Source organism: Clarias gariepinus, chromosome 6 (genome assembly GCF_024256425.1).
Source record: "Clarias gariepinus isolate MV-2021 ecotype Netherlands chromosome 6, CGAR_prim_01v2, whole genome shotgun sequence".
Classification (NCBI taxonomy): domain Eukaryota; kingdom Metazoa; phylum Chordata; class Actinopteri; order Siluriformes; family Clariidae; genus Clarias; species Clarias gariepinus.
The window spans coordinates 34,441,289-34,513,377 of NC_071105.1; the positions used below are offsets into that span (position 1 = coordinate 34,441,289).

Sequence of the window (72,089 nt, forward strand, 5' to 3'; positions counted from 1 at the left end):
GGAACCTTAGTTACCATATGCTAGTTAGCCTTGTTTTAGCCTAGCTGAAATTAGCATTACTTTGCAATTAATTGGACTCCATCAACGGCACCCTACACATCATCCCTTGTCATTCCTTTTTATTTCACAATGATTCCAGTTAGCTAGTTAGCTAAAGTGATGCTAGCTAAATACAACTAGCCATTTGACATCTGCAATGCAGCTGTCACTCAAATCAGCTACTCCCCTAATCGTGCATAATTGTATGCATTAATTTTAACTGATGAGTTACAGTTCATAAGAATTCACCCCCATACAGCCGTAATGACTGGAATATCTGGTTATGGAGGTCAAATCTGTGTTTTGTACCATGCTGCAAACATTTTACTTCGGTCGTAAATCTGGGTAGTTTAACATGAAGGGCCGTTTGGAATGATTCCGTAATGGTAATTTGAGGAACTGCACTTTTTGGCACTTCTGGACACACTGGACTCATTTTTTCAGAACCAGAGGATGGCCTTGACGTTGCAGCCCAATGACTTTCCCGCTATTTATCACCACCAACCAACCAATTTATTCATAAAGTAACATTCTCAGGGTGAGTTCACACAGTTACTTTATGAAAACAAGAGTTTTTATAAAACCTTTTTTTGTCTTACTAAAAATAATCCCATCACCAAGAAAACAATTGACATGGAAAGCCTGACATTATCAATGCTGGCTTACTGGTGGAAATGTCCAGTAAGTTTGCTAGCCGGACATTTCATTTTTGATTTTGATAATCTGCTGTTAAGAGGTAAAATTTAGGGAGAACAGCATCACAAATATTTATGACAAAAATACACAGCATGAGGCTGATTTTATTTTAATTCCAGACTGTAGATTTATGCAGCCTGTCCAGATGATTGTAAGGTCAGTTGATTACCCTGTGGATTTACATGGGCTGATGTTTTACAGTCTGGTTTGTTGATGTCTGTAACCCATCGTTATTATTCCCCAAAATCTATTTGGTGGAGAAACTAAAAGTAAACAGAGTAAGCATGCAGTGTTTAATCATGACACAAATTACAAAAAGGAGCAGACACTAAACAACTATGTCTGTTTTAATGTGTTTGGTATTTGGAGAAAATAAAACCAGCATGAACCCAGTAGGGTATCGGTTCTCAACTCAGATCCTGAAGGACCACCTTCCCTGCAAATTTTAGTGTTTTCTCAGCTCCCTGCAATCCTGATTTAACGAATTAACTAATTAACCTTTTCTGAATCGAAGTGGGTGCAATAGAGTAGGGAAAACAGTCAATTGTGCATGGCAGGTGGCCCTCCAGGACCAGGGCTGAGAACTACTGCAGTAGGGAATTATGTACAGTACTTTGAAATAATGAAACATGAATAGATTTGATTTGATTTGATTTATTTATGTGGTCTTAACTAATTCTCAAGAACAGTAAACAAGGATCTTTTTCCATACATTTTTCAAAACTAGATTATGTTTATAATAAACTAATTTGATTGCTAGCAGGCAACTCTTTAGAGAGAAGGATATACACCACATGTGCATGATTTTATTTGCTCATTTTCAGCGGTTTTGAAACTCTTTTGCTAGAACATTTACTTCTGATTGAGTTTTATAGCTCTAACCCAGGGCCTTTGTGGTTTCTAAAAGGTGTCATAAAATAGCATGCACAAGTGCATGATAAAAAGTGGGCACTTACACTGAGAGCTTAGTTTACTCAAGGCCATTTAAAGATGACTAACAGGACCTTTTTTTGTTAGAACGTTTTCATGCGGATAAATGAGTACCTGCTCATGTTCAGACGTGAATTCAGTTTGATTTCAACAAAAACAAACATCCAGAGGGAGCATTTACTGCTTTCTAAATGTCTCTACAGCTGCTCGAAGACAGAACTACAGCCACATCTATTGGCCAAAACTGGTAAAGGAAACATACTGAACACACATGCAGTGCTGTATGCACAGTGTTGTGTTGGATTCGGGGCACAAATATGACTTTCCAAACTTGATATATTTTCAAATCAAAGATTAAAAGCTACACATTTAAGGCTATGCAGCAAATCAACTAATCAAATCAAACCTAATCAACTACCAACAAACATGACATTTTTATTATCAAATTAGCATTCATCTTCATTTTCAAGGTCAATGTTGAAACATTCAACTTGACAAATGTTCAACAAAACAAATTTTAAAGTGTGCTCATCCCCTGACAACAGAACCACATTAAGGGAGCCATGCTGATGGTCCCTCTTTTGTAACTATACTCTAACAGCATCCACTCTTCTTGTAGTGTCTCTGTGGGAATTCGTGCCCATTCATTCTGTGGATAATTTATGAGGTCAGGAGCTGATGTTGGACGAAAAGGCCTGGCTCGTCCTCATTGTTCCAGTTCATCCCAAAAGTGCTTGATTGGGTTGAGGTCAGGGGTCTGTGCAGACCAGTTAAGCTCTTTCACATCGAACCCATCAAACTTTATAGTCCTTGCTTTGTGCACTGGGGCACAGTCATGTAGAATAGGTTTGCGGATTTATTGGGAATAAGGGGCTTTATTGAAACACCTGAATTCAATAATTAACGAGGTTGGCCATTGTTCCAGTGTAGATGGTACTCTCTGTGGAAAAACAAAACAAAACAAAACATGTACCTCATGTAAAATCAAACTAAAATATATTGGTTTAAAGCATAAGTTGTGCATCTTTTAAATGACCATATATATACTGATCATTGATTACATTAAAATCATCTGCTTAATCTTATCTAGGTCACCAACAGCTGATTGGGTCATCCATTGTGCAGCTCATCAGGTGGAGGCATGGACTCCACAGGACCTCTTACAAAACTTCCGGTTTGTATCTCTGGCACATAACTGCTCATAACTTGCCTTAACTTCAGGCAAATACCTAATTACTGCAAAAGTTCCAATTAATTCTGTGTAGTGTTGATTTAAGAAACGCCCGCAGTTTGATGCATGCACAATGGTTGGCGACCGTATATGTCTGTGTGCAACTTTTCCACCAGTAGATGGCAAAATAGAAGTGGCGGTTATGTAAATACAACACATTATTTTACAAATCAGCTTTCTAAAACTGTAACCTTATTCCTCCTCCTCCTTTCCTTCCTCCTCCTCACCATCCTCCTCCTCCTCCTCCTCATCATCATCATGATCATCAAAATCTTTTGCATCATCAGGATGTTTTATCATTGAAGTAAATTGGGATCGTATTAGTCTGATAAAACTAATCAATGACCCATTGACCCGGTGATGTGATGTGGAGATACTCAACACAATTACCAATCAACAGTTCATTACTTCCTAATAAACTTAAGTGTCTTAATCCTTTTATATGATAACATGTTGCAAACACAGTTATTTATTAAACATTTCATAACAGAGAAATGCACATGCCTTATAAATGTTAAATATTCCGTCTGCATGGTGCTGCCTATGGTAAAGCCTAAATGTAATAGAATCCTAATTCAAAAATACTCCAAATCCTCAGCTATTACTGTAGCAATGTCACCCTTGAGAACCATAACGTCACCCCTGGGTGGGGGAGTGCATTTGGTCATTATTAGAGTTGCCAGATAACTGTGTTTCAATTTACTTTAAGAGGAAGCTAGATAGATTCTACAGTAGAGGACATACTGTGGACGTCATAATGTAATCTGGCAACCCTGATCACCCACTTTCATAGAGGAAGTAACAAACAGGCGTTTACAGCACTAATTCTGCCTCAGAGGTAACTGAAGCATGCAATGCCTGTGTGTTTTTCTAATAACACAAAAGATCTGAAAACAGAGTGATAGTTTGTAGAGGTTCTCTAGTAGAGAGCAGTGGGCTGAAGATGGAGAGCTGTCAACTGAGTAAGTAAAAAGTTACAGTCTTTGAGATGGTGGTCGTGTTTGTAGTGATAAAACAGGAAATTGTTGTTGTCTAACATAAAGGTCGGAATGGGTGGACAAGCTTGGGTAGTTTTCGTTAATCACAGCTTTTTCACTAGTCATGACCTTTTCTCAACTGATCACACAAGTCCTGGAGACCCCATGGACCACCAGATTTAGTATATAAAGGATTATGACTTGTGTTAGGTTTATAACCTTAGAAAAAGCACAGAATTGTGAACTACTCGTTACCCTATAGCTATTGAAATGGATGACCATGAACTTCCATGTTAGTAGGTAATAAATAACGAATTATCTAATTAATTGTCAAATTGTCAGTATAATCCTTAATATAAAGACCATGCATAAAAAGTAATACATAGTTGATGTACAATTTCTATAGGAAAAATAGAGACAATTGTCCTCGATTTGTCAAAAAAAAAAAAAAAAATCCATGAGAGTCAAAATAAAAAATGCTGATGACGGAACAACAAATTCTTTAGCCCCGATACTGCGACTGACATCTAGCAGATTTCTAACAGGATATGCAAAACTGTGTGAAGCAGAAATTGAGACAAAGGTTATTAGAGCTTACAAGTTACCAGAGGACATTTGCCTTTCTCATTAAGAACGTAGGAGAAACTGTTATATGTACTAATGTTCTAACTCTTTTATGGGTCATGTCAGCACTATATAATTTAAGTCCATTTAAGGCAGTTCTTTAGGGAAATACACTGCAAAAATTGGGTGAAAATATCTTGAATCTAGACAAAAATAATCTACGAGGAGTGTCACACCCTAGATTTGTGAGGAAATTATTAAGAACGAAGGTGTAAACCCAATTGACATTTACAGAAGACCTCAAATACAGTATGGTGATGAGACTCTCAGCTATGGGGGGAAAAAAAAACATTTGAATAGTGCAAAGGCTATACTGTAAGTCTGTGAATGATGATTATGATAGAGGTGGCTCAGTGCATACTGCAAGTTAAGTGGAACGCCTGATCCTTGAATATCGATGGATAACTTGCCTAAGACGACAGGTCCCATCTGTCTGTGGAAACTTGCATGTTGCAGGAATTCAGATGGGAGTTATTACCATGTTGCCTGAACTGTCCTGGCCTCAGTTTTTCTGGGGGCCACTAAAGGAGTTCTTGTGAGGCCAGCATTTCAAACGTAAAGCAAGCTGTATGTTCAAAGCCCCAGTGTTCTGAGCAAAGTTGATGGTATACAAGCACTAGTGAAATGTTGAGATATTGTAAGTACATTACTGTAGCAGGGAATTATATAGAGAAATAAAAGTAGTCCCGGTTTGACTTGAATGCACTTTGTACAGTTTAATATAAGATTACAGTAAACCAAATATGAACTTAAATATGAAACTTTCTACAACTTCCAGACATAGTTCTAAATACAAATTTTTAAAGTGTTACTTTTCTTATAATGTTTCTTATTTTAAAGTCTTAATTTCTAAGAAAACGCGAATGTATCTGCCAATACAAAAAAAACAAAAACAAAAAAGACTAGACATAGAAACAGGTCTGCTAATCTTACTTTTAGTAATCTTAGAACATTTAAAAATGGCATTTAGAAATTCGCAGCTTAGAAGATGACTATAAATGACTTCGCACCTTTACAGCTACAGTATACAACAAAATCCTTAACTTGATTTCTACTTGATTTTAAAGCTATTTGCCTTTCTAGCTTATTCTTTCTTTTTTCTTTCTCTGCACCGATTATTTCTGGTATATCTTTATTTATTTATTTATTTACTTTTTATGATAATTTTGATTATTAACATCAACAATGTTGAAGGTTTTTCCCCCTGAAATAAAGCTTAATTTCTTCTTCGTCTCCTTCGTCTTCCTATTATTAGCCACGGTATTCCAACTGTACGCATGTATTGAAACTCAATTTGCAAAGTCCTTTTCAGTTTGCCATAAGAGTGTACAAACATTTGCACTCGTTTTTTTATGGTATATTGGAGAAATCATTTCTCAGTGGTTGTATCATAAGTCATGTAAAGTAACCCTCTCTGGTAGGAAAACAAAGAACCTTCAATTGTTCTACAAGAGATATACCAGGGCATATGTATAAAAATGCATTTGCAAACCAGAAGCAAGCAGTTTGGTTGGATTTGGTTTTGCAGTGGCACAGTAGGCAGCATTGCCACCCCATAGCTCAAACAGGTGCCTTCATTCTATCACGAGCCTAGGCTATTGCCTGTTGAGTCCATATTAGTTCAATTGGTTTGCTATACCTTGTTGGACTGGAGACCCCAATGTAAATTGACCCTAGCTGTGAATGATTGGGACCCATCAAAGTTTTAACCCAACTCAAGCACAGTGTTCCTGGGATAGTCTCCAGATCCACCACAATTCTGACCAGAACTGTTGCCATGATAGAGACAGAGGAAGGTTTATTCAAAATCCAGAACCACTTGTTCTTTTAGATAATGGGGTGCCTCAAAGCGTAAGGGTCTAAGCTGGTGATAAGTCCCACATTTGCCAATGAACCACTTTACATTTGAGCAAGACATGTTACCCTTAAATATTCTGCTAGAATTGTTATTGTTTTGCAAGATACAATATAATGTTTTGAGCAAAACTGGTCAGATAAAGAACTTGAAGGGATTTGAACCTTCTTTACTAATAGTGAAATAGTGTACAACCATAATGTCTGGATCATTGGCCAGGACAATTTACTACCCTATGATGTTTACTTAACCTGATTATAAGCTGAGAATGTGCGGGTAATCTCAGAAAAAGGGGAACCACAACTTACTATTCCTTGCTGCTGAAGTGGTACCATCAACCCTTTATACCTTTTGAACCTTTTAATCTAAAAGGTAGTACAATGGACCTATTTTTACACACAATATACATATTATTGATTGAGGGAGCAGCAGATCAGAAGCTACAGTGATACAGTAAGATTTGATTGATACAGTAATTGTATTGGATAGTATTCGGCTGAAGAATTTTGCTGGGCATGGCTACCCTACTCCACGGACATACTTTACTGGGTCCATTGTAGCACCCACCAACATAATTACCAATTAATTACTATTTAACGAACCACAAATGTAAAACAAATCTGCAACTTTTAATGTAATCATAAACGTCATACATTTCATATTGCGTTTGTGGCACAGTGTTGCCTGGCACCTCCAGGGTCCAGGTCTGATTCTCCCCTCTGTGTGCGTTTGTAGTTTGCATGTTCTCCTCGTGCATAGTGGGTTTTCTCCAAGTGCTCCGGTTTTCTCCCACAGTCTAAAAATATACAGATTAGGCTGATTTGCTTTCCCAAATCGCCTGTGGTGTGTAAGTGTGTGTGTGCCCTGTGAAGGATTGGCACCTCATCCATGGTGTACCCTGCATCATGCCCATTTAAGTCTCCTGGCATAAGCTCCGACCCTGTATACAGGAGAAATTGGTATAGACAACAATGTTAGTCTGAAGTTCTTACTATTTAGAAAGATATAGATTTTCACCTTCCCAAAAATGTAACAAATCCCTACAAATGTAATAGCTGTAATGGAAACGCTGCAGAACTGTTTATTATGTTTGTGGGCTGGTATTAAATTGGTGGGTGTTACAATTAGGTAAAGACCTCAAATTTAGAGCACCAACATTTTTGATAAAGAGGAATTTTAGACCACCATTCAATACCTTAGATCTCCAGTAGAGATAAAGAAAAAGGAAGTCCTGCAAAATGGAATCTCAATGCATTACCTAGGGCCTCTGTTTTGTGGTCACTGACATTACAGTGATCATGTTTTAAAATGTACAGACAGATCGGTGAAGAGATAGGAAGTTATTAAATAATGCAAATTATATGCATTAAAAACATTAAAGGACTATTCATCTACAAAGTTATTGTTAATTTTGTCCACAGTTTTACATTTTTAAAAACGTGATTGTTAATTTAAAAAAATTGATTTCGTTTTCGAAGCTGTTCATAGCCGCCTCCGTGTCTGCCCCCAAAACACCTTGACAACATTTAGCCCTAACCTAACCACTACCGTTTCCTGTTCCACATTGCGATCAGTAGCAACTCTGGCCTGCAAATAACACAGATGCAGTATGACCATGCAGAGGATAGATGAAGTGTTTGTGAGCATGCTTCTTAATTTTTTTTCCCTGAAACATGTGTTTTTCTTGAATTCCAAGTGTGCCATATATGCAAATACATTTACATGTCCAGGAACATAACTGGCTATATTTAAAGAGACACAGCAGCTCAACATAAGAGCTGATTATTTTATTTTAAGTTTTAAAACATGAAATTCAAGCTGTTTTTGTCCTGAAAGTGAGAAAAACTTTGCATTTTTCAGGAAGTGTTACAGACACTTGTGAGCTCCACCCTTTACACACATACTGTACACATGCACATGCACACACCCAACCTCATGTGACTAAACATTTTAGCATGTTGAATGCAGGAAGGGAGAAACATTGTTGTAACATGTGTTACAGAGATACAGTTCATTCTATATGAATGTCACTGATTATGAAGCTGTTCATCCTTTAATTTTTTGTTCTCTTCATTGGGTTTATTTAAACCCAGAACCACTTGTTTTTGATGGTGGGGTGCCTCAAAGCTTAAGGGTCTAAGCTGGTAATAAGTCCCACATTTACCAATGAACCACTTTACATTTGAGCAAGACATAAGTTACCCTTAAATATTCTGCTAGAATTGTTATTGTTTTGCAAGATACAATATATTGTTTTGAGCAAAACTGGTCAGATAAAGAACTTGAAGGGATTTGAACCTTTTTTACTAATAGTGAAATAGTGTACAACCATAATGTCTGGATACCCTATGATGTTTACTTAAACATTGTCAACATAAGAGCTGATTATTTTATTTTAAGTTTTAAAACATGAAATTCAAGCTGTTTTCGTCCTGAAAGTTGTTTTATATATCATGTAAAATGTATTATGGAACTCTCACGTGGCAAAAATGACTAGATTATGATATCTAGTTTTTAGTTTCGAGCTAGTCCAAAATCATAATTCAGCCATATGAATTTGGCATTTTCATACCTACATTTGTAAAACACTAATGAAAAGAATGGCTTCGTGGTTGGTGGTTAAGTTTCTGTGGTTGCAAATGACAAAAAGAAAAAAAAAAAATCAAAGCATTTCCAGGGAACTACTGCTGAGGCCTTCGTACAGCATTGTTTTAATATGGTATCATAGCTAACTATGTAACTATAGACCTGAAATGTACCTATAGCTATATAACTTGGACAGAGATTTATAAGGTGAATCTTGGACATAACTAACATATTTTTAATATTTTTATGTACAGTATAACTGTTGATATCAGGAGACTGTATTTTATAGTGTTTTTAGCTAATGTTACTTACCATTTTGGAATGAGTCTCCAGTGCTAGTGCTTTATAGCAATCAGAGGTACAGCTGTACGCTTAAATATTTACTAAACAAAGTATTTTTTACTATATTCTATACTATAAGGTAAGGAATGCTACCTCAAATACACACATAAAGCAAGTCTATGCTTTTTGTTCTGTAAATATGCTATACGTGTGACACATTTCAGAACCGATACCGATGTGGATGTTTTAACCAACATGCAATTATCTCGGCTTCATTTATATCCTGCAACCTACGTACCATACCTTGAAAGTTGGGAATTATGAATCACTACTATGATATCACACGTAACAAGTGATATACATTTTCTCCAATATGTTTTTATGATTATGTTTGTAGAAAGTGGGTCACTATGATGACATCAGACCTCATTTTACTTTCAGGATCACACCTTGGATCCTTACCAGTGATTTTGACATTACAGTATATGATGTATTTGTTATATTGTGTGTGCATTTTAGTGTGTCCTGACTTCTTGCCAGAGGAACGGCTTGAGATTGAAAACCTCAAGATGCACAAGCAGGAACTTCTGGATGATATTCAGGTGCGTTAAAATGACCTGCTTCAATCTAAACCTGTTTTATATTTCTTTTTAATATCTTGTGGTTTTACATTTGCTGGTGCAGTTGTTTCAAGCTTATCTAACGAAATTGTAAACTATAACTTATTAAAGGCAAACAATTACTACTGATACTTGGGCTGATATCTTTCATGCATGTATATTTACAGGTTGGCATTGAGCATATGCTAATTATTTTGCTGTTAATCATGTAAGAGTACGTTCGGATTGAACAGACCCAGAGGAACATTTTGCTACTCAAAGCTTGCTCTTCTGTAACTTGGAAAACAAAACTGTGTTTCGCATTTCAGCATCGTTTAGCTTCTATTTTGTCTAATAGGTTTTGCCTAGGTGAAATACGCGAGACGGGACATTAAGCAACAATGAGTCATGAAACATTAAAACAGAAAATGAACAATGTTAGCAATACCATGGAGATACAGTATGGGATTCCATATACATTATAGGCGGCACGGTGGCTTAGTGATTAGCACTGTCTCCTTGCACCTCCAGGGTTGGGGTTTGATTTCCGCATGGTATTTGCATGTTCTTCCCATGCTTGATGGGATTCCTCCAAGATCTCTGGTTTTCTCCCACAGACCAAAGACAAGCAGGCTAGGCTAACTGGCAAGCTGGCAACCTTAAGTAACTGCCATAGAACCTGCCATGGTAACTGGCACAGACAGATATATTTCAAGGGTGGGGAGTATGCATTGCCTGATGTGCCAGATGGGAAGTAGACACACCAAAAAAAAAAAAACTATCCCCATTGTTTCAGTGACAGTTTCCTATGGGGTCAGTCGTGAAGCCTGATACCCGGTTGTACCTGAACAGTTAAGGATCTGTGCTCAAGGGCCCAATAGCAGCAGCTCAGCAGTGCTGGGGCTCAAACTGGGGGACCATCTGATCAGCAGTCAAGCAATTTAACGACCAAGCTATCCCGTCCTGGCTCGCTTTTGCATAATGCCTACTGCAGTGTTTGATTTCACCAGCTGGCCAGAGCCTTAAAAGAGTAAAGCAATTTAAACATTGACCAAATTTTCTTATTGTTAATAATGATTGAATAATACACCTACAGTATGTTTTGAAGGATTAAGATTTCTGATCATGGGAAATACTCGTACAATCTTTTCTTTCATGATATGACATCTATGATGATATCCGGCATAAATAAAAACATACTCGAGTGTTGCTTTAATGCAAAAGTTCCACAAACACTATTTATTATTAATTATTGAAATTATTTATTATTAATTATTAAAATTAGATCATGATTTGTTCATTTATTTAGCTAGATTTTTTCTCTCTGCCGACACATATCCTTCTGAACTAACTAACCAGGAGCTAACTAACTAAGAGCTGGCGATTGACAGTTAAGGGTGAAATGAGTTTTAAATTCTTACAGGTATGTAATCAAAAGGTGCAGATAATGAACCATGGAGGTGGTGGACAGTCCTGTTAATCTTGTAATTTTCTCTTTATATTTGGTCGAATCCTGAATAGCATTTAATTGAAAACTAGTTCACTATGTGGGGTGTCACACTAGGTAGTGCCCTTAATTAGGGGTTGGAGAGGGATTTGGGATTTAGCCTTGTTTTAGAAGCTGGTTAACTTTGTAGCTTGCATCAACACAGAGGCAATTCAGAACAACTTAGAAGCAATTATTAATTAAAGAAAGATGATATAGTTTAAAATAACATTATGGTTTTGGCAGGCACCTGATCAATTCGTCTTGACCTACTTTCAGCCGTACTGCGACCGACTGTTGGAGTGCCTCTCATCCAATCAGAATACTCGGTCATAAATATAATTTGTTTTCTAAATTTCTAGAAAAATAAATTTCTTTTCCCCTAGGGATGTGTTCTTTACAACTGTAAACACACATACATGATGCTACTTTAATTTAAAGCTGGCTATAAAGGTTCACATGGCATCTGGTTAAAACTAGAGGTGTGCATCAAGATTGCCAACACTTATGTCATGCAGGTTAGCTGGGTTTTTTTTTTTTCCTCTCCTATTTTTATTTTTAGCAAGTCTAACTGCCCGGTCAGTTAGGTACTGGCCTGTTCATATTTTTAAAAACATTTTTGAAATTATTAAGAAAAATATTGCAACCAAACAAAAACAACAACAGCGAATAAAAATGAATCAGTAACGGAGCCTTGCTATGCGTTTAAAGGAAAAAAAACATAAAGAGAACAGTGTTTTTTATGTTTTAAATTAGAAACAAAAACCTTATTCTGGCTTATTCTTTTTTATTCAACATGCTAGTTTCTTAAGGACTTCTTTTTTTTTTTACCTGTTAGTCATTCGCTCTGTTGCCACAATAAAAAAAGGATCTTTGTAAAAACAGGGCTGTTTCCATGCTGCATCTTGTGTGTGTGAGTGAGTGTGTGAGAGCCGGTGAGTCAAACTGTGCTGAAATGCTTTTTGCAGAAGCTGAAGTGGGAGATTGAGAACGTAATGGCCGATATTCAGGACTTCGAGTCTGCAGAAGAGAAGTGAGTGAGAGTGAACATTCAGGTTCTGACATTTCGGTTTAAAACACATGATGTGTCTTACATCACATAATGTCATAAATAATTTGGTTATTACGTTATGCTTTTCTCACTCATCAGTTTTTGATGTGGCTGTAAAAATTTCGAAACTGCCTCATTTTTCTTTTTTTTTCTTTCTTTTTTTTTATGACAGCAAAGTGCTCAATAGAGGGAAACAGATTTCTAGCGGCAAGAAGAAATTCAACATGGACCCGAAAAAGGTACATTTATATCACCGTTGACCTTTAGCAAATATAATTGAATAACAGAATGCTTCAGTGACCTTGAAGTACAGGTTAAAGCTAGTGTTTCTGTATCTCCACTGGGGGTTGCAGGAAAACAGAGAAATGTTCAGAAATGTTTGACCAGATGACAATTCGATGATGACGATATACTGTAGACTTGCTGTCCTGTTTAATCTTGAACCAAAAAGGTTATTCACGAAGGCTTTTAGTAAAACCATTTTCCTTCCATGTAGATTGTTTTAACCTGTGTGACTCAAAGAGGTTCAAAGTTTGGCCTCAGGTTAGTGTGTGGTCGTGCACCATCTGGCCTCCATATTTAAAACATGTTGCCATGGAAAAACACTCGTCGTTGGTATTTAAAAACTGATTTGCAGTCATACAGCAGAGGTACAATAGTAGGCTGATCGCTGAAAGGCAGCATCTGAAAAAAAACAAAAGCCCAGAAACGGAAGAACCACCTCTTATGGTATTTTTTTTTTTTAATGGCGTTGTGGTTTTTCATTTTGAAACAAGTGCGGTTTTTAAAGGGTGACTTTCGCAGCAAGGCAAAGTCTGGCAAGCAGAAACAAACAAAACGTTTTCGTGTTATGATTCAATGGGCTGAAAAAAAATTGGTTCGAATTGAAGCTACAGCATGCACTGCTATTTATGATCCTTATTTAACAATTTTGAAATGTACATATAGTTCTAAATTCTGTGTGGTTATATAAAAAAACCTTTTATTGTACAATGGAATGCATACTCTACATATGCATTTATTCCAGAGATTAGTCAAAGTTAGAGGGGACTGATGAGTATTTACAGTATTACGTATCATCTGACTTGATCAAATACATAATGCAGAAGTGCTTATTTTAATGTGATGTTTCTAATGAGGTTTAGCATGATTCAAGAACAGCAGGATTGTTGTTGCTACTTTATACTTTATATTTCCCAAGCTTGATCATTTGATACTGAATCACTGAACATACAGTAACCTGAACCTACAGAAAACTAAACATGAAAATCATTGTAGTTTAGTTCCTATTGAAACTTTAAATGTGATGACAGTGAACAACAGAATAATAAAACGGTTGATTTAGCATAGCCTGTGTGCACAAAGGAAAAAAATATATATATAATCCCCGTTGATTTTGAAAAAGGGCAGAAATGATTGTAAGCAGAGATCAGACTTTACAGCTTGGGACCCCGACTAGAGTGGACTCTACAGCTTGGATTTCTGGACTTGATTCAGTATGGACAGCTTGGGCCTCAAGACTTAAGCCGCTAGACTCAAGCCTAGGAATCTAAACTACTGTATATTAGGCCAGTGGGGACTTAGACATGACTCTCTGGTCTCAGCAAAAACTCTATGGCTTGAGAGCCTGGTCTTATTTCAGACTTTATGCTTTTGGCCTTTAGATTCAACTGAAATGCTATTGCTTGAGACTCTGGACTCTACTTCTTGGAATTCTGGATTTGACTCAGACTTTTACTCTACAGCTTGCGACTCTAGACTCAAAATGGCTCCACCAATTAGAGCTCTTGGTTCTCAACACAGCCTCTGTGGCTTTACTCAGTTCACAATCTATGGCTTACGACACTGAATTCAACTGAAACTTTACTGTTTGGGACTCGACCCAGACTTTAAATCTTTGTCCTTTGAACTTGACTCAGACTTTTACAGACAATGGTCTCAACATGTTCCATTTAATTTGATACTCTGGATTCAGATTCACTGGGTTGGGACTCTAGACTTAAATTGACTCTTCGGTTTGGGACTATCTGCCCTTGACACAGACTATTAGCCTTGGGTCTTTGGACTTGACTCTACAGCTTGACACTCTGTACTCAACTTGTATTTTACACTTTGCAACACTGGACTTCTGAGAACATGGAAGTGCACATGTGACATTGGTTTTATGCAGTTTTCAGTCATTAGTAATAAGTTCATAAAAATAGGCTTCTGCCAGAAATATCTATGAACCATTTTATGTTTTGGATATCACAATGAATTTTAAATGCAATCGAGCAATCATAATCAATATGTAGTTATTTTGATTTATATTCTGACGAACTCAAGTGGCATCCAGTACAACCAGGAAGCCAAAAATGCCTAGAACTGATCAGAAACAAGTGCAAGGTAGTTGTAAACAGGGTAACACAGAAGAAGACACATTGCACAGATGTTACAACATCATCATGGTTAAACAAGGTACTCATGTGTTTACTATTGCAGGGAGTCAATTATCTTGTGGAAAATAACCTGCTAGAATGGAAGGCCCAGAGTATTGCAGAGTTCCTCTATAAAGAGGACGGCCTCAATAAGACTGCTATAGGAGACTTCCTAGGAGAAAGGTAATGCATCAACGTTTTTATTAAATACAATAATCAATTTGAATTTCCCCAAAGTCTTTGTAAATACTGCACTTACTCTTTTCATAAACTTTATTCACATGTTATTTACACAAATCATTTTAAAATAAATTTATATCAACAAATCTCAAAACACAACAATAATACAATCTTACTTTTATTACTTATTAGCTGCATCATAGTGTTTTGTGCATAATAGTTTCATTTTTGATATGTACAATATACTGATCTGTTTATTCTCCACAGAGAGGAGATGCACCTTCAGATCCTGAAAGCTTTTGTGGAACTTCATGAGTTTTCTGACCTTAACCTTGTACAGGCACTGAGGTCAGGATCCCAATTATAATCATTTAAACATGTTCTTTAAATACGTTTCATAATGAGAAAGAATGTTATCTTTGGCAAATTGTTGTGGTTATAGGGAAAGAATATGACCGGGATGTTATTATAGACAAATATTCAGCCACGAGGGTGTGATGTAGCAGAGTTACTGTTAACACAGAAACAGATTCTTTCCCAGCAGGTTAACAGCACATCCCGAAGTGGTTCCTTTTTTTTTTTTTTAGCAATGTGCCAACATTTTACTATTTAATTTTTGACAATGGTAATGTACTGATATACTGCGGTGTAAATGTATAAATACTTATATAAAATTGTTCTGTATTTCAGGCAGTTTCTGTGGAGTTTCCGGCTTCCTGGCGAGGCACAAAAAATTGACCGCATGATGGAGGCCTTTGCCACTCGCTATTGTGAATGTAATCCAGATGTGTTTCAGTCCACTGGTGAGCAAAAGAAACCCAAATAAATTTAAGGCAATATCAGTGCCATTAAAAGCTTTCAACTATTCCATCAAGTGTTTCCTTTTAGCCTTTGTAAATCTGAAAGTTGAGGCATGTCAACAAGTCCACTTGATATGACTCAACCTCCAGATAACCTCAATTGGATGACTGAGAATATTCAGACATATAGGCTTTGTATAGAAAACCAATGTATAATCTATTATGTTTATGTAATCTATTCTCAGACACCTGTTATATCCTCTCATTCGCCATCATCATGCTGAACACCAGTCTCCACAACCCTAACGTGAAAGACAAGACCACACTGGAGCGCTTCATCAGTATGAACCGAGGCATTAACAATGGAGAAGACCTACCCAATGAACTTCTCACGGTCAGACTCAGCGTCATTCAGGCCTGACAAGGCCACATACGGCATACATCTCAAAGAAATAAGGAAATGAAAACAGTTTAAAGAGGAAACAGTGTGGGTGACAAATAACAATAGATGCAGCGGTGCTTATTAAAAATACTGCTTAACGAACTGAATCCTGAACTTGGATTGCTGTCTGTGAGGAGTTTCTCATGTTCTTCTTCATGTCTGCAATGGTTTCCTACACCAGGCTGCCACATGTCACTCATACTGACAAAATACTGTACAATACTAGCCTTCGTTTTAACACCAGCCATATTTTTTATACATACAGTTCTTAATCTTAATCCTTCAGGTTAACTATCAGAATGATTCTTTGGCGTCAGGAAGTTTCTTCACAGGCTCAAATGTCCCTCTTTCTGTTACCTCTCCCCATAGAAACTATATGACAGCATACGGAACGAGCCATTTAAAATCCCGGAGGATGATGGAAACGATCTGACACACACTTTTTTCAACCCTGATCGAGAAGGATGGCTTCTCAAACTGGGTGATTACATTTGGGTTCCGTTTTACTTGCTATAGTTTTGTACGGCTAAAAGAATTATGAGTGTATTATGATCATATTATGCTTTGGTATAAAAGGAAAAAACACTAAGCTTTTAAGTATACATTACAGTATAGTATAGTAATTAACAGACTGTGATGTATGGCTGTGCAGGAGGAAGAGTGAAGACATGGAAGAGAAGATGGTTTATCTTGACTGATAACTGCCTCTACTACTTCGAATACACCGCCGTGAGTAAATTTTCATATGAATCATGTCTGGTAACCTCATGATCATCTTAATGTTCATTTAATCTAGAAAATGTTTGGGTTGTAGGACAAAGAACCGAGGGGGATCATTCCTTTAGAAAACCTCTGTGTCAGAGAAGTCAACTATTCCCGCAAACCGGTAAGCTAACAGGCAATTTGTAAGTACAAATAATACAGTATATGATACAGACCTATTTGCAATCAATCAGTTGTCCTTTTGGATGCCTGAAGAATGTAAAATTAGGAATATAGTTATGCTTCTGCTTTGTGGAGGAACCTTAGTTATTGCATAACTGTGTTTCATCTGTTTGTGTGTGTCTCTATGTGTCTCTGGGGAAAGTACATCATTTACGTTTACTCTTTTGAGATCTGTGACCAATTGTGTATGTGTCAGAGTTTTGTATGCAAGTCTTCTGTGATTGCACCACAGGAAAAGAAAAACACTCACAAACTGTAACATTACAGTCTGGACCTGATTGATGTGGGCCTACTGTATGTGACTTTATAGTATACTGTAGGTGTTAAATAAAGTATAAGCGGAATATGATGTTGTAGGAAAACGATGAATAACTATGTTGCGTGGTATGGTCTGTGGTCAAGACGAGTTACAGCTACCCTCCATGACATGGACCAGGTTCACCTGAATTGGACACTTGAATATTTTAATTCAGATTCATTTTCTAGCTGAGAGAAATTATTCAGTTATTGTAGCCTATTAGCTTCAGGGCTTGGCGTGTTGTTGGCATTGAGACGCTTAAGACAGTATATGCCATGTATTATAGTTGTCCACATGCACAAAACAAGTAATTTCACTAATTAGTTCTCTCGTATCTGTTTAAAGAGTTGTGCTAATTAGAATAAGCTGGTTTAGTTAATTGAAGAAGCAATAATTGTTGGGACTTTTTCTTTCTGAAGTCCACCTACACACAAAAATGTCTAAATCAAGGGAATTCCCAAGTGACTGGCGAACTTTTGTGGTGAAGTTTTGTACATCTTCAGGAAACAATAAAGCAGCTATAGATTATGAAAGTGACACCAGAGTATTGCAGACATCTTGTTGACTCTAAGCCCAGCCAGACCCCACAGGTTATGAAGAATAAATTACTTAATATTAACACTGTATAAAATAACAAATTATTCTCGTTATCTTAATTGTCCTTATTAATTTTTTTTAAGAATGTCATTGAATTTCACTTTTGTTTCAATGCTTTTGGCCACCGCTGTAGACAAGCATTAGCAAGGCATTACCTACATTAGTATATACATGTGGAACTGCAACTCAGTTGGTGGTGGTTTTCGTTCTGTACTAATCTCTCGAAATTCTAGAGACTGTTGTGTGTTAAGCTAGTAATACGACTACTCAAACCAGCGCACATTGTCTAAAAGTCTCAACCTGCATTTGCATGACTGCACATATTGAGTTTCTGCCACATGATTAACTGTTTAAATAGTTACACAGTTGAATGTATTTGTACGTATTTATTTTCATTTAGTAAAAACTTAGTAACTGTCTAACCATATATATGTATGTGCATGCATTTGCAGTACTGCCTGGAGCTGTATAACCCTAACAGTAAAGGACATAAAATTAAAGCATGCAAGACAGATACAGACGGCAGGGTGGTGGAGGGGAAACATCAGAGCTACATGATCTGTGCTTCTACAGCAGAGGAGAGAGATGACTGGATTGAAGCTATCAGGTAGCATACCACCTCGATTCAGTTTTATAGCGCCGCTATTTATTTATTTATTTATTTTTTTTACAATGGGCTAAGTTTATAATATTTCCAAGAAAAAAAAAAAAAAACTCTTTAAATGTATTTATGGCTGCAGAAGTATATGTGGTGTGATACGTTTCTTAGAATATCTTTGAATGCCTGATTTGTTGGTGATTATAATGTACTTTAACTTATATGTAGCATTCTTTTGGTAACTTACAATACCTGAGAAAGATATTGATATCCTTTTACCTTTTACTTTTAGCTAGCTTTGTACAGTAAATGCTAGCTAGCTTACTAGCTTTGTTTACCTGCTAGTTTATTCTTAGCATATGCAGTAGTTGCCTAAAAGATATTTAGAAACTTTTATTTATTAGAAAAAAAGTTATCAGTCATCAAATGTTAATACAAAAGCTAATTTATTCCTTCATTGACACTTTTCAGTCATGAAATGGCACCTTCTGGAAGCCTTCATTTAAATGTGGCATCATAACATAGTGATTGCTAAGGAGTTTTTCGCTGAACGCAGGAAACATACCAACACATTTCCTTTATAAAAACAAAGGAGAATATTGATATTTATGATGCTTTTAGCTAGCTGCCATGTGTTGCTAGTCTTGAATATCAGCTTGCTTATTTGCAATAAAAGTTACAGAGAGTACAAAAAATCTTGCGAAAAAATGAATAAATATAGTTATTCTGTGTACAATATGTATGAAAATTTTGCTTTTTAAACTTGCAAGATCTTTTTATAGGAATTTATCAAAAAGCCTGAGGAAAATATTGATATTCCTAAAGCTATTAGCTAGCTGGCATCTACTGCTAGCCTTGGGGATTAGCTAACTTATTCTGACTATAAGTACAGAACAATTTGGAACAACCTATAAATATAATTTGTGTCTTTTTTGGCAAATATATTAGAGTTCACAAGTCTGAGCTTAAAAAATTAATTAATAATTAAAGTTTTATTTTATCAGCTATCAAAGGCAAATAAAAATAAAAATCACTCATGGGTTGATGCCACAGTACTTGTTATGGAAATGGGGATGGTGACAGAATTAGCTTAATTTAAATGGTTTTCTCTAGTGGTTTGTATGACCTCAGTATGTGTGACAGTGCTGACATTTCCCAGTAGACTTATGAATGCATGGTGTCATTATAGTCGTACGTAGTCCTTGGTAGCATAACATGTCATAGCATATCCGCCTATCTAAAAAAGTAACAGTAGAGAAACTCTTAGTCTTATCCGCTATGTTCTTGCTGAAGTTTTCTGTTGTTTCAACCGACACATTTTATGTCAAACCGTCATATCCTGTGTCACCACACCCTGCCTGGCCTTGAGTTGGGTGGCAACATTTTTCCAGCACAACTGAGGAAGATATTGATGCTTCTTATGTTTTAAGTTAGCTACATGCTAGGTTAAGCTTTTTTTTTTAAACATTTAAGTTGTTTGAGGTGTCACATAATGTTAAGGTTTCTCAATATGTCTAGACAATTGTGATTATGTTGGCAATATTTCAGTAAATTCCCAGCACATCCTCTGTGGAAAAAAATGGCTGTTGTTGATATTTTTAGCTAGGTACATGGTAGCTTCCTACTTTGCTAGCTTTGGTTGAATAGTTAATTAACGTTTAAATTCTACACCCCTATTATTGTCTCTATACCTGGGTACAGTATTTAGTCGAGCTCAAGTACTATTTTATTAGTTATCGAAAGCTAAAGTACAAATTTAATGCTTGGCTAATACGTATTATATAAAAATACATGACACTTTTTGGAAGCTACCTTAGAGATATAGATATAGGGACCCCTGAGACATAGAATTATTAGCCTTTTAGCTTTAGCCTAAAACTACAGTTGGCTTAAGCTGACGTGTTAAAAATTGTTTGGTCAGTTTGTTGGCTTTAACAAGTGAAGTACTGACACACTGAGCTGAATATTTCCTGTTACCAACCCACAGAGCGAGCATCACGAAGGATCCGTTTTATGACTTGGTCTCAGTGAGAAAGAAAAAAGTCATCCAGCAAGTGGCACAGGAATGACAACAGTAGAACAGCATGGGATATGGCATGAGAGCGGATGGACACTGCAGTCTGCATGGAGCAGCAACAGAATGACTAAAAGTTTACTTATTACTCACGTCGCTGTGTATAGCCAAACAGGAAATTAAGAGAAGCAGTCTTTTTTTTTCTACTGTTTCTGTGGAACAAACACAACAAGTCTTTTTTTTTAAGACTTCCATTCTGTGTCTGTTGATTAAAGCGTCTTGGGAAACAGTTATGAAATATAAGTATTATTAATGCACATATATGTGTTTGGTCTATTCGACCTGAATGGCGTCTTAGAAGTGTTTGAAACAATAGCCAAAGCGAACATTTTGAAGTCAGTGTTTTTGTTTGGAATAGAACATCAGTATGGAGGCTCACATGACTCTGACTCGAGCTTGTGCTTCTGTCTGTGAAGAGTTTCACATCTTCTCCCTGTGTCAGTATGGTTTTCCTCTGGGTTCTCCAGTTTCCTCCCACTTCCCAAAAAAAATGCCAGACATTGACTGGTGACTCTAAATCGACCCATGGTGTGAACCAGTTACCTGTGGTGTGTTGCCACCTCATGCAAAGTTATGACAAGTTTCTGTCTGGATTCACCACGACTGACCAAAATAAACCAATTACCTATGAAGAATTAATGAAGGTCAATGAACTCAATGCCAGACTACTACAGGAAAGCGTATGCAGTGGCAAAACACATAAACAAACCGAAACACTCAACAGCAAATTCAAAAAACGCAAATGTGAGAACACAAAACCATTAATTCAAAACAGAAAATGTAAGTGCTTATTGAACATCACTTCCTTGTTTCTGATTGGTTACTGATACTGAGCCTGAGGTGTTCAATGAGGACCCACTCTTTCTGTTCCGAGTTAATGCTGTTAGGTTTTTACATTTGCTGTTGTGCGTGCATGGTTTTACTTTTGCTTTTGTGTTTTTTTATTTTGAAGTTGTGCTTTTTGCTTTTGTTGTTGGGTTTTTAATTTGTGTGTTTTCATTTCTGGGAAATGAAGCCTTCTTAGTGAACCTGTAAGTGTACAAAGGTAATCTGATTACTTTGTTAAAAACTCTAGCACTTTACACTGGCTCATTCAGTGGCTCCATTTTTGCAAATTGCCTCACCGGTCAGTTGTTGTGGGTTAAAACCTTAAATTAACTGTAAATATGCATGATGTCATCGATTTTATTCACACTTGGAATAGGCTTCTAACACACAAAGGTGAACAAATTATATGTTAGACCCGGACTCAGGGTTTAGTTAAGTTAAAGTGGCTTAGTGGTTAGCACTGTCGCCTTGCATCACCAGGGTTGAGGGTTTGATTCCTGCTTGGGGTTTGTGTTTGCATTTTTTCCCCATGCTTGGTGGGTTTCCTCCAGGTCCAAAGACTGGAAGAAAAAAAGCAGATTAGGCTAATTGGTGTTCCCAAACTGCCTGTCATGTGTGAATGAGCATGTGAGTGTGATAGACTCCAGGCTCCCTCGACCCTGTATACAGGATAAAGTGGTATAGACGATAAGTGAGTGAGAAATACTCTTTATTATTAAGAGGACAACTTATTAGTAAAAAACAAAAACAAAAACAAAAAAAACGTTAGGTGAATCTCATCAATAAATAACATAACGAAAGGAAAGTATTTCATTGCAATTACCAACATTGCAATGACACAGAAAATAGCGAATTGTCCACATATGGGACATTGACTAGACATTAACTATTGAATAATCTGTCATCTCAATGTAGCTATGTCTGCATACAGTAAGTCTATCATTGATTCTTTTTTACCTCTACAGTTACACCCAACAACCTCCTTTATTTCACATTTATTTATGTATAAATTAATATTTTCCTTTTTTGTTACTGCAACTAATTATCCAATCTACAAACCGAGCTAACTTAGCTATTTAGTTAATACTAGCTAGGCCTAGTTTAAGCATTATTATGATTTATGCAAACATGTTTTAAAAAATAAAAAATAAAAAATAATGGAAGCTGCCTTATAGTATTACATACTTGCCTAAACTTGTAGTGTGCAGGGTCTAAAAACAATATAATGCTGTGTTTATTTTTTTTGTTGTATAAATAGATTATATATTTATTCATGTACACCATTTGCATTGTGTGTGTGTGTGTATATTACACCTGAATAAAAATCATTATTTATCCGTAAACAAAATATATAGTAAATAAATGTAAACAGGCCTGATTTGCCTAATCTGTATATTTTCTATTTTTCTGTACAGTATTTGTGAATATGAGATCAGGGTATTATAGAGAATCACGTGATAATTATTAATAAAAAAATCTTTGTTTTATTTCATTGATTTAGTGTCTGTTTCTGCTTTTTAAAACTTTTCTTAAAATGCAGTAAAGTGAAGCTGAAAACATGTCTCTTTGCTTTACAGCATGATTTAATCTGACACTTGCATCTTGCAGAAAGAGGAAGTGTCACCTGAGTTCCTTTTCCCTTCCTTTCTCTCTATCTATCTCTTTTTCTTTCTTTTTTTCTGTCTGCCTTTCTCTTTTTCTTATATTAGTTTATAATGGTCCTCAAAAAGAAGTGTGTCATATAAACTCAGTGCATGCAGACCCACTTCCTACCCCCCACCCACCCACCCACACACACACACACACACACACACGCACACACACACACATTAAGCTTGTTCTCATGCAAGTTTTATTTTTATCCATGATACACTTCTCTGTAGCCACAACCAATTGGTTTGTTTTAGTATTTCTGCAAGGAGTCTGCTTTAGTTGTGATAAGCAATACAGTACCTCCAAGTGCATGAATATTATAAAACATTTGCCCAAACAGACCTTTTGTCTTGTAGAAAAGTATCATTTGTCCTTCGGACATGCCTTGCATTTATGTCTGAAATGCAGTTTCAATAGAAGCAAAAATGATGTACACTTTGAGAGTAACACAAATATGGTGATGGTGATCACCCTGTAATACTGACTAAGTTAAAATAACCTGGACAGATTGATATTCTACAAAAGGTACAGAGATTAAACTATTGAGGATTGGGGTAAAGTCATTTTCTGATTGTTTTTTGCCATTTGTAAAAAAGCTTGTCCGGAGAGGAAAAGGTGAGCGCTATCAAAATCCGGAGACAATTTATGTGTACAGTTGAAAATATATCTCAGTCTACCATAGTAATATTTGACATTACAGTATATTATATTACAGTATATTATATTACAGGTCAGTATTATAGATCCAGTGTCTCGAGCTTGCGTTTTCCTGTCTGTACAGAGTTTCACATCTTCTCCTTGTGGCAGCATGGCTTTCCTCTGGGTTCTCCAGTTTCCTCCCACTTCCCAAAACACAGGCTATTCAATGACCAGTGACTGTAAATCAACCCACAGTGTGGACCAGTTATCTGTGGGGCATTCCCACCTTGGGCAAGGTTATTGCAGGATTGGTTTTACATTCATTATTACTCCGACACGAATGCATCAGTTACAGTTGATGAATTAATGAAGACCAGTGAATTTAATGGTTAAAATAGACTAAGTCGGACTATTTCATGGTACTGTTTCATGGTGGCACTGAAGTACAAAACATATAAACAAGTTAATTCTTATTTAGCTGTTTTTGCTTATGTTGGTGTGTTTTGATGTTTGCTGCCGTGTTTTGGAATTTACTCTCGCGTTTTTGCTTTGGCTGGTGTGCTTTTCAATTTGTTTGTGTTTTACACTTTAGGGTCACTGACAACTTCCTATTTGTGGGGTTTGATTTTACAACCTTACAGTGGCTCTGTTTGCTATTGTTGTTGTTTTTTTTTTTTTCGCTTGCGTTTTTTTTTCTTCAGTTTTGCTGGTCTGTTTTTTTCAATTTGCTATTGCGTTTTCGCCTTTTCTGTTCTGTTTTTGAATTTGCTGTTGTGTTTTCACTTTTACTGTCACGTTTTTGCTTTAAATGTTTTCGTGTTTGGTATTTTTAATTTTATTTATGTGTTTTTAATTTTGCTGCTGATTTTGCTTTTATTCTTGTGCTTCTTGTTTTCTGTTATGTTTTTACTTTCGATCCTGTTTTCTGTCGTTAGTGGGGTTTAGGTTCAGAATCTTACAGTCACAGTATTTGCTGCTTGCATTTTAGCTTTTATTGTTGTGTTTTCGTATTTGATGTTGTTTTGCACTTCGGATCCCCCGAAAAGTTGTGAGTTCACACCCCAGCACTGACAAACTGTCAGGCCTGTAACAAATACAGTAACTGCTCAGTTGAAAAATTAAAAAGTAATTCTGGTTAAAGGTTTCTGTCAAATGCTGACAATAAATGATCTCCTTAAACCCTTACATACTGTAATGTGATATTCTACATACAGTAGAATGATTCTAGAGGCCTGGACATGGTGGGTTGTGGTGTACTGGGTGTTCTGGTGTCTTTCTATCATAGCCAATGATTTGTTCTGCATTGGCTTTTCTGTGGGATTGGACCAAATAGGCCAGCCTTTGGTTCCTACAGCCAAGGGTGACTCTTCAGTGCCCATAATCCTGTCACCAGTTAACTGGTATTTAATTGATAAACAGTGTAATTGTGTTAATGCTGTGGCTGATAGCCTAATTTAGACTACCTAATCAGACTAAATGAATAAACTCTGGATAAACATCTGGATTTCCAGAAAGAGTGTTCAAAGAGATCTTTAGAATTATGGTGAATTATACTTCAAGAGGAAGTGATATACGGTATACAGTATACTCTTTAATATACTATATACATTATATGATTGGGGGATCATTTCTGAGGGCACCTCAGTTCTTTTCTTTTAAAAAAAATGACACAAAATGAGAATGCCCAAAATGTAAGGATGAGCTATTTTTAAAAACTTGTTCCTTTTTTTTCATTTACATCATCTCTTTAGCTGGGTTACAGGTTCCTGTTTCACAAACCATTTATATGCTTGCAAGTGCTCACTCTGCTGTTTATATGATGCACTGCAAGACGGTTAACATTTGAACATTATTGTGAGCGTACAGTTTCTAGATGTAAACATTGAGATAAGTGTATGTAATTTGTTTATCTGAATATATTTTTTTTGTGAAATCTTTAAGATTACATTCAGATTTACCTTTGATTGCAGCACACATTGTGGTGGCCAGTTCATGTGTGAAAATGATTCCTTATGCTCACAGAACCACCCTTTCACATTCCTTGGAGGGGAAGAAAATCTTAATTGATGTCATAACCTAGTCATTAAGTACATTCAGGTTATCAGCTGACTGTTTTATTGCCAAATAACATAGTTGAGCCTAGAACCTGAACAACTGAAGCAACTTCTTCAGTTTATTCTGATACAGTAATAACACTGCCTCTAGAGGCTTGTACAGTGGGCACTATGCATGATGGGTGCATCACTTCATGACCCTGATGCGTCTATCACTCTAGAATAGGAACTCATCAAACCACATAACCTTTCGCAATCTTTATGCTTAGTAGCATATTAAAATTTTTATGTGATTAGTCTCAATAACAACTTGTTTTATTTTGGCCACACAGCCATTTAGTCCCATATTGTGTGCATATGGAAATGCTCTTACTTTTATGATTAAACATAGCTATTAAAAAAAAAATAATAATAATCCTTTTTTTTAACCAGGCAACTTCACCAAGTGTTTAAGTGATCTCTATCCTTTTTTTCCCCTAACAGCTGTTGATAATGTGTTAAAGGGGTCTTAATTTCAAATTCATCCTTAGTTGTTTTCTTTGCTTGATGCAGCCTTATAATTTGAACTTAATGATTTTTATGCTGAATATAATCTTCCATTATACTGTATATCAGTTTAGATCTCAGTCTTTTTACTCAAACAAGTTTACCCTCAGGAATTTCCATTTTTTAGAAGATTGTGGAAAGAAAAAAAACTTATATACTTGCCCCTAATTAAATAATTTGAATAATTGCCCCCGCGACCCTGAATACAGGATAAAGCGGTATAGAAGATGAGTGAGTGAGTGAGTGAGTGAGTGAGTAAGTAATTGCTCCTTTACAAAATGCAACATTGTTTCCTCATATTGAAGACTTAGAGTAAATAACTAATTATTTATTATTTTAAAATAAATAATTTTAACTAAATTGTAAGAATGCTCTTTTTGTCCTTATGCCATATTAGCCTGCTTGTTAGTTTTTGGCATTTTGTGTAATTGCTAATCCTACTGTATGCTTAATCAGCCATTACAAACATCTGTACATCTTTAGGACTCATTAAAAACCACTTTCTTCTAACTAATAATGTTGAATCAGTCATTAATAGCAACCACCCAGCCTTCATGATCATGTGACTTGTGGTTTAGCAAGGGTGCTATTTTACCACACATGGCCCTGTTTCCTGTTTCCTGTGTTTCTCTGCTTCCTGTTAAAGAATTTGTGCAAAAAGTGTCCTTTACACTTCCCTGAATGGCCATTCCCTTCTGCGGTCAGAAATGAAGCAATAAACTCTGGGTACACACACACACACACACACACACACACACCAATAAACTCGACTCATCAGGAGGAAGTAGGCCACTCTTACTCATGTTCGGTATCGATGTCATATAATTTAGTCCACACGCACACACACACACACACACTTACACACACACACACACTTACACAGACACAGATATCTGTATATAGAGGTGGCCAAAAGAATTAAGACAATGCCTTGACATATGCCTTGTATTGTGGTTCTCTTTGTTCACAAAACAGGTGATGATGTCTGAAAGTAGTTCTTGTCTATCTGGTTGAAGGATCGTGCCAATTACAATCCGGTGGTTTATTTTAGGGATATAACAAATATGTGGCAGGACTTTTACTTTCTAAAGCTAGGGAATTCCTAAGTGAATTGTGAATGTCTGTGGTAAAATTCTGTGCAACATCTTCAGGAAGTAATCGAGCAGACATAGACTAAATAACACCAGAGTACTTCAGAGGTCTATTTGACTCTGTCCAGCCGGCTTGAGCAGGTTTTAAGGAATAAATTGCTTTATACTAAATATTGATCTTTATATAACAAAATATTCTTATTATCTTGATTGTCATTATGCAAACAAACAAACAAAAAAAAACCTGATAATGTCGTTTATTTAGTTTTGTCTCAATACTTTTGGTCACCACGCACAGACACAAAGTAACCACTAGATGGCAGTACAGTTCTGTTTCACTTTCACAGCAGCAACACTGTTTTCAATATTGCACCAAAGCCTTAAAATCTGTTTTAGAAATTTAATAAAATAATGTTGCTACAATATATCCCATAAAATATGTTCACGATACAAATGTAAATCTGTACATTTAGTCCAACACTGCAGTTTAAGGCCTGTCTCTGAGACTGTAAATGTTAAAAAGAGAAGTCCAGGAAAACATTTATTTAAAAAAAAAAAAAAAAAAAACTTACTGCATATTACATTTTTGTATTACAGGTTGTAGATGAGAACGGAATAAATCAGCAAAAAAAAAAAACATATACAAATAGCATAATCCTTATCTCGGTCCTAATGCGGTCAGTTTTGTGCTAATTTAGCTAACCATGCACGAAATCTAGCCTTTCTTCTTTGTTGTAAACAAATAGCTTCAATTGGATTAAAGCATTAGCACCATCAATGGTCATAAGTAAAAATGCATAGAACAGCTGGGGCTAATTTCTTCCCAGCCCGGACTGTAGATTTACCAGTGTCTCCCACACATAGAGTATACAGTACATGAACTGCCCAAGTACAGTATATTAACAGCCAGCTAAATATACAGTATTTGAGCTGCCTCTTTAAAAATCTGACGGCAAGAATGATGCCATTGGCAATCTATTAACTAGTATTAGACAGTTCCCTATCACACTAGCAGAAAATACAGGTACAGGAGCGATAGCATGAGAGCAAAGCGAAAAGACAGCATGATTAACCCGTTAAACTCAAGCAGCACAGTACTAGCAACCTGGTATTAGTAAAGAAATAATAATAAAGAAATAAAACAGCCACTTATATGGAAGTCCTGCTGGTGTGTGTTGCTGGGAGAGAATTCAGATATCAAACTATGCAATTTGGTTTAGGGTACGTTATGTAAAACTACATGTGTAAATCATAATGCTCTTTTTGATCTTTTTTTTTTTTAATGTAGGTTATCATATTGCCTAGGTTGTGCTAAAAAAGGATATGTCACCCTATATGGTGCAATCCTGACCCCATTTATTTATTAAAACATAGTTATGCAAAGAATTAAAAAAAAACTGTTCTCTGACAAACAGTGCCATCTTAATACAGTGAAGAGTGTTTAGTTAGTAATGTTTTACTTTATCTTACTCTGCACAAAAGACAGGTAGATGGAGGGAATATTTAGTAGGTTTCATCTCTAAAACGTGAAATGAACAGAAATATCAAATAAAAAAAATATATTGTGTTGAAGGTCATATATATTTGTTGTATGAAGTAAAATACTAGTAGTCGTAGTAAAAATTGGTTCTGACAAGTAATGCCGGCCCGCTCCACGGACTACAACAGCGAGTATATTACACACCTGTTGGAAACGCTGTTTACAGAAGCTTTTAGTGAGTGTATTTGGTAAAGGTTAACAAATGCTTTAACTAAAAACAAGGAACAAAATTAGTCTGTCTGTTTATTTAGCTTGTCAGCCCGGCAAACATGGTAGCATTAGGTCAGTGAGGCAGCTCACCCCTCCCCAGTGGTCTGAAGTGGGCTAGCCCGTAGTGGTCCCACATGGGGTTTGGGCAAGACTGTATTAGGCCAATGTGGGATTTCATGGGTTAGCCCTGGCCCACACTGTCCACAGTGTGAGGGTAAAACAGTTTGACCGTAGGCATGTTCACACACACGAACATGATCATAAACCAGAACCACTTGACTTGGCAGTAACACTCCTTTAAAAACAAAAAAGCAAAAGTGTACCTGAGGTTACTCTTATATTACAAGCTTACCCTGTGCTTGCTTCATGTTTCTCAGCATTAGCATGTGCTCACCTTTATACTGATTTATAACTTGTATAATAGTGCAGAGGTAGCTGGTGAGTAGAAAAAGGTGTATGTGCAAATTGAAAAAAAAAAAAGATGAAAAAGATTTTTTTGCAATCACAAAAATTTTGTATTTCAAAATGTAGGTTCCTATTCGTAATAATAATAGCTTTAGCCCATGAGATGCTCTATGATAAAACTATCAACCATAATATAATACAAATTTCTTAATAGAAAAATGCACAGTTACTGATGAGTGATCTGATTATTTTTAGCTTTGGGAGACCACACTGTTGTTAAACACCATGTTACGCCGGCAACCATTTTGGATAGTTAGCCTGACTTATTGTCATTCTGCTAGCAGAGGTTGTGTTGATACTGTAATATTAAAGGAAAAAGTTAATGTATTTTACCTAGAAGTAAAATTTTGGAAACAAACAAACAAACAAACATAAAAACCCAACGTTTTGACAGAGTAAAGGGAAACTTGAGTTTTTCTAAGTGTGATTCATAGCTCCGCCCCCTTTAGTCTTCAAGAGATGACACATTTCTTTTTGCTGTCTTCCTTGTTTTCTGAAGCTGAAAAAAAAAATTGTAGTGAGGATCAAAACTCGAGCGGCACAAATCTGTGCCTGTGACAAAGCATAATTGAATGATAATTTAATAAAAATATGTACTTTTATAACGTCTAAATTTTACCACTACCAAAATATGTGAATGAAGACTCTCGAAATGAGAATATTAATATTTTTGGGGGTCATAGAACATCTGAAAACAACCAGAAAAACATGATGGGTGATGGGCGTCCCTGTGCTATTTCTCTGCCTTTGCGACCCATTTTTTAAATTTATAATTTTTATATAGTTGGTTAAAGTGAACTAAAATTCAGTTCATCGTATTGCCTAGGTTATACTGGAAAAAAAGGATATGTTATGTTATACTGCATAATCCGGAGCCGTATACATGTTTACTATAAAACAACAGCCAAATATAAAATGGCTAAAATGCTCTTAGTTTAAAAGGCTAAGAAATAGTAGAGGTTATATGCTAGAGCCTGGATGGGTGGGATGGGTTTCTGTTGGACTTATACCTCTATCTCACCTATGTGGTGTGACTCGCGGAAACGTAATCACAGCGCCAAAAATCGCGGTGAATCATGATGAACCGTACTAACGGCCACCACGCAAAACCGTGTGGGTGAGATATTAAAGTTCAGCAAAAAACAAATTTCCCAAGTTTCTACTTAGCTCAAATCTTTTCAATTGGCCATGATATGTTTGGTGTCTGAAATTGGCTTGAATCAAGGTTGCATTGCTAAGTAAAATTAAATAGCATGACTTGCGTAGGTGGTGTCTGACTGACACCTTCATCTGCTTTTATCTATAAAAATGGATGATGTTTATCACATCGCGCAAGCAGCTAGAACAAAGCTGGTAGCATATAAAGAAGTAAATTGTTGATCAACTACGTATTTGTGGCTTAAAGGGACAAGTTTAATTGCTTTGATAACATGCCTTGAATAACACTTCAATTCTAATTTACAGTTTTGACAAGAAAACATAATAGTTACCTAGCATCATGACTAAGCCAAAGTCTAGACTAAAATAAAGTACATTAAAAAATTTTTAATCAGTAATAATGAACTGATTTAACATACCCTGATCGTCAGTTTGTGGCTCTGTGCTCTTTTTATTTTTCTTCTTTTTACTCTTCTTTTTCCCAGACACGGGCGTTTCAGCAGTCGATTCCTCGGGGCTCTCTGTAATGTCCTCCATGGCACTGGTGGTTGATCTCAGATTTGTCGAAGTGGAGGCAGCAGGATCTCCAGCACCCGTTTCCCCTGTCTCATTTTTACCCGCACTTTTCTGTTTAGATTTTCGCAGGAAAGAAAATCTTTTCTTCTTTGAAGGTACGCATGATATTTTGGAACCTTTTTCTTCCTTCCGAGACATATTTGGGGTTTGCGATTCCAGCATCTCATTTTCTTCTTCCACTGGATTCCCAACTCCTCCAAACTTTTCGAGAGATTCCTCCATTTTACTCATTAGATCTAGTGAAGTGAGGTCTTCAGGAAGACCACCAAGTGCTAACAGGTATTTGGGGTTGTGGTATTTATGGGCGGGCACTTTCAGAGTGCCCTTCTCTCCAAGACTCACTTGGAAGCGGGAGGTGGCCGGTAGTGTGGGTCTTGTTGTTACCGTCACCCGGGTTGATGGAGCTGTATTACGCTTGGTAATGCTGAACTCTTTGAAGAGATTAAGCTCGCGTGACATGGCGTAAAGCTCTCTAAAGTCCCGGTCGAACATTTCGACAATCTGTCCCGACATAATGATGATTATGTTTCTGTCCATACGTGATGAACTCCATGAGAAGCTGGACAACACAAGAGACAAAAATATTACATATTGTCTCACTGCATAATCACATAAAAGTGTAACTCTATTTATGGTCCTGCAGTTTATTATTATTAAACAAAAGTAAACAGATAGATTAATAGTTTCAATTGAAATCTCAATTTGTGTCAAAATATTTTTTTTGTGAAATCGTTTGGTGGTGTGCTGTGGCCTACCACAAAGTAGAGTTACTGTTATACCCTAAAGTGGATTATTTTCCTATAACATCACATCCTGAAGGTTTTTATGCATATTACACAGCAGTGAACTCAGGGCACGAGATGGGGTACACCCTGTATGGGTGCCAGCAATTTGAAAATGCCAGTTAGGTATAATGTATTTATATGTGTTACCTATAACATGTGTTATAGCATCCTTGTGGGTTTTATTAATTACCATTAACTACTTAGAATGTATTAATTGTACTTAAGGTAATTGCTTTTATGAATAAACAAAATCATTATGATTATCCCTTACTGCTACAGACTATTTATAGGTTTCTATTTCACTAAAGACAGTTGTACATGCTACATAGCATTTCTTTCAGGACATTTTGCAGTACTTAGCCATTTACTTAACATGTAATTGCATGGATCCTTACTCTTTTTTACAAAGGGCCTGTTTAATTCCAGCCTAATAACATGCACACTTGATAGCTGATAAGCTAGCTTGATTAAACAAGAGGAATCAGGTGGGGCTGGAATGAAAACCTGCTCGTCTGGAATGAAAACCTGCAGCCACAAACCTGCCCATTATGGATAAGCATGTAGACCAAAATTACAGAGCTACAGAATTACTACTATCCTTGACGGGACATGTTTGCTTTTTGTTTTCTGAAACTAGCACCTACTGTATGTTTTTTAAAAAAGATTTGGGATTACTGAGTAATTAATAGTAGGACATGTCTGGCTTAATGTTGTCAAATAAAATCCCTCTTATTTGTTCTTTCCCATTGTGAAACAAATCCAACAAAAGCAATATAGTCCTTTCATGTATTTAAGGTTAATACTTACAATAACACTATTACATTGGAAGTGGCCATAGTAAAAAAAGATGCTTGTATTGTTTACCTATAGTACACACCGTTCAGCTATAACATTATGACTGCTTGCCTAATATTGAGCACTGTGAGCTATGTCACCTTTCTATGGGAACCAGCATTAACCCTTTCAGCATTCTGAAAAAGCTCTACTACACGAGCCTGCCATTACTCCCCACATGCATCAATAAGCCTTGGCCATGCATGCCCCTGTCCTCGGGTTCACCGGTTTTCCTTCCTTGGACAGCTTTTGGTCGGTCCTGACCACTGCAGACTGGAAACCCAACATCTCACTAGAAATGCAGTTTTGCAGTTGCTCTGATCCAGTCCTCTAGCCAACACAATTTGTCCCTTGTCAAAGTTACTTAAATCCTTACGCTTGCCCATTTTTTTCTGCTTCCAGTACATGAACTTCAGAAACGAAATGTTAACTTGCTGTCTAATACAGTGTATCTCACCCCCTGCTAGGTGCCACTGTAACAAAATAAGTTAACTGTAGCTACTGTGAAAATTGCCAAATTGTGATGGCTAGATGACTCGACCAACTTCAAAAACAGCAGGTCTTGTGGGATGTTCCTGGTCTGCAGTGGTGAGGACATACCAAAAGTGGTCCAAGGAGAAAGAAAAATGGTGAACTGGTGACAGTGTCAAAGGTGGCCAAGGCTCACTGATGCATGTGGGGGGAAAAACCACTGTAGTAAAAACTGCTGAAAGGTGAATGCTGGTTCTGATAGAAAGATGTCAGACTGTAGTGCATTACTGTTTTGGTGAGAAAAGCGGGAAACTGATCAATAGTATGCAAGTGGTCATAATGTAATTACTGATAAGTGTATTTCATGACTAAATAATGAAATAAGGCTTGAGCCTGTTCTAGGGAATTTAGGTACAAGTCCTGATACACCCTGGATTGGGACAAGCACCCATACACATACACTACACTACAAGTAATTTGGAAACAGTAGTTAGGCTGCAATAAAGGTCTTTCACATGGCTTTTGGGGGAAACCCCGAGGAAACCCACCAAGCACAAGAGAAGCATGTAAAATTGAACCCACAACCATGGAGGTTCAAGACAGCAGTGCAATACACTAGGCCACTGTGCCACTAATTTAGTAAATATAAACCAAAATTTGGCCAACTCTGCATTAGCATAAAATTAATAAGTAGATATGCTGTCTTACTTGGACACTAGAAGGGCTTTATGTTAAAATGCTGTTCATCGACTACAGCTCAGCATTCAACACCATAATTCCCTCCACACTCACCACCAAGCTGGAGCACCTGGGACTCAACTCATCTCTGTGCCAGTGAATCTCTAATTTTCTAAGTGACAGACTACAGGCAGTAAGGATGGGTGGACATGTCTCAGCCTCCCTCACTCTCAGCACTGGAGCCCCCCAGGGTTGTGTTCTGAGCCCCCTGCTGTACTCTTTGTACACATATGACTGTGTGGCCACTATTAGCTCCACCACCATCATTAAGTTTGCTGATGACACAGTGGTGGTGGGCCTGATCTCTGACAACAATGAGTCGGCCTACCTGAAGGAGACTGGGAATCTGGAGAACTGGTGCCAGAGGAACAACCTCCTTCTAAGAGTCTCAGTAAGACAAAGGAGTTGATAGTGGACTTCAGCACTAAGCAGGAAAGGAACTACCAGACCCCCATCATCAACAAGAGCCCAGTGGAGAGAGTGGAGAGCTTCAAATACCTCGGTGTTTACATCACACAGGACCTGTCATGGTCCCGTCACATCAACACCGTGGGGAAAAAGACGACAGCGTCTTTACCACCTCAGACGCTTGAGACACTTCAGACTGCCCTCCAAGGTGCTCAGGAACTTTTACTCCTGCACCATACAGAGCATCCTGACGGAAAACATCTCAACCTGGTTCGGAAACAGCACCATGCAGAACAGACGAGCTCTACAGAGGGTGGTAAGATCAGCTAAGCGCATCATCCGCACGAGCTCCCTGACCTGCACTCGATCTACAGCAAGCGGTGCTGGACCAAGGCCAGGAGAATTGTGAAGAACCTCAATCACCCCAGCAATGGACTTCTCTCTCTGTCAAGGTCAGGAAAGTGATCCCGCTACCTGAAGACCAACACAGAGAGACTGAGGAGGAGCTTCTTCTCGCAGGCAATAGGGTCTCTTAATCAGTACACCACACAGTATTGATCCATTTTGCACTTCCACACACACGGTTTTGCACTCACTGTGGACATTCTGGACATTCACTTACACTAGTGGCTACTGCACAACTACACATTCGTGGACATTAGTTAAATTATCACGAGTCACTTTAAATATGTCACTTTCAAGCATATTTGCACACCCCCCTGGACGTTCTGTTACCCGGATGCACAGTCACTTTAAACCCGTGACATTTCTATTTATACTCAATTTATATTCAACCTCATTCCCAAACATACAGTCCTTAATTCTAAATCTCTGTATTGCACAGCTGTTTTTATTTTCTTATTTTCCATATTTTTCATGTAAAAAAGATGTTTCTTATATTGTATATTTGGTCCTGTACAGTACGGCTGTCTCTTATTTTTCTATATTTTTCATATATTTCTCTTATATTGCATATTTTGTACTGTACAGTTATGTTATTTTATTTTAATTCTATATTTTATTTTATTCTTTCCTAGTTAAATTTACCTTCTGTTTTTTTTTTAATATTTATTTTCTATTTCATAATCTTTTATTTTAAGGTCATGGGCAGTTGTCTAAGCATTTCACTGCATATCGTACTGTGTATGACTGCGTATGTGACAAATAAAATTTGAATTAGAATTTTCTGCCCTATAGTCTTTCAGTCATTTTCTTCCTAATAGTCTTGTCACTTCATGACAGCTGTACAGGAGTGAATTTTTATTTAACTCATCAGTTAAAATTACATTAAATCCTAAAATTATGCATAATTAGACTGATTTGAGTGACAGTTGCATTGCATGTGTCAAACCGTTAACTGTCTGCTCTACATCATTTTAGCTAACCGCTAAGCAGCTAACTGGAATTGCTGTAGTTTAGTTTACCACAAGAAATGTTGACACAGGGGTGACAGGTAGGGTATTGACGATGAAGTTTAACCAAATGCAAATAACATTAGCATATGAATTAACATTAGCCATCTCAGAACTTCAGCTAAGATAAAGCTACGCTAGCTTGTGGTAAATGAGCTAACCAACAGCCAGCCTCAGTCGTGCTGCCAATTTGCACATTTATGGTTTAAATGGTTCTTTAGGCGGGGTCAGTTATTGTCAAGATGGCGATGACAAGAGCTTCTACAGTTGAGCTTTAAAACCGCTCTTTAGAAAACCTGTGGATGACGTCACAGAGGGTTTGTCCAGTTCTGATACAGTTTTTGGATGGGATAACCACCGTGTTGCTTCACCATGTAATGGACAATTAATTGTAGAGTCCAGCTCATGTTCCGTCCACAGCTTGTGTAAACTGTCCTCAAGCCCTCATGTAATTACAAATGTGCTGTCGGCTGGAAATTTTTGTTTACTGTATTCATTCTCAACCAAACACAGGGTTAGATGTTAAGACATCGTAAGGGTTCAAAACAAACAGAGCCAGTTTACTCACCTGTACGATCCAAACATCACTTTGTCTCCATCTACAAGCATGTATTTGTTGTTTAAACTCCCAGGGATCCTCCCACAGGACAGGTCAATTCCTATACCTCTCAGCAGGCGGGTACGGATATGCTAGAAAGGCAGATTGGTTTACAGTCTTAATCAAATGTTATGGTGCAACTCTGATGGTGGTTTCATCTGCAACTCAAAACCTGTTTGTATTGATGCTTTTGTTCTTGTAAATGATTGTTTCTATAGTAACAACTAATTCACAGAGGTTTTATGGAAGATTGTCTACATAAAAAAATGGATTTAAAAACGAATGTGTGTAGATGATGCAGTGGTGAAGTTATCTTTGAGGAGATCACACATCGGGAAATTAAGAAAGTGTGTTCATGGAACGACTGTTTACAGCTGCTATAACTGTTATGCTTTAATAAAACATAGTAATCATAGTCTAGGTTTAGTATTAAAGGAATAAAACACTTTTCCTACAAGAAACCTGATTGATCCTGCCATCACACCATTGATTTTTTATAAAGCAGCACACCTAAATATGTTTTATGACAAATGCATATAATACACTAAATCAATTTCTGTTTCAATCTTAAATGTTAATCGAAATTTCGGAATAAATCATGTTCTTCCGTGTTTTGTATTCTGCTCACCTGGAGATGCTGAGGCCCGACCTCTAGTCTGCTGCACATGTCGAGGAAGTGTGGTCCTCCTTTACTGTCCAGTATAATGTAGACAGAAACGCTCCGCTTGGACGCTGCATCCAGAAGATCTTGTAGGATCTGAAGATCTGTTAGAAGGTCCATGACAATTGCGATAACCTGAAAAAAAAAAAAAAAAATTTATTGGTTAAAATAGACTTAAGTAAAAAAGTATGATAAGTAATTTTATGGCAACAAAAACTGTTTGTTCCAAAAACTGTTCCAAATCCCATGCCACAATATTCACCATAACATGTCAAAGCGACTATTTTATTCTTATTACATCACCGTTGTCCAATGGTTGGCTGCAATGACCTATGACTTCACATCAGTGCTGTAAAGTTGCTGCAAAGGTAAGATAAGTTGCTGAAGAAGTCCATTACAGGCAATCTGGAAACACCAATTGGCCTACCATGCATCTTTTTAGACTGGGGAACCCGAGTAACCAGGTGAAATCCGGAAAGGATGGGGAGATCACACAAACGGGACACATACTGTACATAAAGACCAGAGGTGAGACTTAAAACCACAATCCTGGAGATGCAAGGCCACAGTGCTAACCACTAAGCCACGTTAGTTGTTCTTTCAGCTGCACAGGATTTTACACAGGATTCCCTTCCTGACTCAAGCCTTTTATTATATCTGGACTTGGGATTTTTTGGACTTCGTACTTGCATTGTCAGGAAATCAAATCTACAGTACTATATTGAGACAACCCGTTGTTGACATACAAAAAAAAAAAGAGCCTGATCTGTCAATGGTTTCGGTTTTCTACTCTTCAAGCATATTACTGACCAGCTAGCACGCAAATTGTTTATGGGAAAGTGAAGTCAGTTCTATTGTTGAGAAACATACCTATGCATGAAAAAGTACCTACTGAAAGCAGCATGCAAAATGAAAGCAAAACTATGACAAGGCTGTGGTTATCTGTGTAAGCAATAAAAAAAAAGAACAGGGTGTGCTGTTACGGGAAATAAATCAACGGCAAGGTGGTGAGATGTGAGGAAATAATAACTTTCCATATCATTTTTCAGATCAAACAAATAGTTTAAAGTTTAAATATGCTGTTTTTATCTAAATAATGTCTAGATAACAAACCATGCATTCATGGATGATTGAACTGATATAAACCACAACAGAAGAATGATTCAGTATTTCTCTGAATGACTCATAATTCAGTCTCTAAACTAATATTGCGTTACCTACCAAAAAAAAAACCTACCCATGATAATAAAATTTTTCATGCAACAGAAATTTTGCATTAAGCGCAGTTTCAATCCAAGGTTCTAACTAGGAATTAGTAACATGACAAGAACATCATACGAGGGCCATCCAAGTCAAACAAGGACTTACTTGTGAATGAAGGCAATAAAATATTTAAAGAGGCGTGGTCAGGGAACACTGAGGGAACTTTCTACCTTGATGGTATTCAAGCACAAGTAAAATGCTGGGATTGGTGCATTAGTGTGTTTTTACTTTTATGCTCTGTTACCCTGCACAATCACAAGTCCTGGTCTGGCTTGAACAGCCCTTGTAAATTTCTGTGTATCATAATACCAATCCAGCAGTGATCTGGACTTCCTTAGTATTTCCTTAGTATGTTAAATGCCTTTAAGACATTGTGCAACCCATTAAACATTGCATTAAATTAAATGGAATTGACGTTGCTTTATGTTTAATAGAACTTGGATGCTGCTAGTTGATGGACCAGTTTTTTTTCCATGTTAGTGCTGTAAGACAAAAAATACTCTGAAGCATGCTAGAATTCAAGCTCCCAAAATGTCAAGTTAGTACATGCCTACACGGTACAAATACAATCACTTGGAATGCAGCTACAAGACAAAAATCTTAAAATACTCTGCAACATACATACATGTATATTATTATAATTTTTTTGTGCATCCTTTGTGTACAGTATATACAGTAAATATAACCCCAAGCAAAATGGAAATTAGATTTTTATGACACTTTGATGACTTTTCCATTAAATATGTAGCATTGCCAATATCTATCATACAGTTGCCATGAATGTGGGAGAAGCGAAGATGCCGCAGAATTTGAAGAATGTCAACTGTCTGGTCATACACCATAGCGAAACCTGAAACCATGACCATATGACGATCCTACTGGGTATCTGGGTACAGGATGTTGTTCAAGGATCCTAGTCATAATGCTAAACACAAAGCTAACCCAGCTGGCCTTTACTGGGAATACCTGCTCATTTTTCCAACCACACCCTTCAATTCAGCTGAATGAGCAAGCACATAAACTTTCTCTTTCTTTTTTTAATGGCTTTGAATCTACAGTATGTGGAAAGTATATAATAATATTAACACATACACCACATAATGGACACTATCTAATAGATAAGCAATGCCAAAGAGGACATACCAAAGGCTTGTAACTGATCTGAAACAATTTCCTACATTGCAGGCAGTTCTACATTTAAGAGCTTATGGCAAAATGTTTTAAATGGAAGTACAGTAATGAGAATGTACCCTTAAATATACGGCGCTTTTAGAAAGACAGCAATAGGAAATCAAAGTTTCACCCAGGGATGGACTCATCAGAAATGTGTTATCTAGTCTAGTATTTGGGCGGGTTCGAATGTGCTGCACTGTTCCAGAAAACTGACTCAGTGTAAGAGGATAAAAGTTCCTGTGATGAGGGATGACTTCATATTTCCATAGTGCTTATCCATCCCCGAAGGATCGGTCTTAAAGCAGGGAATCATGTTGCAATATTGACAAAGATTCAGGGTTCTATCATTACCTCACAAATAAATATATATTTCCAAGTCTGCTTAGTGGCTTTGTTTTCTCTAAATGCACTGTTCAGCAGGAGCTTTCTGGTTTATTGTTATTGGTCTTACTGTAAATTTGCTGCTTTGGTTGTTGTTACATCACAAAGTAAGATTTTATTGAACTAATTGTAAAACATAAGAGAAAAAAATGGTTTGATCAGTGATTTGATATGAAACTAGAGTTTTCATAACAGATGTTTTAAAAAGTTTTGTCATATGTGTATAATATTAATATTCAGAATAAATACTAAAAACTACACCACAAGCAAGCTATTACTTAAATATGTACAGTATTTTTTGTTTATTTATCAGAGCTTTCTGACCTATCACTGATATTTTTGTAAATATAAAAAATATGAAATGATTTTTAATTGTATAAGGTTCCATCAGTGTAAAAAAAAAAAACTGATTTACAGACATTTTTGTTTTTGGGTTCCTGAGGTTGTCATTCAATTTGAAGGGAAGTTTAAAACTAAGTCAATAATAAATAGAATATGTGTTGGTTATTTTAATGGTAGGCTGTGATTTCCAGAACTGTAAATAAAACCAAACAAACAACTAATAATAATAATAATAAATACAGTACATAACTCACATTCCCTGGCTTTGCATTGAGATGCTGTATCCTGAGAGATAAAGTAAGAATGTCCAGGGGGCCTAAAAAAAATCTTCATACATTTAGGGAATATTTGGGTCCACAGATTCCAGGTTGTTAGGTGGAGTGTCCTGAAAGGTCACCAGCTCTAACACATATGCTTTTCTTTTATCAGCAAAGGCATACAAAGGCACGGACCATGGTGTACCACGAAATTATACAACTGTAATTCAATGCATGACACCGCACCAGATGTGTTAAAACAAATTCAGTATTTACAAAACAAGGACACGAATGTAGAAGATGTTTTATAAATAAACTTTCATGTTGCCTTGCCCTTTCAGGGTACGGCTTCGATTTCTCTCTCTCTCTCTCTCTCTCTCTCTCTATATATATATATATATATATATATATATATATATATATACAGTATATTAAACATAACATGTAAACATTCACAGTGCAGAGTGGAAAAAGTATGTGAACCTGACTTCTCCAAGAGCCAATTGGAGCCAGGAGTGAGCCAACCTTGAGTCCAATCATGATATTGGATGTGTTGCTGAAAGCTGTCCTGCCCTTTAAAAACACACACCAGTTTTGGGTTTACTGGTTTCAAGAAGCCCTGCCTGATATAAACCATGCCTCAGAAAAAAAGAGCTCTCAGAATACCTACAATAAAGAATTGTTGACTTGCATGAAGCTGGAAAGGGTTACAAAAGTATCTCCGAAAGCCTTGATGTTTATGCGTCCACGGTAAGACAGTACTGTTGCTACTCTCCCTAGACGTGGTCACCTGGTAAAGATGACTGCAAGAGCACAGCGCAGAATGCTTAATGAGGTAAAGAAGAATACTAGAGTGTCAGATAAAGACTTACAGAAATCTTTGGCACATGCTAACATTTTTGTTGACACATCTACAATAAGGAAAACATTAAACAAGAATGGAGTACATGGGAGGACACCAGGGGGGAAGCCATTGCTGTCCTAAATAAATATTGCAGCACGTTTGAAGTTTGCAAAAGAGCACCTGGATGTTCCACAGGACTACTGGCAAAATATTCTGTGGACAGATGAAACCAAAATTAAGTTGTTTAAAAAAAAAACACACAACACTATGTGTGGTAAAAAAAGGCACAGCACACCAACATCAAAACCTCACCCCTACTGTAAAACATGGCGGAGGGAGCATCATGGTTTGGGGCTGCTTTGCTGCCTTAGGGCCTGAACAGATTGTTGTCATTTATGGAAAAACAAATTCCAGAGTTTATCAAGACATTTTGCAGGAAAACGTAAGACCATCTGTCCACCAACTGAAGTTCCGCAGAGGATGGGTGATGCAACAGGACAATGACCCAAAGCATACAAGTAATTCAACAAAAGGATGGCTTCAGCAGAACAAAATATGCCTTCTGGAGTGGCCCAGTCCTGACCTCAACCCGATTGAAATGCTGTGGCATGACCTTAAGAGAGCGATTTACACCAGACATCCCAAGAATATTGCTACACTGAAACAGTTTTGTGAAGAGGAATGGTCCAAAATTACTTCAGATTGTTTTGCAGGTCTGAACTGCAACAACCGGAAACGTTTGATTGAGATTATTGCTGCCAAAGAAGGGTCAACCAGTTAATTCCAAAGGTTCACATACTTTTTCCACCCTGCACTGTGAATGTTTACATGTTATGTTCAATAAAAACATGAAAACATATAATGTTTGTGTAGTATTATTTTAAGAGCACATTTTTTGACCAATTCATGCAAAACTCCACGTAATCCCAAAGGGTTCACATACATTTTTCTTGCAACTGTGTGTGTGTGTGTGTATATATATATATATATATATATATACTAAGGAAATATATATACTTATTCACCCTATGCATGGAGACATTTCATTATTACATTTAAATTGTTTCATTTAAATTAATTTAATGTTTTCCTTTAAATTAAATTTAAATTGTTACTTTAAATTGTTTCACTGTTAGCTACCTATGTTTGCAGAGAAGGAAGAAAATACTGAAATAAGTAAATAAATAAACAAATTCTCCTTTGCATGTATCTTCAACACTTGTAAAGTTTTATCAAGGAAAGCAAGACGCAACTGTAGTGTTGTTTAGTGTTAAATATTAAATATATACACATTACTTCAGAACTACATCTAGAGACCTTTAAATCTATGACGTCAATAATCAACAGCACCGTTCAATATAGTGTATAGGAGCATTAAGTGTTTTGAGAGAACCTTGTGCGCTTCTTGGATCAGCCTACGGACCACTTCTTTAATGTGCGGCCCGTTGTCTTTGGGCGGGTGTGTGTGCACCATGACGCGTGTGACGCCTCTAAAGAAGCCAGCCGAGTTTATCCAGCCGATGTCCAGCAGCGGCACCTCGGTGTCGGACACCTCGGGGAAGTAGGTCGAGCGTAACGACGTCGTGTCGTCCGCATGCCTGTCCTCGTGCTCACCGTACTGCTCGACGCTGCTGTTGATCGCTTTGATCTCGCGCGCCGACAGAAAGTCCTTGACGTTGTCCGCGCGGAGGCGCGTCTTGAACGCGCCGTCTCCGTTCCGCAGCAGCTCCTCGATCGCCGCGCGGTGCGTCTCGCTGTAGTAGAACTCCGGCCTGTTCTCCGGGACGTTCTGGCCGATCTGCCCGTCCTCCATGCACTGAAGCTGAGACTCAGCCATTGCTGCTCCTTAACAGCGGACCCTTACCTTAGTTTAATATTATTTTCTTTTTTTTTTTGTTTGTTTGTTTACTTGTTTTCTGCCTTACTTCAACTCACGAGCGCGGAAGTAGCGCAAGTGGCGCTAACCTGGTCATGTGGCGCGAGCACAAAGGTGAGCGCGCAGGTAGGCGTGGATTAATCAACACGCGAAACGTTCCACGCGGATCCCCGGGCAATCCCTTTACTTTACACACGACATACTTCAAATTGTTTCACTGTTAGCTACCTATGTTTGCGTAGAAGAAGAAAAAATACTCAACTCATTAAATAAATAAATAAATAAATAAACAAATTCTCCTGTGCATGTATCTCAAACACTTAAAGTAAAGTTTTATCAAGGATAGTATAACCAACAGTTTCTAGATACTCCTACAGCATGCCTAGCAACTACACCACCTGCAGCCTGCAGTGTGTTAGTTATTACAAGTTTACTACAGTTACTGTATTTTATAACTACAATGTACAATGCTATTAATTTATGACGTGCCATGGATTTAAAGGTTACTAGATAATAAATGATTTATAGCAACTTTGATGTAAACATGAACTAGAGTAGCTTTTTTTTTTTTTTTTTACAGGTGTTCCATCTATCCGTGCTACATCCTATCATTTTATTATAATTTTTTTGTAATTACAAAATTAATTCATTTCGTTGAGCATTATTTTATGGGCATGTTTGAATATCAGAATATGCTACCCTAAATTTTCCAATAAATATGTTATAATAAATTATGAAGACATAGTCCACTTACTGTTATAGTATTGTACATTTACCCCTTTAGATACAGCGGTACCTCGAATACGTATGCAATTCATTCCAGAGATGAGTTGTTAAGGTGGCATTTTGTATTGCAAGAGCAAAACATATTTTCTCATAGGAAATAAAATAAAACCAGATAATCCTGGCGTAAAAGCGGCAGCGATAAAGCTAGTACCAAGTAGTGCCAAGCAATAACTATGGAGACAAAAGTGGAAATAGGCTAATTGAGAGAATGGAGTGAGATGATAAAAGATGAAAGTTCTTTTTAACATGAATCGTTCAACCATTAGCACAATTCTAAAGAACACTGTACTGTAATATACTGTGTATAGCCAATTGTGTTATCTAGACAATGTTTGTTGGACTTAAGAATAAGCTCTCAGAACAGAACTTGTTCATATGTAGGGGACTTACTGTACAGTGCTATTAATTAATGCCACATTAATTAATGGCATCATGGATTTAAAGGTTTCTAAATATAGTTATGAATTATTTTTAGCAGCTTTAAATGTGATAACATGAACTAGCTTGTTCTGTTAATCTGTGCTACCTATCAATTTTTGACCGGCAAGCTTGGGAATCAGTTCATTCATTTTGTTGATTATGTATCAGTATTTCGAATCAGAATATGCGACTTTAAATTCTTCAGTAAATATGTTATAATAAAGTATCAAGAAATGCTTCACTTATCTTTCCTGCCAGAATGTCCTACCAGTAGCACAAATTAATACATCATTCCACGCTACTTTCTCAATATATTATACCTATTCACGTTTTGAATGGTTATAACACCTCAAAATTATAATACAGCTTTATCGGCTGTAACATGCCGTGACTGGTGCATGCTGGTAGCCTTTTGTAACATGTTTTTAACGTCATCAGAATAAAATCCTTATCACTTTAACCCTGATAGCAGTTTCTGACACGTTGACTTAACGTTATCTGTCAATCCACTGGTCCACTAGTGCAATAAAACACACAAACCTTAAAAAAAAAAAAATCCTAAATATAAAGCAACAAGTTACTTGATAGAGTAACACAGATTTATGGGTGGTGCGCTGAAGCTGCCCAACATGACGCATTTTTCGGCAGCACGTGCGTGTTAACCATAGAGAGCATGATTGTTTAATTGTTTTCGTCTACATAACGTCACAAGGAAGAAATGCTTTGGAAGTGAATCAACAACACATACAAATTCAGTCGCTGTTGTTATTGTTTGCTTATTATATGTTTAAGGTGCAGTAATAATTTTTTCTTAAGAACTGTACTTCCTTGTACAAAAATCGCTGGAGAAACATGATGAATTTAAAATGGGTTAAGCTAGCCTTTGGAAAAGTTGATTAATTGGCTGAGAATACTTGCTTAAGTAACTTGGAGCATTGGGGTCTCGGGGGTGGGGTTCTCCAAGCCACATGCAAGACCTGGGTTTAACTCCCAGCCAGTGCCACAGGGGCAGCTCAGTGGTTATGCCGTTGGCTAACTGAGAAGAATGTCATATGTTTAAATCCAAGCACCAGCAAACTGTGACTGCTTGCCCCCTGAGCAAAGCTTTTAATCCTTAACTGATGTGTAATAAGATAAATATAAGTCGCTCTGGATAAGTGTGTCTTCCAAATACCACCAGTGCAATCTGACCCTTTTCATAGAATCTGTACAAGTCATCTAAAATGCAAGTGGCAGGACTTGGAAAGATGGGTAAGAATTATTCAATTGTTGACCTAACATTTAGGGATTTAATCTGCATCAAGAAAAAAATAAATAAAGGAAAAAACAAAAAACTTACACAATGCACCTTTAATTGTCGTGCTATTAATGTTTATAAGTTTGAAATATTGTAGTATAAGATTTAATTAAAATATAATATTATACTGCTTGTACTGATGAACTAAGAATAGGTTATGCTATGTACAGTATGAGACATGGTTATGTCACAGATTTCATTGTGCAAAAAGTTAATTGACAAAGGTGGGACATGACAAGAGGAACTGATGACAGTTGCATTGCTGTCATGACAGGGTGTGTATATGTCTCAGCTACTACTCTATGTAAAACCACAGTCTTACATGATAAAAAAAAACCCTCTAACATGCTGAAAACATTTATTTGTAATGCAGAACAAAAGAAAACGAACACAAAGTCTCAGAATACTGAGTTAAAGTAGCACTCAAGGAAGTCATCAATTAAATAAACACAAATATTGAAAAATCTCATGCAGGACGTGGACTCTATGCACTCATAAAGGAGTGATGTAGTTGGCAGGGAAGAGTCCTGTCCTTCCTTGTAGCCGTCCCACCCACCAGAAGGATTCTCCTTGGTCCAAAACCTCGATAATGTCTCCAGCACTGAAGTTCAACTCGTCCTGCTCCTCTGCTATGAAGTCATACAGAGCCTTGACCTTCATTAGTGATGATGCCTGCACATTTTACACACAAACACACAGACACACATAATATATCTGTAAATATTATTGCATTCTATGCAACTCAACCCAATATCCTAATATAGTTGAAAATAGCTAGACTGTGTGTTACCGGTGGAGGTGGAAGAGTCTCTGGACGATAAGGTGGGTCAGGTGGGCCTGAAGGTCCACTCTGATATCTTCTCTCCTGCAGTGACCACACACACACACACACACACAATTATTTTTGCACTCACTCGAGCGATCTACACCCCAACTTAAAAAAACTGTATAAGAAAAAAAAAAAGTACCTGAGGGGCCAGCATGGGATCTGCACTGTATAAGTGGCCCTGAATGACAGTGTAAGAAAACAAGTATATTAAATACAATAAACAAAGAAATATATCACTCAAATAAAATCAAACCAATCGTCTAAACAAGAATGATTGTTTCACATACAGTACCGTAGCTTAGTGTTACATACAAATAATTGTACAGTATGATTGTATGACAGTATGATTATTTCACAGTGTTTGCATTCTAACAATTATTTACAAACACACACAAAAAAATGCAGATTTCACACCTATCAGGGACGATTCCCCGCTGCGGCCCTTCCCAAATTCTACAGCACTTCTCTGTTCATTTACATCAACATTTTACAGTTAGGCATTTGGCTGACGCTCTTATTCAGGGCGACTTACAAAAATGCTTCATTCCACTCTTTTGTTTTTTCGTTTAATGACTACTTAATGCTCCTAGACACCACATCTTTGTGATAGCTTACAATGAAATAAAACTTAAGCCTCTCCAACGTGGTCCAGTCACTTGGTGCACCAAACAACTCTGTTAGGTTGAAGGTTACACACTTTTATGGGGACATTTACAGTATGCACACGCCTTGGCTGGAGGACATTTTTGTTGTCTATTTTGCTTCATGTTGTTTCTCAGCTCATGTTTCACTGTATTTTAGTTAAGTCTTGAGTAGCCTCAATATTTAATCTTCTTTGAATTGCAGCTAATGTTTATCTGTGTGTTTTTGCTTCGATGTGTATGAGGCTGATGATCCTTTGTCTACTTTTGCTCATGTCCTGTTCTGTCTTAGCCTCACCACAGCCTTGGAGTATTTCTGTGTTTTCTTCAGATTAAGTTAAAATCCTTAAATCCAAAACCAGTGTCCATGATTTTTCCAACACCATAGAGTTTATTGTCTTAAAATATTATTCTAATGTCAGTCTTGGCAACCACAGTACTGTGCAAAAGTCTTCAACCACCACTTATTTCCTTATATTTAATTTAATTTAATTTAATTATGTTGCTTGAACTAAAAAAAATAGGGACAAACATTTTATTGTAATAGGCTGCCGTATGCCAAAAAAAAAAAAAACACCACTGTAACAATCTCAGCAGCAACCTCATTTCCCCTCTCATCTGTTCCAACCATTTAGCATCACCAGTATACTAATCACCGGCCTGATCATCTGCACCTGTTTCTCACTGGTTCATGCCTTGGCTTAGTTGCTTAAATGATTTCTAGGTCACTGTATAGAGCTAAAAAGGAAAGGCCACCTGGTGAACTTCCTGAATACTACATTAAAAATACAAGAACGTCTGGCTTTTCGGAAGAAATGGGAAGGCTCAAGACTTTACTGCACAGTCCTGCCACATTCCTCATTCCTGACAGAATGCAATATCACTGTTTTAGATGCATGAGACTAGGTCCCAGATAAAATAGTTTTTGAGCACAGGAGCTAACCAGCAAGATGGTCTGATATAGACTAGACAGGTTCTTGCACAGCACTCACAGAATGAAACTCTGCAACACCAAATAAGCAGGGAAATGAGGTTTGGACGGGTTCTTATTTCCCAATCTGGCATCAGACTGGCAGCACCAAGCATGTGAGGTTAGCTGCATGAAATTCACCAGCAAACATCTTAGCACTCCCTGAACATCACACAGATATTGCACAGGAAGATAGAGAAGCTGTGGCTCTATGGGTATGATCGCTATGAGGTTCCAGCCAACGTAAATACTGTACTGTATGTAATGTTGTCCCTGAATTAAACCTACTGTAAGTTGTGCCCTGTTTTGTCTGAATCATGCCCTGTCCTGTTCAAGCTACACCCTGAAAAACACTCGAAGATTGAAGACATTTTGTTGACATCACCTGCGTGCTTTGAGGATGCCATATCGCCACCATCATGCCCCTTATTATGTGGTTTCAAATAGCTAGTCTGTGTGTATGTTTTTTGTCACCTGTAGAGGCTGAGGGATCTCTCCTGGACGAGGGAGAGGTCTGCTGTGCATATCTTCCATCTTCGGTCTTCTCTCCTGTACGTAAACACACACGTATGTTCATATTTCACATTTACATTAAGGGACACCCTTTTTATGCAAAATTCTCTAAATAACTTTCAGGCATTCCGATGGGTTTCTCTCTGTGTGTGTGTGCACACTAAAACAGCGTTTTTGGAAAAGAAGTGGTATAAAGAGACTTTGTGGTACAAAAAAAAAAAATTTAGCTGAAGGATCAACAGACACTGGGGCAACTTTTAATAGAACTAGCAAAATATGGGACCTTTAAAGAGAAAAACAACTTCGCATCAGCTTTCTTCACCTACACTAATCCTTTTTGATTAAAACATCCATTCTATTCTGGAGACTTTGGGCACTAGACGGGGTACACCCTGGACACGGTGCCAGTACATCCCAGGGTACACATGTCACACACAATCACACACTAAGAGCAATTTGGGAACACCTGTAAGCCTTAACCTAAAGACCATGTCTTTGGACTGTGGGAGGAAACCAGAGTACCCGGAGGAAACCCACCGACCACAGACCCTAGAGGGGCATGGTGACCCACCAAGCATGGGGAGTATATAAATACACTGCATGCGCACACTGACCCAGGGCCAGGATCAAACCCTTGACCCTGGAGGTGTGAAGCCACAGTGCTAACCACGATGCCACCTAATCACGCGGTGGACTTTACTTCCCCTTTCTGGCTTTGTGATAGATATTGCTTTCCTCTTCTGGCTTTGAGATGAACCTTGCTCCCCCCGTTTGGCTTTGTAATGGACCATGTACCTCCTTCTGGCTTTGGGATGGAGTTGCTTCCTTCTTCTGGCTTTATGATGGACCTAGCTTTGTGTTCTTATGACTGTCCAGGACTCCCCTGACTGAGGTTCCTATGTTGGAGCCACTTATAAAGGAGGGAATTTTGTCATGGTACTGCCAAATATGGTGTCGGTTATCACATCTATGGAATTTGTATTTACTGATGACACTGGACTCAAATAGTGAAAGAGTGGTTCTGGGAGCATGAGGAATTAGTTTTGCGAACTGTGCACTGTAATCAAAGCTAAAGGTGGTTAGTAAGGTCTTCGAGTGTATAATAATAATAATAATTATTATTATTTTGGTTAAGCCTGGAGAAATGGGTGGTTTGTGGCAGGAAGGGAATCTAGTGTAAAACCTGTGTTAATATCTTGCAGATTAAATGATAAAGTGTGAAGATGAGAAAGGAAAAAAAGGCCAAGAGAAATGTTGACAAATGTTAACTCTAGTATTACTGATATACTTTTACAGGATATGCTCATGGGTATGGTTATTGGGTGTGTGTGTAGTTTGGTATGTGTGGTTACCTGTGGATGTGGAAGAGGCTGTGCAGGACGAGGCAGAGGTCTGCCCTGCACATCTTCTATATTATATCTTCTCTCCTGTAAGTCACCACACACACAGGGAAACACTAATACACTGAAACACATTCCACTTTCAGTCAATTCAAGAATAGATTAGATTAAGCAATCTTCATCTAAACTAAACTTTTTTTGATTGGACCATCCATCCGTCTATCAATTCATCCATCCATCCATTAATCCATCCATCAACTATCTACTACTGTACTCACAACCATCACACACTAAGCACAATTTTGAAACCCCAATCAACATCAACCCCATCTTTGGGCTGTGGCAGGAAACCTATCAAGCACATGGGGAACATGCTAATTAGCAACAGTGCAGTACCTGAGAACCCAGCCTGGGATCTGGAGCTGCATCAAACTGGGTCTGAAATACAATAACACGATAAGCATGATAAGCACACTTTGTAGGTTCAGTCACCTTTCAGGTTCAGGTTAATTAGAATGAATCTCATAGGGACTCCACTGATGTACATCCCATTGAGAATAGCTTTACATTTTGACATTTCTGCGTTTCATATATATCATTCATATTTCATTATACATCTGAGCTGTTAAGGGTTGAGTGGCAACTACTGTATGTGGTGTTCTTCTGGTGCTTACCATGTTTATAGCAGGCATGCAGCAGGTTATTACACGTTCAGAGTATTTAGTATATGAACTGTAATGTAGTGTAGTTGCTCACACCATCACCTTTCTTGGTATTTATACCAACCTGCAGTACTTTGTCATGCAATGACAAAGTAAATGCGCATGATAAGCCCCTGATAAGGGGCGTGGTGCGATCTGATTGGACCTGGGACTCATTTGGTTTGATCTGATTGGACCTGGTGAGTGCTTGATCATGTGTATGATAGGAAATTGATGTCATCATGGTAGACGCTGTTTGCGCCCATTCTCACTCTGATATTTTTAGGACGCCGTGGGAACTTCCTAGTTTTCATCAGGGTGTGATGATGCCTTTAATTTATTAAGTATTTCTAAATAAATACAGCTCCTGGCTAAAATATCTTGGTTCTTATTTTGCACTGGAATGATAAGGTAAATAAGGCTATCTCACATAGGACTAAACCCTAAACATAAATGGATTTAAGAATTTAAAGTATTTAATATGGTTCCTTTTGCTTGTGCTTATTTAACTTTTTTTCGGAAGGGAGTCTCCAGTGTCAGTGCTTGAAGTCCTGCAGTTTATTTTTTAGTGATTCATGTTGTTGCTGATATACTGTAGGCATCTAATAGTGAAAATTTTCTGTTCCTTCTAACATAATTTTATTTTCAAATTACATTTTTTTTTTACCTGCTCAAGTTCTTGAATTCATCTCTTAACCTTATTAAATCTTTTTACGCAGTCTACTGTATAATACGCTCAGTATTGTTTATTGTGCATGTTCAGGGAATAAGAATCCAATCACTGTTTATACATCGACTCACCCGCTGATCAGAGAGGAGACGTACACAGCTCTGCTTGGAGATCGAATTGACTGTGTAATACGCCACGAGGTCGTTCAGAGAGCTAAATTTCTCAGCCCACAGATAATACTGCCCCCTGGTGTCCTGGAGCACCTTAAAGTGCTGCACGTCCCCCTCATGTCTGCAAGATTAAGAACAAAAAAATGTGCAGGTCAAGCATGTGAAACAAAATCTGTACAAGCAATACAAATATATGAAGAAAAAAATCCACCCAAGAATCACCAAATCACTCACTCACTCACTCATCGTCTTTACCACTTTATCCTGTATTCAGGGTTGCGGGGAGCCTGGAGCCTATCCCGGAAGACTTACACCCTACACAGGACACTCATAAGGTCATTCACACACTACAGGCAATTCGAGAACGGCAATTAGCCTAATCTGTCTTTAGACAGTTGAAGAAAACCCGGAGGAGTACCCGGAGGAAACCCACCAAGCAAGAGGAAATTATGCAAACCCCATGCACATAGACCCCGAGGCTGGAATCGAACCCAGACCCTGGAGGTGCAAGGTGACAGTGCTAACCATTAAGCCACCATGCTGCCCCACCCAAGGATAATGTTTAAATTTTATTGACATATCGGAATACTTTCACTTTGTTTAAAGTTTTTCCTACGTCGACTACCTGTGCACAGTGGTAAAGTTTGATTTTCCCTGACTTAGCAGTGCTTTAGTACTTTAGACTTTTCAGCTCTTTGACTCTTAATCTATACTATACACTCTGCTGAGCATCCAAAGCTTTAACTTTTTTTTTGCGTCGCAAGCACATAATCGTCTCATAGACTAACTAGGCAAAATAGCCATTCTGAGTCTCAGCTGTAAGGTAGCATTTAATATATATATATATATATATATATATATATATATATATACACTCACCTAAAGGATTATTAGGAACACCTGTTCAATTTCTCATTAATGCAATTATCTAATCAACCAATCACATGGCAGTTGCTTTAATGCATTTAGGGGTGTGGTCCTGGTCAAGACAATCTCCTGAACTCCAAACTGAATGTCAGACTGGGAAAGAAAAATGATTTAAGCAATTTTGAGCGTGGCATGGTTGTTGGTGCCAGACGGGCCGGTCTGAGTATTTCACAATCTGCTCAGTTACTGGGATTTTCACGCACAACCATTTCTAGGGTTTACAAAAAATGGTGTGAAAAGGGGAAAACATCCAGTATGTGGCAGTCTTGTGGGCGAAAATGCCTTGTTGATGCTAGAGGTCAGAGGTGAATGGGCCGACTGATTCAAGCTGATAGAAGAGCAAATTTGACTGAAATAACCACTCGTTACAACCGAGGTATGCAGCAAAGCATTTGTGAAGCCACAACACGCACAACCTTGAGGCGGATGGGCTACAACAGCAGAAGTCCCCACCGGGTACCACTCATCTCCTCTACAAATAGGAAAAAGAGGCTACAATTTGCACGAGCTCACCAAAATTGGACAGTTGAAGGCTGTAAAAATGTTGCCTGGTCTGATGAGTCTCAAATCTGTTGAGACATTTAAATGGTAGAGTCAGAATTTGGCGTAAACAGAATGAGAACATGGATCCATCATGCCTTGTTACCACTGTGCAGGCTGCTGGTGGTGGTGTAATGGTGTGGGGGATTTTTTCTTGGCACACTTTAGGCCCCCTAGTGCCAACTGGGCATCGTTTAAATGCCACGGGCTACCTGAGCATTGTTTCTGACCATGTCCATCTCTTTATGACCACCATGTACCCATCCTCTGATGGCTACTTCCAGCAGGATAATGCACCATGTCACAAAGCTTGAATCATTTCAAATTGGTTTCTTGAACGTGACAATGAGTTCACTGTACTAAAATGGCCCCAGATCACCAGATCTCAACCCAATAGAGCATCTTTGGGATGTGATGGAACGGGAGCTTTGTGCCCTGGATGTGCATCCCACAAATCTCTATCAACTGCAAGATGCTATCCTATTCATATAGGCCAACATTTCTAAAGAATGCTTTCCTTCTTTGAAATCCTTGTTGAATCAATGCCACGTAGAATTAAGGCAGTTCTGAAGATGAAAAGGGGGCAAACACCGTATTAGTATGGTGTTCCTAATAATCACTTTTTTTTAAATGTGCTTAGTTGATTTATCTCAATTAGTCCATGTGTATATTATTGCTTGTTTCACTTTAAAGCAGTGTAGCGGTGGATTAAATAGAAGTGGATTTAAATAGAATTGACAATACTTGGGAGTGTACCTGCAAAAAAGAACAGGTTAGGTGAAAGTCTCTATAGTTTACGGAGTAATACGAAACAAAAAAATTAACTACAGTATGTTACATATCTTAATAATTATGCAACAAATAAATAAATAGATAAAAAAAATTAAGCCAATCACAAAATGAGTGTATATTTTAAATCTCTCTCAGGGTGTAAAGAACGTTAAATGGTTCCACAGTAAAGTTTTAAAAAAACATGACCTTAGCACATGTGTATTATGTGGTTAAGAAAACCTCTTTGTACACCTGCATTACTGGGTCCAGGAATGCTTATAAAAACTCACTCACTTATTCTCCGGTAAAGGTTCACCAGGAGGCCTGGAGCCTATCCCAGGGGACTCATGCACTACTCTTGATACACCCAGGACAGGGTGCCGATCCAATGCAGGACACACAAGCAGACACTCATAATCACTCACACATACCACGGGCAATTTGGAAACCTTAGTTATCCTAAATTGCATGTTTTTGAACTAGGAGGAGACCAGAGTTCCCGGAGAAAACCTGCTAATCACAGGGTGAACATGCAAACTCCATGCACACAGACCCAAGGCCGGAATCTAACCCTCAACTCTGGAGATGCAAGGCCACATTGATGCTTTTGGATAGGAACATAAAACCTAAAAAATGGAGTAAATATTCATGCATTTATTCATCTTCTATACTGCTTATCCTGTTTAGGGTCACTAGGGCAAGGGACCTATTCCAGGAACAAGGCAGGGTAGAACCTGGGCAGGGTTCCAATGAATCGCCCTACGGGTTGGAAAAACCCATTAGACTAATCTGCATGTCTTTGGACTGTGGGGGGAAACCAGAGTATCCAGAGATAACCCTCCAAGCATGGAGAGAACACACACAGACCCACAGGAATCGAACACTTCACCCTGGAGGTGCGAGGCCAGAGTCCAACCCACCAGAAAGTAAAGGACAGTGACGGAGCTCTTGCCCATCCCCATGAAAAATAATTTCTATAGTAATTCTCCAATCGTTGTGGTTTGTTCAGTAAGTGGTAATTCAGTTGCACCATAAGAACATAGCTTTTCACGCTTCAGCACATTTTGTATGAAAAGACTGAACTTCTTGCGAAACTCTTGCAAAATCTTTTAATGAATTTGCAAAACAACATCAACAACAGTGACTTGACTGTATGCAGGTTGCGAAACAAGGCGTATATTAGGTATGCCTTTACTTCTGTACAATTTAAGGCTGACTTTAAGTAAGTGCGACTATACTACCTGACAGAGATGGAGAAGTTTCCCGGAGAGCTCTGGCTGCCACGGATGATAAACGCTCCTATCGGCTGTGGCAGGAGAGCGTTCTCAGCTGCCCGGCGGCTCATGTCCTCCTGAAACCAACTAAAGGGAAAAAATCTAACATTACAACCCTTGCAACAATAATAACTGTATAACTGAATAAAGAACAAACACTAAGAAATAAAATGTTGCACATTTATCAAAAATCATTCTTATTTAAAAAATTTTAAACTATTAAACTAAATCTCAAGACTGGTGAAAGTGATTTGCCAACCTGATATTCAAGTATCCCAACACATAATGTAATATATTTTATTATAGAATCTGAATGCAAAGGGTAACATTTATTTCCGAAAAAAAAAAAACATTACAAATAATCGTAAAACAACGTTTTTATTTAGCAAAGGATATAATAAGGAATATACAGTAAATCCTGTTATTTACTGATTCCCTTAGCTTTCCTATTATCTGATTATGTATGTGCTTGTAAACATGTTAAATAAATTATTGCCAAGTTTGGTTTTGGCATTTGGCTTTTTGTCAGCACACCCTGGTATTTCCGGTCTAACATACATTTACCAGTTAACCTCAACATTAAAACCACCTGCCTTACTAGGGGCCAAACCAGCACCCTAAAACTCATTCGTCATGTTCTACTATTCCTGAACAATTTCTGCCATGTGACAGGGCACGTTATCCTGCCATTAGGGAATACCATTGCCATGAAGTGATTGTCTTGGTTTTGGTCATGTAACAATGTTCAGGTAGATGATGCATGTCAAAGTAACATCCACATGAAAAGGCTGAACCTAAGGTTTGCTTCTATTGGCTTGCTTTCTTTACATACTTCACCCTGGTGCCATTTCTTGCCCAAGTAACAACCACAGGATTTTAAAACACTGCTGGCACGAACGCTTAGTGGTTAGCACTGTCGCCATGCACCTCCAAGATCTAGGTTCGAGTGGACTGTATGCATGGTGTTTGCACAGTCCAAAGACATGCAGATTAGGCTTATTGGCATTCCCAAATTGCCTGTAGTGAGTAAATGAGCGTGTTTGCCCTGTGATGGATTGGCACCCTGTCCAGGGTGTTCCCTGCCTTCTGTCCTAAGTCTCTTAATCCTCCTATCACTCTGTATGCAGGATAAAGCTGTATAAATAATCAAAGAGAGTGAGTGATCTGACCAGGCCACCTTTTTTAATTAATCCATGGTCTATAATAATAATAATGATGCTCATGTGTCCATTGTAGGCACTTTTCATCGTGGAGGGCATCGAATGATACACATCAGGCTGCAATGGAGCTTACATTCTGACATTTTTAGCTATAGTTGCATTTACATTTTTAGGAATTAATGCTACAGGAGCACTTCTCTGGGATCGAACCAGTTCACCTACTGCCTCATACATCTCAGGCCTTGGCAGGCGCAATTGTAACAAGGCAATCAATGGAAGTCCTTTCTCTTGTCAGTGGTTTTAATGTTATGGCCGGTTGGTAGAAGTTTGTCCATGTGTAAACAGCAATGATTTCATTTTACATATGTGCCTAAACTGATGGTTCTATTCTTCATTCTAAAACCTTCACAACTAGATTGCTTCCCGTACAGCAAATCCCAACCCCCTTCCCTTAAATCCTCCTTCATTTCTCCCTAATAAAGCCATCATAATAACCTGGGGATGTCGAGGGTAATGTAATTTCTTGGAACGAAGCCCTGAAGACCATTTCTTTCAGCTCTGTACCAGTTATCCTTAGTGCCCAAAATCTGAAAAAAAAAAAAAAAACGCATCATACATGCTAATTACAAAATGGATTTTACACACACACACACACACACACACACACACACATGTAAGCACACTGAAAAAATTTCATACGCATAAGACAATCAGTGAGAGTATTATGGCTACTTTTACTGCACTCCTGACCCCAATTAGTCCAAAATCTTGAAAGTCTATACAGTACTTTATAGTACTATATATATATATATATATATATATATATATATATATATATATATATATAATTATAGCGTATAAGTAAGTAAGTAATTTTTGTTAGGTTTTATTTCTACACCCATCTATGGACTGTACTGGGTAAAGAGCACACATTTATAATATGGGATAAATGTTTTAAGGACTTTTATACTTGCCTTAATTAGGTCTCCTTTCCTGAAGCTCAGCTCATCATCGGCCGTAGCGGTGAAGTCGAACTTGCCGGTCGCCTCCATGATGGAGACAGCTCATGGATTCTGAGTGAGAGAATGGGAAAGGGAGAGAGAGAGAGAGGGAGGAGTGAGAGAGAGAGAGAGACTGGGAGAGAGAGAACGCTCATTAGAGATGGTGTTGTTTTGCCCTTTTCAACTTGCTTTTGTTAATATTTTCTGAAAGTACAGCTCCAGAAATAAGCTCTCCATTCTGCAATTACTCAAATATTATCCGAATCTTTCATTTTTTTCTTTCTCTTTTTCTTTTAATACTGTTAGCGTTTTCTAATTCCAAGCCACCAGCCTACTCTACCTCATACTGTACCGCATAACAGCGACCAACCAGGGTGAACGAAAGTCATCACATTCTTTCTAAGACACTGCAAGCCAGCCGACTGTATCTTTATAAACTGCTGCTCATGTTGCATCAGAGATAGACATGACAATGGGGAGATACTGTATGATGTCTGTCCCCTTCTGCATACACTCATCATACACTCATGACATCATTGAAAGTAAGACTTTTCTACATAATCTTGCTTTTATTGAAATAGCTTAGAATAGATTTTTGCTTCTCTTTAAAGTCCATACTGTGTGCCAAACCACATCAGCAAATCCACATTTGAAATCAATCAAATCATTTTTAGACTTATATATTATAGCTACCTGCCAATAAGGAAGGAACCCTTGGACACAAAACATGCATTAGGTACTGAACCCACTCACTCATCATTTAAACCAGTTTATCGTGTGGGTATACAGGGTTGCGGGGGGCCTGGAGCCTTTGGAGCCAATCAGTGAAGTTAAAAAAAAACCATGACCTTAGCAAATGTGTATTATGTGGTTAAGAAAACCTGTTTGTTGACATACATTACTGAGTCCAGGAGCGCTTATAAAACACACACACACACACATATTCCAACACAGGTTCTCAGGAGCACTCATGCAGTACGCTGGGTAAACCCAGGACCGGGTGCTGATCCAATGCAAGATAAGCAGACACTCATAGTACTTGGGGGGTTTCCCTCCGGGTACTCCGGTTTCCTCCCACAGTCCAAAGACATGCAGATTAGGCTAACTATCGTTCCCAAACCAGTGTGTGGGTGTGCATGTGTGTTTGCCCCGTGATGGATCAGTACCCCGCCCAGGGTGTACCAAGTCTCCTGGGATAGGCACCAGGGCCCCCTTCGACCACGTAGACATGATGAGTGTGTGAGTAAGTTCTCTGGAGTTTTATGTTTCGTGGTTTCTCACATCATGAAGCAGCAATCATGTGATGCATGTTATTTTTCGCCTAATAACTGTCAAGAGACCCAGAGAAAGAGAAAAAGCTCGGATGAGAAGAAACCGACTGGTTATAGAGTAGCTGTAATGACGCAAGTGATAACAGGAACTAACTTCTACAGCATTTCATCCAACTACATCCAGATAAATAAAAAAATTATTATCAACCATGAATAGGATGAGCTGTTAGAGGGAAATGATTAACTTTGCTTAACATCATATGAGGTTAATTATTTTCCTAGTAGAGTGTTTTATTCACTTTATAATACAATGGTGTCTTTGAAGCAAGTTTTCTTTGTGTGTGTGTGTGTGTGTTACATTTTTTTTTTTATTAAGGCGGCAATAAATGCCAGTTCCTCTTGTTTAATGAGAGTTCTCTTTCCAGGATGAGTAAGTCTGAGCCTGGTCACTAGAGAGGAACTACAGAGCACTGCACTCTTTAAGCGTTAAATTTCAGCCTCCCCTTAAGATCACCCAGCTACACACTTACACACACACATCCGAAAGAGACAGATGCTTCAGTCTGTAATGGATGTCGAGCCTTTGCATAAATTACTCGTGGACAGTGAAGTGCTAGTTAATACATACCAGAGGAAGCTGCATTTAATCATCAGCTCTAAACGAATACCCGTCATAAATGTCCAATTTATTTTGGCACACGTCCTTGTGCATCAGTCTGAATTAAAGTCTGCAGTCTACGTGCGATATGCCGTACAAGATGGGCTGTATTTCAAACCCTTTGCATTAGATTACTTACGCAAAAAAACAAAAATTTTTTTTGGAGCATCCATACATTTCTTTATTTAGGTAACATTAGTATACCATCCAGAAATAAGCATGTAGTATATCAATAGATATGATTTTAATGCTTTTATAATAATGACTCAATGCAAGCGCTAATTATAAACACATAAGGAAATGTGAGTCAGTATTAAAATAGATAATTTTAGTGCGAGTGGTTATTTCCTGGAGCATAAAGCAATCATGCATGTATCAATTCATCGTTATGAAAGCATTACTGTCTCTTTAGACATTATTGTATCTCTCGAGCGACACAAATGGAAAGCGTTTTGAAAAGTAATTCTCGCTTGATTTTCCTTGAAGAACCAAATATACTCAAAATAAGTCCAAACAAACTTGTCTTTCCATTTTGCACTGCTCAGTTTCCTAGCTCTGCTTTGCTACTTACATTTTCACCACCCGGCTCTCACCCAAGCAGGCTCCAAGCTCCAAACTCTCAACTCTGGGGCAGCCTCTCAGTTAATTTTAGCAATATTGATCTCAGACCTACAGAAAAGCAGCTAGTCAAGTTTAGACCAAGTTCTTGTTTGCTTCATGGTGCGTCAAAAGAGGAAGAAGGAGAGGAAAGTCATTGTCTCCTCCCCTTGACCACGTGTGGGTGACCTCGGTTTCAGTGCTGACCGTTATTCATACAAGGTGACTGCATGAAAGTGACTTTCTAATCTCATGCCTAATGTAACCTTTTTATTTTATTATTATTTGTTTAAGTAAATCCTGGTATTGCAGATAAAATAAAATAATATAGCAATACATGATATTTATAATATCTCTATATCAAATATTAGCTTTTTATACCACGGCGTTGTCATATACTTGATTCTGATTGGTCAGAATTTGCAAGGCAAATGACAAGTTTGTATTCATTTTGATGCACTTTTGGTATCTTCATTAATTGTCTGGTGTGTTGGATGTTCTGCTGATTGCTCACAGTCTCTGAGAATATGTTTATTTATCACATCTGGAAGGAGTCTCCAGTTTCAGAGCTTTCTTTGAAGTAAATTGTTTACTTATTGAATCCTTTATTAAGTAAAAGGAATACCTTTACTTCTATAAGAAAAAGCCTTAAACAATATTTATCGTTTATTTCTTGTTGGAGAAATAGATGATGATGAAGAGGTATTCTTCCATATACAGTCATACTTTTAAACAAAGCAGTGTTTAAAAAACAAATACTGAAACGAGGAGGGAAATTATTTGAGCAGAATTATATGTGCAACTTCACGTACACTTCAATCACCCATGCGTTGTGCACAGCATTACTGATGAACAGGAAGTGGGTTGGGGCGAGTGGTTTGGCCATGTATTGAGATAAAAGAAAGAAAAAAAAGTTACGCAGAGTAGATCAGAAAAGCAATAATAAATATTTTTTTTTTAAATCAAATAAAATCAATACAGTAGACGCTGTAAGAATTTGTGTTCTTAGGCATCAGATCGTAAGTGCTGTATATGTACAGAATGTAAAATATATGGAGATTTTATTACACAGTTGAAACTGAAATAATCCAGAAAATATATAGATTTGTATTTGTTCCCTTCATTAAAAACTGTCTTCATTTCGTCTTCAGAGGGTTTCCAAATCTTACAACATGTACTTCCTGTTCGACTGAGTGTTAAAGCTGACAGAAGCTATCGCAAAGATAAGACAAGTTAAGAAGTGTCGACATGTGGGTGTTGTAGAGAGTTTCTTCTTCTTTTTTTTATTTTTATCGTTTATCGTCACTTAACCCTAAAGTCTGGTGTGTTTGAAGTTTTAAACTATATTTTATAACTGTATTGATGGATCATCTCTTCATAGGCCCCGAATGGAAACCCATTAAAACACATGACACACATGGTGTAAAAAAGTAAAGGAAGGGTTTTACGTGCATGATGTTTCTGTCCAGCATTTACTGTGACTTTGTGTAGAATGTTTTTAAAAAAAGCGGTGTGTATTGGGTGGCATCGGAACCCACGCATCTACTGATCGTCATTTTTTGTCCTTCTTCTTCTTTTTCACGTGTAGCTGTCACTTATTTCTAATGACTTTTTCACAGCTTTATTGCCTCAAATCGCACCTCGTGGGGCAGTTAAAAAAACAAAACAAAAAAAAACGGGCCGCACCAAAACTGCACAGTGTGCGAGATTCACTTCCTGTAGGCGACGCGATTAGGCGGCCGAATCATTTTGACCCTTCACTTGAAACCAGACCTACAGTACGTGGAAAGGTATTACATGGATGATGAAGTGATGGAGATGAGATACATGAACAGATGGATAGGCAGAGAGAATAGGAAGATGGCTAAAAAAAAAACAAAAAGAAGAAGAAGAATAGAGAGTTGATGTCTATTTCCCTTTAGTTCGTTTTTGTCATGTCCCAGTTTTACTGCAGTGGTTGCTGACTACAGCAACTTTGGGAAAGAGTAATAGACAAAAAGCAGAAGTGAGAGAACGAGACAGACAGAAAGAAAGAGAGAGAGAAGTGAGTTAACTAAAGTACAAGTTAGGGGGAAAAAAAAAAGTCTTTGTTCCGTGCGTGCATGTGTGTGTGTGTGTGTGTGTGTGTGTGTGTATATGTGTGTGCAAACCTGACAGTACTTTCCAATAAAACAATGCATCAGCCCATGTAACAAACATTTTTGATGAGAATATCAGAACATTGATGGCATTTTAGACTGAATACCTGAGGCAAAGTGAACATATTGGACTGTCAGCATGACTTCATGATGTATGAGCGCTGTCACACCTTACTGTTCACGTCGATCAATCCTGTCGCCATGGAAATGGGAATAAAAGATGATCTGTTATTGGCTAGGTGTAAAGCTAGAAACAGCGAGGAATCTCGCTGCATGACTCACTTATTCAAAAAAAATTGCAAAAAAATTCTAAACGCTGCTTAGCCGAGGTGGAAAATGTTCTTTTTGCAAATGCAAATGTCTAATTATGTGCATTTTTGATCAAGGGTAGAAATCAAACATGGATTTTTAATTGCAGTTTAGTTGAAGTCAATTTATATATTATTATTATTAATATTATTATTATTATTATGAATATTATTATTGAATATTTCACAAGTCACGTCCAACATAACCAACTTTTTTTTTAAGATAAGTGAAAAGTACCCTCTCGGCATCACTCTTCTTCTTCTTCTTCTTCTTCACTCACTTCCCTATTCACTTATTCTCTAAACTGCTTATCCTATACAGGGTCACAGGAGGCCTGAAGCCTGTCCCCGGGACCTTGGGCACAAGGCATGATACACCCTGGACATGGTGCCAGCCGATTATCTTAATGTTTTTAGACTGTGTGAGGAAACAGAAGCACCCCAAGAAAACCCACCAAGCACGTGGAGAACATGCAAACCCCACGCACACACAGACCAGAGGCGAAATTCACACCAGCGGTGTAACGCTAAATGAAATTCTCCACTGCAGCACATGAGAAGGTCTTCATGTGAGACAGTTTCATCATGGTGCTTGACGGGTTTTGCAAATGCACTTGACACAATACTGTTCTTGCACTTTCAGAACAGCTGAACTTCGTGTCTTCAAATAAAATAACTGACTGTTGTTGTTGTTGCTGTTGTTGCTTTTACTTAACAACCCAAGTCCATATTTATTATTTCATAGTTTTTAAATTTGCAGTATTGTGCGGTCTAGAATGTAGAAAATAAATCACTAAGCAAAAAAAAAAAAAAAAAAACTTTTTTGAGAGGTACTGTACATTTTGTGCACTTGCTAAAATTCTGTGCTTAAAAAAGCTCAGCAGTCTTATTTATTTAAAAGGAAACTGCACCGCTTATCAGCAAAGAAACAGAAATAATGTATCTTAAAATGGCCAACTGATCATTTGGATATTAACATACATGATCTCATAGAATGATTGTTAAGAAATAATAATAAAAATAAATAAAAAGCCCAATCACTGTACCCTGACTTACTGTACCCTTATGTAATGGTCATATAGTGTATACAGTATGTGTATGGCTGTTTATGTATTTTCTGGTCAGGCATAACATCTACTCCAACCCTGTGCCAAACATTATCTTATGCATTTTCTATGTAATCATTTTTTCATCTCTCTGAACAAAGCTCTCGATCATTGACATTACCAGAGACAAGCTGGTCAATCACTGGTCAAAGACATGACAGGACAAAGTTAATTCTTATTTCTTCCAACAGGGGGCAGAAATGTACTGTAGGTCATAGGGACAGACGCGTACCAAAACTAGTGAACCTCTCAACATGAGGGTCATGTATTCATTTATTTTTGGGCTTGCAACTTTGACTCAAAGACTTCATGGGGAAACTGGACATTCCTTTGGAGAAACTGAACCCTATTTGATCAACAATAAGACTCTTGCAGCTTTATTAGCTTGACCTAAGACCTTGATGTCTGACAAATCCACCTCATACACTTATAATTCACACTATACAGTATCCAATTTAAATATTCCTATATGGAAAATACACTTTTTCTATTCATTTTTAGTCATACAGATAAGTGTCCACTGTGTGTCGAGGAAAATAAATAAATAAAAAAAAAACAGTGTCTGAATTTTGTCCTCTTTCCATGTCTATATTGGCCAGGATTTCAACAAGCCAATTAGATGTTCCCCTATTCTGACCTCATATAAAAAGATATGTGCTTTGGTTTGGCATTTCCCCAGCAGTAGCTCATTTACATACCTTAGACACTGAAATGGCATGTTCGAATGAGGAGTGAAATAAAGACGGGACCTTTAAGATGATTTTTATGATGTGGTTGCCAAATATGAGACAAGAAATTTAAACATAAGATTACTTACCTTATTTGGAAGGTAATAGGCCTAAACAGTCTTTCGACAAAGCTAATTAAATAGACTAGGATCCTGGTAAACTTTTGTTCACAATAAATAAATTATATACAAATAAACACAAATAAATTTTATGATTTCACATAAAGTCCTGGAAAACCCTTCAGATGTTGCTGTGACTGAGTTCTGCAAATCAAAAACAAATTCATGTACAAAGTTTTTTTTTTTGTTTGTTTAGTTTATTACCTTGAAATTGTCTGCCTGCTGGGCTGAATGGTGGTAAATTTAACACGCGTAGCTGTGAAATCATTCTGTTTGTTCAAAGAAGTCGTTTTTCATTGCGTGTTCAAGTGTGTTGTTCTGAAGTTGGATGCCATGCTTTGATCATGTTGGTGGTTACTTGCCATTGAGACGTCAACCTAATAAAGTCAGTTTGTGAACGATCTAAACACTGGATACCAGATGCACCGGGATCATCACTGACAATGTGGATGTGGCAGTGTTTAATGCTTTAAAGCTGACCGGTGGTGTACTGGTTAGCACTGTCACCTTGCAACTCCAGGGTCCGTGTTTGATTCCCACCTCTGTGTGCATACTTTGGTGGGTTTCCTCCCACAGCCCAAAGACTTGCGATTAGGCTGATCTAGGGCACTACTTGGTGTGTGAAACAAGGAATTGTCCACCCTACATAGTCCATTAGCTTTTAATTTTATGCTATCTGCAGTTCAACCCTGGAAACTTGTTATGAAGCATAAAATAATGGAAATACAGTATAAAGTAAATCTTGTACGTTTCTCAGGAGTGTCCATCACCTCTATGGGTTATTCTCCTCAACTTTTGGCTACATAGTACAGTTATAAATTTAAAACTACCTTCGACCCTGTGCCGGCGCACACTTATTACTCTTCTCTCCTAGAAATCATTGCGCAATCCATTAATTATATCCCTAAAACTTTGCAGCATTTCTCATCCCGCAGTTTCGAGATGACCCACATGTGTGTTACACTGTTCCCAAAAAAATCCCATAGACTTAACATTGGGACCGGCCATTGAGGCCAGCTGAGGCCGGCCTTTGCTGTGACATCGTGGCTGTGACGCAACGGAAGGGAAGACTCCAACACGCCCTGGATGGTACAGTATCCAGGCTCATTAGGAGTGACCCGGCCGTCACACTTAAATTATATTTAGACTACTCTTTTTGCCTCCAACAGGATCACAGCTGTGCTTATATTCAGTACAACAGCACTCCTTCTGTGATATTCCATAAGTACAGGAAATAAAGGGGATATAGGAAACACAATAACAAATACAAAGATATGAAGTGTGTGAAATAATTTGTGAATATGACTGTATATGTACTGACCTAAGGTTAAAGCAGATCAAACACTTTCATGTAGAAAATGATGGGTCAGTACTCATTAAGTGGATAATTACCCATTCAAAAGCACTTTGAAGAAGTGCGGATTACATGTCTCCATTTAACTTTGCTTGTTACCCCTTCGCTATAACAGGGAGGTTAATGGTGTTCGTCTCAGATCAGCCTCTTTGCATGAATGATCTTTGTAGCCTGAAGACATCTCAGCAGGAAGAATTCATGTTTTTTATTCTTTTTACTTTTTTTTTTTTTAGACAGGTGACTCTATAAGCTCAGGCGAACAGACAGTCTTCAGTTACCATGGACACACTAAAGAGTAACATTCAACCCAGGAGAATAGAAAAGGCATGAAAAGATGAAAAGAGGAGCATCAGGTGGCCCCCGAAAGAAAAAAAAATGAAAAAGAAAACATCAGGGGGTTTTACAGGAGAATAGTGCCAAGTTGGTTTATTCAATTCATACACTTATAAACTAAGAGACGTAGAAATTGATACAGTGATCTCAGGTTTAAAAAGAAAAAAAAAGAGCACCATGCATTATAACCAGGTTAAAATTGGCTTATGGAGACAATAGTAGAAAAGTGCAATATATATATTTTTTTTCTTAAATGAAAAAAATTCCTGATAGTGGTGCAGTAGGATTTAGGAAGAGAGTTTTGTAGAGCAGCACCTTAGCACATTAGTTTGCCCAACTCAAACTGATCAGCTTCAAAAGAATCAACTTTTATATCAATATCCCCAATGCCTTCATCACCTTTAGATAGATTAGATTAGATTAGATTAGATTAGATTAGATTAGATTAGGTTAGATAAGATAGATACTATATTAGATAGATCCCAAAGGAAATTACAAAAATCCAGTAGCAAGGATAGGAATACAATAGACATGTAGCTGCACTAACAAGATCATCAAACCGTGCTTCGACTGCATGATTAAAAGAAAAAAATATATATATATAATATACAATATACAAATAAAATTATATAAATCTATAAAAAGAATGAGATGAATATGTGCAAACTATAATTTATGAGAATGAATAATACATATTAAGACGAATTAAGATGTGCAAAAACTAAGATATAGCAATTAAAAGTGACACCAGTTCAAAGAGTGAGTATTGCACGACCGAGATAATGAAGGTCAATGTAGATTAGGGTACATGATGAGTCTGCTATTAAAGTAGAGCTACATGAATAAGTAAGAATGAATAGTGGCTGAGAATCCCATATAACATCCCCATGCACTGTAAAGAGGTGCTAAAACATCCTATGGCCCTGGCAACAAAGGAGAAGCTCTGTGATTGAATTTAGCCACTGAGCATGCTCTTCTGCTCGGCAAAACTCCACATAGTAGGGGACCGGTGTTGGACATGATGGACAGCAATTTGTTCAATGTCCTCTTTTCCAGCGCCGGCTCCCGCGAGTCCAGCTCAAAGCCAACCACAGATTCCACTCTCCTGACAACCTGGTTCAATCGTGTGGTGTCTCTGCTTTTGAGTTTCCTTCCCAACACACTACAGCATAGAAGAGAATACTGGCCCCCATTGATTGGTGAAAGCTTTTTGCAGGTGCTTAGAAAAAACATTCGACTCATAGATTGCTAACAAGTTGAGGAGAGTCTCCACAGCAACTCAGCCTTGTATATTTGAGGACCTGCTAAGAAAATCTGACCATTAAACTCAGTGTGTAACTGCAGGGCGTGGTTAGCACTGTCGCCTTGCACCGCCAGGGTCCGGGTTCAATTTCCAGCCAGGCTCGATTCCTGTCTCTGTGTGCATGGAGTTTGCATGTTCTCCTCGTGCTTAGTGGGTTTCCTCCAAGTGCTCCGGTTTCCTCCCACAGTCCAAAGACTTACAGATTAGGCTAATTGGTGTTCCCAAATTGCCCATAGGGTATGAACGAGTGTGTGTATGTGTACAGTATGAGTCCTGCGATTGATTGACACCATGTGTACCCCGCCTTGTGCCCCACCCTAGGATAGGTTCCAGGCCCCTCGCGACCCTGAATAAAGGATAAAGCCTAATAGAAGATGAGTGAGTGAGTGAGTGTTTACTGCATCAACCATGTTGGACCATCAAACACAACACCTGGATTACTAAACACATAACAAATACGTGTGTTTTTGGATTTTTCCCTTAGATTTTTGTGCTTTTATCAGGATCATTGCATTAAAATCCCAGCTCTGACAAAATGCTAATGGTAGCTGCTAGAGCACAGCTGTTAAACTCAGCTTTCAATTTTTTCATGCTGGGACTGGATTTAGGGTTTTTATTTCTTAACAATCAGTGCATGATGGGAAATTTTCACATGGGAGATTTTTGGTATTCTGTGACCTTTGGCTTGCAACCAGGGCATGAAACAGATGTTTGTACCCACAGAGCTACACAGAAATAGTTTCCCAGGGATGTCTGGAAATGGCAGATTACATTGGTTAATCAAGAAGTAGTGTCCAAAGTGTCTCTAATGTTCAAACATCTTTTATATCCTGTACGGTAATGATGGTTTGAACTTGTGAAGCCCACTGACCCCGCAACCTATAAGGAATCCAACTAATTCAAGTAGCGATGCCAACCTGCTGACTTTAATTGAAGCATTTATTTTCGTGACTTGAATAGAGAGAGCATGGAGGCTCTATGTGGCTGTGTCTCTTCTTAAAATATTAAAAGAAAACATGGAGAGAACGAAAAATGGGGTTATGCTTCTCTATTCCTTTGCCAAGTTTTTGAACACGAACACTCCATGTAGAAGGTCTGAAGAAATAATGTATTACTAAATAAAATGCATTTTACAACAACAACAACAACAACAGCAATAATAATAATAATAATAATAATAATAATAATAATAATAATAATTGTTTGGGGTGGCACAGTGTCATCATGCTTAGCCCTGTGGTCTCACACCTCCAAGGGCAAGGGTTTGATTTCTGTGCTTGGATGGTTTCCTCTGGGTACTTCGGTTCCCCCCCAAAGTGCAAGGACATGCACAATTTGCCCATAGTCTGTGAATGTGTGTGCGTGTACGCCCTGCATATTAGTACCCTACCTCGTATCGAGTCTCCTGGGATAGGCTAAAGGCTTCCCGTAACCCTCTAAAGGTTAAGCTGTATAGAGAATGAATGAATGAATAAAAAAATTAATTTACTAATGGGTGCATAAACTTTTGCACAATGACAAGCCTATTTAGTAGATAATGAAAAGGATGCTATTTTAAAATAACATTAAAATTGTCATTATAACGTAACAATACCATGAAGACTATTTTATTAAAAAAAATTATACAGTGTATAAAAGTATACAATTATTATACAGTGCCCTGAATACATCCGGTTGGCCTTAAAACTTGTCGAAAGAGCACAGACTTAGGCTTGTGCATCGAGTTGAGACATGTTCCCCATAGTTATTTTAATTGCCCCATAATTGTTTTTACAGTTTATTACTGCTATTAGCTATGAAGACTGTATTATACCTAATCCTCATGTTTAGCTCCAACTAACACACTTGTTCTGATCTTACAGTCTCTATGTCTAGATTAAATATCACCATTCTTTTTTTTTTTTGCTTTCAGCAGTGCAAAATCTTCCATCCATTTTTTCCGCAATTTGGTCACCTGCCAACAGTCTCCCACTAGCCACTTCTTCCCGTATCAAATAGCAACCAGTAGAGAGGGCGACAGCTAACGTGCTTCCCCTGAGACGGTGCTGAGATGCTGTGTCATAGCCTGGAATAAGAAACGCAAAAGAATTATCTTTAACTCGCATAAATGAACTCACTTCATTATTAATACAAATAAACAAAACTTTATAAGATTGAGTATCTCACGCCTTGTTTATGTTAAGTTGTACTTCTTTTGTCATCAGCCAAGTACACTCCCTGTTCCGTAAACGGAGCGTGAAATAATAAATGTAGATTGCATAATGATTAAGTTTTGTCTTAAAAAGACTTCAGCGTGTTAAAATTTAATTATACCACTTTAAAGCTATTATATCAGCGATGAAAAAATTTAGTTATCCTAGTAAAATTATTTCGTTTAGCTATTGGTGCGGGTGCTTGTTCACATTGAGCAAAGCGCTTATTAGCAGCTTATTTTAAAATAGGTTATGAAATCTGGCAGATACCTGTTCATAACATTGCTTTTATTTAACATTGAGTTTTTACTCATGGTGCGGATTTAACTTTAGGCAGATATCTTAAAGTTCTAAAAAAAGTTTTATTAAATTTTGTCCAGCGGTCGATTTAAGACGCACCCACAGTTTGACGCAGGCACAGTACACTGCTAAATCTTACATACTGTATATAAAGAAAGAAAGAAAGAAAGACATAGATCATTTTCTGAGACCGGTTTTGGGTTCTCCAATGTATGAAACTTAAAGATACTGGATGCATCTAAATTTAAATAGATGCATCTTTTAAGCCAAAGAGTAAAGTCGAAATGAGAACACTGGTCAAAACATTACTAGTGTGTCAATAAGGAAGTGGGTGGGACTTTCATTTTATATCAAAGAGTTCAGAATTGTCAATCATACCAGAGTTATACTGTATGTGATCATATATTTACTGGGGGGAAGAATAATGGTTGTCATGTCCAACTTAACTATTTTTCCATTAATTCAGGTGACTAATGAGAGAATTGTAACACAGTGACGTTTTGAGGTGAAAGCATAAATAAAATCAAGGAGCTGAACAGAAATAGAGGTCAGTCAAAGCCTAGACAAGATGACGAGTGCGTGCACAGCAAGATGGAGAGGAAGTCTGATTAAAGAGGAAAGGTGTTATTGAAAGAAAAATAACACGTGTAGAAGTTCAAAGAAAGACGGTGTGTGTGAAATACAGTAATTTCTTTTTGTATTTTTTGTTACATAACCGTAACACACAGACACAAACTCATTATTCATTATACTGATAGCCTAAGGCCATGATATAGCTCCACAGCCTTATTATTATAGCCATTGTGAACTCACTGTCGCTTTCTCTGTCATTTTTTTCCCCCTGTCTTTCTCTCTTTCTCTCTCATTAGCTGAAAGCCTGTCTAGGGTACTGACCAAGATGTAGAGTGTTATTTCTTGTTATACAAAGAACATAAAAATTGAAATAAAGAGATCAGAATCTCATGGCTCTGCTCATACCTGCTTTTATTATTTTTTTTTAAATATAGAATTCATTTTTATGTATTTATTTAGGAAACATTTCAAGTCAAAGTCATTTGACTCCAATCCAGAGCACACAGTCGAGGTGGTGGAGAATTACTTTAAGCGATAAAATATTAAGAAGCTGGTGAGGAAAGTCCTATTTAACACTGCTATTACTGACATTGTGACAAACATTGCTTTCAGAAATATTTTACAACTTTATTCATATAAACATTATCTGTTACAACCAAAGCAAATGACACAACTCACATTTTCTATAGAATTCACATGGCTAGAGAAGACAATAAGGCAGACTGATTTCAAGGTGTAGTACAATATCATGTTCATTTCCAAGGCATATAACAGACAAGGCAAAGAACAAATGACAAAGCACATCATTTATGTATTTATAGTTTTCAATTTTTGTAATTCCAGGAAGCATCAACATGATCCTGGAGGGTATCCTAAGAATATCTGAGTTAGTCCTTTCTGCAGAATCAAGGGGTCCAAGTAAACTATGATACCACTAATCATGATCCTAATCCATGAGAAACTTTGCAACACCAACACATTTTTCCACCACAGGACTTTTGGATTAACTCTATCCAAGAATCATTCTCCTTGGACTTTTGGTTCCCGAGAGCTTGATCAGGAAACCTGGACTTCTCATTCAATTCTGGACAAGAAAAAGGAGCTGGACCAGGACCCCTTAGATTATGGTTCAACTTTGCCCAGGAAGGAGAAGCTTGTTCATGACCCATGAAAGTTGGTTTGACTCTGCATGGGAAGGAGGAGTTGGAAGAAGACCTGCAGAGATTTTGTCCACTCCGCTCTGGAAGAAGGTGCTAGATCAGGACCCCTGGTCATTTGAACTCAACTTTGCAGGAAAGAGGAGCTGGATCAGGAACCCACAAGCTTACTCGTGAACCCTGGAAATTTGTTTGAGTCTGTCTAGGGACAAAAAAAAAGCTGAATCAGTAACCTCACACTTTTGGTTCAGCACTGACCAGGAAGGAGGTACCTGATCAGGACCCATAAAAACTGGCTTAACTCTGCACAGGAAGGAAGAGCTGAATCTGGAAACTTGGACTTTTGAGTCCAAAGAATCACTGTGCTCGGGTTACACTTTTGCATTTTTGGTGCACTGGACTCACTGTGGTAACAACAAGCAAACAAGCCAA

The 72,089-nt window shown here is 37.7% G+C and overlaps 3 protein-coding genes across 4 annotated transcripts; 1 reads left to right on the forward strand and 2 right to left on the reverse strand.

The window, feature by feature from the left end:
* Positions 1–3,693: 3,693 nt before the first annotated feature.
* cyth4b (cytohesin 4b) lies at positions 3,694–23,022 on the forward strand. The gene is made up of 13 exons (XM_053498308.1): positions 3,694–3,858; positions 9,740–9,822; positions 12,274–12,338; positions 12,529–12,595; positions 14,838–14,956; positions 15,221–15,301; positions 15,644–15,756; positions 15,999–16,147; positions 16,565–16,676; positions 16,848–16,924; positions 17,010–17,081; positions 18,488–18,642; positions 20,621–23,022. Exons 1-13 carry the CDS (start codon positions 3,840–3,842, stop codon positions 20,700–20,702), a joined length of 1,194 nt encoding a protein of 397 aa, XP_053354283.1. The 5' UTR covers positions 3,694–3,839; the 3' UTR covers positions 20,703–23,022.
* A 6,751-nt stretch (positions 23,023–29,773) lies between these two features.
* Positions 29,774–43,526, reverse strand: LOC128526994 (protein FAM83F-like). Its single transcript, XM_053499243.1, has 5 exons — positions 43,028–43,526; positions 37,342–37,509; positions 36,684–36,805; positions 31,311–32,026; positions 29,774–30,232 (listed from the first exon to the last, which is right to left on the reverse strand). Exons 1-5 carry the CDS (start codon positions 43,469–43,471, stop codon positions 30,186–30,188), a joined length of 1,497 nt encoding a protein of 498 aa, XP_053355218.1. The 5' UTR covers positions 43,472–43,526; the 3' UTR covers positions 29,774–30,185.
* A 2,552-nt stretch (positions 43,527–46,078) lies between these two features.
* On the reverse strand, positions 46,079–60,170 carry grap2b (GRB2 related adaptor protein 2b). Of its 2 annotated transcripts, XM_053498892.1 has the most exons (11): positions 60,021–60,170; positions 57,494–57,592; positions 57,015–57,106; positions 55,327–55,446; positions 51,809–51,968; positions 50,703–50,744; positions 50,319–50,393; positions 48,928–49,002; positions 46,982–47,020; positions 46,804–46,878; positions 46,079–46,685 (listed from the first exon to the last, which is right to left on the reverse strand). In XM_053498892.1, exons 2-11 carry the CDS (start codon positions 57,569–57,571, stop codon positions 46,506–46,508), a joined length of 936 nt encoding a protein of 311 aa, XP_053354867.1. In that variant the 5' UTR covers positions 57,572–57,592; positions 60,021–60,170; the 3' UTR covers positions 46,079–46,505. The 2 variants fall into 2 exon arrangements, with proteins under 2 accessions (XP_053354867.1, XP_053354864.1); XM_053498889.1 differs by having other exon boundaries at positions 46,080–46,685; positions 57,494–60,170.
* Between the last annotated feature and the right edge of the window lie 11,919 nt (positions 60,171–72,089).

What these genes read in the sequence shown, in the direction of transcription:
- cyth4b (XM_053498308.1), top strand. An exon ending in AACTTCTGGATGATATTCAG is followed by an intron (nt 9,823 to 12,273) that starts GTGCGTTAAAAT and finishes TGCTTTTTGCAG; the next exon opens with AAGCTGAAGTGGGAGATTGA. An exon ending in AGGATGGCTTCTCAAACTGG is followed by an intron (nt 16,677 to 16,847) that starts GTGATTACATTT and finishes ATGGCTGTGCAG; the next exon opens with GAGGAAGAGTGAAGACATGG.
- LOC128526994 (XM_053499243.1), bottom strand. Translation starts at nt 43,471, where the DNA reads ATGGCTGAGTCTCAGCTTCAGTGCATGGAGGACGGGCAGATCGGCCAG. An exon ending in TCGGGCCTCAGCATCTCCAG is followed by an intron (nt 36,806 to 37,341) that starts GTGAGCAGAATA and finishes CTGCCTTTCTAG; the next exon opens with CATATCCGTACCCGCCTGCT. An exon ending in GTGATGTTTGGATCGTACAG is followed by an intron (nt 32,027 to 36,683) that starts GTGAGTAAACTG and finishes TGTGTTGTCCAG; the next exon opens with CTTCTCATGGAGTTCATCAC.
- grap2b (XM_053498892.1), bottom strand. Translation starts at nt 57,571, where the DNA reads ATGGAGGCGACCGGCAAGTTCGACTTCACCGCTACGGCCGATGATGAG. An exon ending in AACTTCTCCATCTCTGTCAG is followed by an intron (nt 51,969 to 55,326) that starts GTAGTATAGTCG and finishes TTAATCTTGCAG; the next exon opens with ACATGAGGGGGACGTGCAGC. An exon ending in ATCCCAGGCTGGGTTCTCAG is followed by an intron (nt 50,394 to 50,702) that starts GTACTGCACTGT and finishes GGTGACTTACAG; the next exon opens with GAGAGAAGATATAATATAGA.